The sequence below is a fragment of the Heptranchias perlo genome, chromosome 3 (genome assembly GCF_035084215.1).
Source record: "Heptranchias perlo isolate sHepPer1 chromosome 3, sHepPer1.hap1, whole genome shotgun sequence".
Lineage (NCBI taxonomy): Eukaryota > Metazoa > Chordata > Chondrichthyes > Hexanchiformes > Hexanchidae > Heptranchias > Heptranchias perlo.
The window spans coordinates 107,040,151-107,112,239 of NC_090327.1; the positions used below are offsets into that span (position 1 = coordinate 107,040,151).

Sequence of the window (72,089 nt, forward strand, 5' to 3'; positions counted from 1 at the left end):
ATTAGGGAACTTTAAGTCATCGCTACAACTTTCTCTTTTGTTTACTTGCAACCCTTTAAGAGCTGCCTAGAATAATGTGTTTGCATTCATTGCTATGGTCACTTTAATAGCTATTGACAAGGCTCCTTGTTGAAATGGCTGCAAGACTGTGGCCAGCAGTTGGCATAACTTTCCAATAGCACCCTAGGGAAGTGCAGTCTACTAATGCACTATCTCAAGACAATATCAAGGTAAGTCTGTAAACCTTGTGCAGTGGGTAATAACATGTTGAAAATAAGCATCTTCTGTGATACCTTACTCTGTCTTGCTCCATAACCTCTTTCATAACCTCCTCCTCCTCTCTGTCATACAGAGGAATTCCCATTGGGAAATCCATCTTTTCATTTGAAAATTTTAATTTCCCCAGAATACATTGTAAATGGCAAGAGAAACCTTTGGTGAAGGCCCTGAGCCCAAACAACCATAATACCATCATCTAAATAAGCTTTCAGAAACAAGTAATAAAGTTCTCCAACAATGGCCTCCTCTAAGCAATATCTGCCTCAGGAATACCACTGTGATGCTCCTACTGCCACTTTCATAGTGATATTGTTTCCCAATGTTAGGTTAGGGGTGCTAACTGGGGAAAATTAAGGGGACAGCTTGGCCAAGGCAACTTGCCCCCATTTACACATGGTGGGGCGGACTGAGGGTGGACAAGAATGGTAATTTTCTAGGAGTATAATTCTAGTGGCCATTTGTTGGAATGCTAAGACATAATGCCCTATTTTTCTCTTTTTAATGCCTTAAAACTGCCCAAAAACTCAACAGTTTGGAGAAAGGAAATCGTCCAGTGCCATCAAAGGCCTAGAATTGTGGGTTCCAACCATTTCATTGGCAAGAAAGTGATGTAACTGGAGGTAGCAGTAAAGATTACCACATTCAAAGTGAAACCGATTTTACAAAGCCTTGCATAACTGAAGCTCACCTTTATTAGACAGTTGAGTGAGATGCATGACATCCTTATTTTGCCAGCTCGGGAATTCCTGCCCCACTATCATGGGCAGGATGCGAGGATTCCTCCATAGAGTAAGTTAAATGATAGCCCCAGGAGAATGTGAAAGAGGCAGCAGTTGTCCCGCCAAATGCTCAATGTAACACACATCAGTGATTGATCTTGCCAATCACTATGGACACTGCCCTTAGGGGGAAAAAGAGTAAAGACTAGAGGGTAAATTTTGTAAGCCAAGGCTCACAGCACAGTGTCTTGGAAAATTTAATGTGGAGGTCAGACTAAAATTAGTCATACAAAATCAGGAGTGGCGCAAATCAGGCATGCCGAAACCCACACCTGGATATCAGATCCACACTCCTGTTGCAGAGTCTCACAAAAGAAGACTATTTGTAATGGGGAAAACAAAATACAATTTAAGTTTCCTTTAGTTTCTGAATAATGCATTCTGACTTTACAAAGGTTACAGTGGCACTCGTTCTGATAAGTTCAAATCCTTTTTAAAATAAATGACTTCTATTTACAAAACCATTTGCATTGATTGCAATGCATTATATGGGCAAGAACAATCATGCAAAGAGCAAACATTTTCCACCCTAATTTCAGTCCATGATTATTTCAGATTATATTCCCCTGCGTTCCTTCCCACATCATGACAACCTGTTTGTCTTATCATTGTTTACTAGCGTGTTCATGGTTATAAATACAGTTCTAATCAGTTAACAGCAAAATAATTGTTGACAAGTGCTCTTCTGTGCTGCTGTTGATGTTGCATTGTTGGAGTATTAAAGTTTTATGATCAGATTTTCAAAATGTGTGCACCAGCACAATATTATTTTCCTATGGACAATTTTAGTGTCGAATATTTTGAACATTTTTTTAAAAATTGCAATTAAACTTTGTAGCTGTGTTCACGTATCTTCAGTTATTTTACAAGCTGATTACATGGTTCTCACAGAACTGCACCTTGACATCATACATTGATGCATTGGACATGCTGGCAAGGCTGTCTGTGCTTTATTGTTCATTTTACATTTTGGATGAGCAGATTATCTTTGTGCATTGTGTACTGACAGGGCAAAAAGCTTAGTTTTATCTTAAGTGGGATTTAAAATCATCACATTAGATTATACGCGGGCACTGGCACAGCATTAGCAATTACATTTTTAACATGACATTTGTAATGGCATCAACTACTGGGCTTGGTGACACGTGGAAAGTTTAATACGTTTAAAACATTGCGTCAATACAAAAAAGGAAATGTTTGACAAAACATTTGATGACATGTGCAAGGTGATGTGAATGTGCTGCATTTTATAATGTTGGAATCAGATCAAATACGTATCAATTTTTAAAAAGTGATGTGGGTATGTTGGGGCAAGGGCATTCCAATCCAGTTTTAAAACTCATCTTGAGTGATATTCCTTACACATTTGAAACATTGAGTTATGCATTTGACTTGAAAATGTCTCAAAGGCATGACTGCAATATTTGCACAATGCTCTTAATCTGTCAGATACAGCACTGTACTATCTCAAATCATATAGCACTGGGACTAGGTTTGTGCATTACAACTAAAATTACACCGCTCCCTTAAAAATTGCAAATTATTTATACCAAAAAGCTCTTTTTTTACTTTAGAATACCCTATTGACATAGTGACATTAATATTAAAATGTTGATGATTGCCCATTAACTGTCCTCAATATATTTAACACATTTACAAAAACCTCTGCCAAAGTGAGCTATGTGCATCTCTAACACGTTGAAAATGTTCCACGGTCTAGACTTGCTGAGCTGGTTTCCATCTCCATTACAGCCCTTGTGTGGGAAATTTGATAGTGATCTAATTCTCGATCAAGTTGTGCAATTTCTGCATCTAAAGAAAACAGGGACAGACAGGAAGGAATTTCAGAGTTTTCCTATAATTAAGGAAGTGTGATATCACTTAGTTCGGCACACTATTTCCCAATGTTAGACCCTGTAGGACGCCGAGTGCAACTCACGCCCGCATTAAAGGGTGTCATGCTTGCCAGGAGATCCAGCTGTCTATGGAAGTTTATTTAAAGGGCCTAGTAAGAAGGCTCGATGAATAGGTTGAGGCCATTTCTACCGTTTTTCTTCATTTTTTTTTGTTTTTCTTCCTTAAGCTTTCAGGAACCTTTATGACAATTGTTCTGATGCCTTTTTTCCATACAAGGCTCCATTAGTGCTACCAATGGGTTTCCCAATCTGAATCTCCAGAAAACTGAAACTTGTTTTTTTTAATAAACTTCTTTATTAGATTCTCAAGAATTGATATTCACAATATATGAAACTATTAAAACTGAGATTTTTGCAGGAAGAAGAGAAGGATCAAGAAAAGGATGTCAAGCTGCATCAGAGATGCTGTATGCCCACCAGTACCTTCATATTTGCATCTACAGACAGAGGCACATACCTCGCTTTTGCAGAGGATTGGTGCTTCGGAAAGCCCCAATTACCAAAGGAAGCCATGATCCGATGGCACACAAATGAGATGTGAAGGCTCAACTAACTGTAATACTAGATGCTTCTTCACAAACACCTATTCACAGTATGTCATGCATCGAGTAGTACTGCATGAATGAAGGCATATCAGGCTGATTAACACCAGCATAGCCTGATTTGCCACACCTGCTAGGATACTTCCGACCTTACCCGCAGTCCCTGGCACACATATGCAACAATAACCATGGGGAATTGTCTTCACAGGGACCTGGTCAGCATAGAACCACATGTATCACTTGCTACAAGAAGACCCGTAGCTAAGTATCCACAGCCCTCTAGAGTAGAGAATTCCAAAGATTCACAACCCTCTGAGTGAAGAAATTCCTCCTCCTCAGTCTTAAATGTTCGACCCCTTATCCTGAGACTATGCCTCCTAGTTCTAGACTCTCCAGCCAAGGGAAACAGCCTCTCAGCATCTACCCTGTCAAGCCCTCTCAGAATCTTATATGTTTCAATGAGATCACCTCTCATTCTTCTAAACTCCAGAGAGTATAGGCCCATTCTACTTAATTTCTCCTCATAGGACAACCCTCTCATCCCAGGAATCAATCTAGTGAAACTTTGTTGCACTGCCTCTAAGGCAAGTATATCCTTCTTTAGGTAAGGAGATCAAAACTGTACACAGTACTCCAGGTGTGGTCTCACCAAAGCCCTGTACAATTGCAGTATGACTTCCTTATTCTTGTACTCCAACCCCTTGCACTAAAGGCCAACACCATTTGCCTACCTAATTGCTTGCTGTTCCATAGAATCATAGAATCACCGAAAATTTAGGGCACAGAAGGAGGCCATTCGGCCCATCGTGTCCAGCACGTTAACTTTCTGTATTTCATGTACACGGACACACAAATCCCTCTGAACACCAACATTTAATAGTTTCTCACCATTTAAAAAGTATTCCATTTTTCTATTCTTCCTTCATAGTGAATAACCTCACATTTCCCCACATTATACTCCTTCTTGCCCACGCATTTAACCTGTCTATATCCCTTTGCAGACTCTTTGTGTCCTCCTCACAGCTTACTTTCCCACCTAGCTTTGTATCATCAGCAAACTTGGATACATTACACTCAGTCCCTTCCTCTAAGTCATTAATATAGATTGTAAATAGCTGAGGCCCAAGCACCGATCCTTGCGGCACCCCACTAGTAACAGTCTGCCAACCTGAAAATGACCCATTTATTCCTACTCTCTGTTTTCTATCTATAATCCAATCCTCTATCCACACTAATATATTACCTCCAACCCCATGAGCCCTTCCATTTTCTTCCATCTCCTTCCAAGCATGCTGCCGTGCTGACCTGTGGGGATTGTGCCATCCTCTTTGCAACTGCCTCATCCAGTAAAACCTCCTCGTTAGCAACCATCAAACAGGGGGTTAGGTGCTGGGATGCTCCATCACTTGTCTGCAGACTCTTGCCTCCACATTGGGTTTCCTTTCACTTTATTTTTGTCTGTCACTTATTAGCCATCTCCCCCATCGGCCATGGCAAAGTCTGGCAAAAGGGTTGAAAAGCACTTCAGCATTTCCAAAGGCTGAAAGGACTTTTGTTGCCTTATTCTGACACTTCCCTTCAGCTGTCCGCATTCCTTTAGATTTCACCTACTGCACATTTTTCTCATCCCGTAATTAGGCTACTTCCCTGCACACCTCCAAATTTGCACTTGGAACTGTGAAAAATCGTGCAAATGAGCTGACCGAGAAAGTTGTGCTTACTGTTTGTATTCTGGTTAGATTTGCATCAGTCCTTAACCACACATGATTCAATGAGACCAGTAGTTGGAACTTGGACCCATTGCGTTAACGAGCAGAATATTTGACGGGACAGGCAAAGTATCTTTCAAATTTGAATTAGGCTGCATTCTGATATTTTTGGGGTATCCTAATTTTTATTTTATTGACACCATTCTGGTTTAGAATGGCCTGTCCTTAAATGACACTGCAAGTTTGGTTCCTTTCTGCAAACCACCAGTTTGAAATTTGTATCCAAAGTCTGCATATTTTGTGGGTTGGTTTTAGTGACTGGAAATCAGTTTCTAAGAGCAGGTAGGGCCCGCTTGTTATTTTATTTTATCTTTCCTTATTTTCCCTGGTGGTCTTGTGTGTATGTGCCCATCTCTCTGAATTCCCAGGTGACTTGTGAGTTTTCTGGTGGGTTGGTCTGCATTTGTTATTACATATCATTTAGTTAACAGGTGCTTAAGAGACTCATGACAAAGGTCTGAGCATGTGGAGTCAGGAGTCAGGTAGCAAAATGGATTGAAAGATGGCTACAAAACAGGAAACAGAGGGTAGGAGTTAAGGGACTTTTCTTGGACAGGCAGAAAGTGTCCCACAAGGATCTGTGCAAGGATTCACCATATACATAAATGATTTGGACTTAGAAATTGGAGGTATGGCATCAAAATAGGCAGATGATACCAAATTGGGGGCTATAGCTAATAACGTGGAAGTCTGCACCAAAATACAGGAAGACATAAACAGACTTGCAGAGTGGGTGGATAAATGGCAAATGAACTTCAATATAACGAAGTGTAAGGTGGTTCATTTTGGTAGGAGGAATAAGGAAGCCATTTATTCCTTGGAAGGTAAGAAACTAAGTGGGGTAGAGAAGCAAAGAGATCTGTGAATACAGATATATAAATTGCTAAAAGTAGCAACACAAGTTAATAAGGCTAAAGAGTGTAAAGAAAGTACTGGGCTTTGTTTCTTGAGGAATAGAATACAAAGCAGGGAGGTCATGTTAAATTTATATAGAACCTTGGTTAGATCATAGTTGGAGTTCTGTGTGTAATTCTGGTCTCCAAAATACAAAAAGGATATTGAAGCACTGGAGAAAGTGCAAGAAAGATTTATAAGGATGTTACCAGAATTGAGAGAATGCAACTATCAGGTAAGATTGAACAGACTGGTACTCTTTTCTTTGGAAAAGAACAAAGAGGACACCTGATGGAGGTCTTTAGGATGATGAAAGAGCTCGATAGGGTAGATGTGGAGAAACTGTTTCCACTTGTGGGTGAGTCCATAACAAGGGCTCATAAATATAAGACTAACAGATCAAATAAAGAATTTAGTAGGAATTTCTTTACATGGAGAGTGATGAGAATGCGGAACTCACTGCCACGTGGAGTGGTTGAAATAGACAGTATTGATGCATTGAAGGGGAGGCTTGATGCTTACATGAGCGAGAAGGGAATAGAGGGGTACGGGGGAAGGGTTGGATGAGGTCATTAAAGTGGGAGGTGGCTCCTGTCCAACATAGACCAGTTGGGTCGAATGGCCTGTTTCTGTGCTATAGATTTAATTCTATGAAAAACGGCAAATGCTGGTAATCTAAAATGAAAACAGATCAAGCAGAAAATACATAGCAGGCCATCAGTATCAACTTGGGAATCAACTAGTTAACCTTTCATGTATGAACTCTGTGGGGGTTAAATTCGATAACCCTCGAATCTGGGTGTGGGGGTCGTGGTGCGCGATTAACCTGCGCCCGGTGTTTCTGATGCAGGCAGCACATGAGATTCGTGCTGCCGGATCACTTCCATGATTTGTACGTGCAGCCAGTGCCACCCGCGCCGTTGAGTGACTGCACGCACCAGCAGGAGGCCTGATATGGTGTGGCTGGCACTAGTTAAAGGCAGCCTGCACCCCTTAAAGGGGAGGTACACTGTCAATGCAAGCAGTGCAGGATGACAAGTAGAATGGCTGGACTGGCAAGAAAGCACGCATCGAGATTCTCCGAGAACGCATTGGAGGCCTTGGTGGAGGGAGTGCAGGAACGGAGAGCCATCCTGTACCTGCAGGATAGCAGGACACCCTCCAGACACCAACTGCGGAGGCAGTGGGAGGAAGTGGCCCTGGAGGTGAACGCCAGGAGCATTGCACCACGCATGGCGAGGTCGCACACCAGTTCTGCTGCCGAGGAGTCAGAAGATGACTTTGATGGGCCAGGCTACAGAATAAGGTACACAACCAAATGCTTGGTGCACTGGAAAGCTGTCGTTGCCCTGCTCTGAGGCTGCAGTTGTGGCTGCAGCAGTTGACATATCTCCGTCTCGACCTCTCTCGTGAACCACAGCCGTCGGATGGACTGATCTTTGCTCATGTTGAGGTAAGACAATTGTTTCCTGAAGGCCCTCATGGGATATGGCCCCACCTCCACCACTTTCTCCTTGCAGCTTGACCTGGTCTGCGTGGTCACTTTGCATGCTCCCAGTCATGTTATATGTGCAGCGGAAGCCTTAGCAGGCTACCCACGGTTGCCAGGAATCTTGTTCACCATACTATTTTAAATGACATCAACAGTAATGCAGGACCTGCCTAACCACTCTTTATGTACTATAGCAACTCTCTCCAAGTATGGGAAGCTTCAACAAACACGTACAATTGTACCAGCAGTCAGAAGCAATAATCCAACAATTAACCTGCAACACCTGCGTGATTCCTTTAAATAGCGTTAGTTGGGGGTCCTCCAGGACATCTAGTACATGTTTAGCTGTTCATGGTTAAGACAGTGCATTGCCTGGAGCGTTGAGTTCCAAAATTGTATCTATCCCTTTAAATCTGCATTGCACACTGATCTAATGGATATTCTCCTTACTTTACACAATGCCACTGTTCGTTATCTGCATGTGTGCAAATGCCTTTACCAAGATGGTGTCCGGCATATGTTACACTGGAAGCGTGCGCCAGCATGCCGGGCACCATTTTGAGACCTTAGGAGACCAAGCAGCACCTGAAAAACAGGTGCTACGCAGCCCAATTTATAGCCCTTTGTTAGAACTAGTTACAATGATGGAATATCAGCCACGATAAAAAAATCACAAAGCACAGTGGTATAGCCATGTTGTACACACAATGCCTTCAGGAAACAACCAAATTACTATACAGTATTGATTCTCACTTAACACAAACTGTTCTTTCTATTCGCACAGTGCTACACTACAACACCATTTAAGGTCCTTTACACAGAGTTGAATGGAACTAGATTGGATATTGGATCTTGGATACCTTAAAAAGTATCAATACTGTAAAACTTAATAATATGTCCATCATTACGTATATGATTTATGTGAGAATCAAATAATGAACTAAATCATGAAGTGTTTCATGTTTAAATAATATTGGACAGTGAACAATAGATGGTATTGCTTTTGAATCCATCAGAATTGATATTCTTATTGGGTTTGCCTGATTTTTGGCCGTAAATTGGGTGAACCGGAATTTAATTGGAAAACTGGGTAGCAGAGTGTAATGTTGGGTCTCCTCCCATCTCCTCCCTGCATCAAATTTTATGATTGCACTTTGGTCCAGTCCATGATACAACTGGATACAACAAAGGCTATGGGCCCCGACAACATCCCGGCTGTAGTGCTGAAGACTTATGCTCCAGAACTAGCCGCGCCTCCAGCCAAACAGTTCCAGTACAGCTACAACACTGGCTTCTACCCGACAATGTGAAAATTGCCCAGGTATGTCCTGTCCACAAAAAGCAGGACAAATCCAATCCAGCCAGTTACTGCCCCATCAGTCTACTCTCAATCATCAGCAAAGTGATAGAAGGTGTCGTCAACACTGCTATCAAGCGGCACTAACTCACCAATAACCTGCTCACCGATGCTCAGTTTGGGTTCCGCCAGGACCACTTGGCTCCAGACCTCATTACAGCCTTCGTCCAAACATAAGAGCTGAATTCTAGCGGTGAGGTGAGAGTGACTGCCTTTGACATCAAGGCAGCATTTGACCGAGTGTGGCACCAAGGAGCCCTAGTAAAATTGAAGTCAATGGGAATCAGGGAGAAAACTTTCCAGTGGTTGGAGTCATACCTAGCACAAAGGAAGATGGTAGTTGTTGTTGGAGGCCAATCATCTCAGCCCTAGGAAATTGCTGCAGGAGTTCCTCAGGGCAGTGTCCTAGGCCCAACCATCTTCAGCTGACTTCATCAATGAGCTTCACTCCATCATAAGGTCAGAAATGGGGATGTTCACTGATGATTGCAGAGTGTTCAGTTCCATTTGCAACTCCTCAGACAATGAAGCAGTCCATGCCCGCATGCAGCAAGACCTGGACAACATCCAGGCTTGGGCTGATAAGTGGCAAGTAACATTTGCGCCAGACAAGTGCCAGGCAATGACCATCTCCAACAAGAGAGAGTCTAACCACCTCCCTTTGACATTCAACGGCATTACCATCACCAAATCTCCCACCATCAACGTCCTGGGCGTCACCATTGACCAGAAACGTAACTGGACCAGCCATATAAATACAGTGGCTACAAGAGCAGGTCAGAGGCTGGGTATTCTGCAGTGAGTGATTCACCTCCTGACTCCCCAAAGTCTTTCCACCATCTACAAGGCACAAGTCAGGGGTGTGATGGAATACTCTCCACTTGCCTGGATGAGTGTAGCTCCAACAACACTCAAGAAGCTCGACACCATCCAGGACAAAGCAGCCCGCTTGACTGGCACCCCATCCACCACCCTATACATTCACTCCCTTCACCACCGACGCACCATGGCTGCAGTGTGTACCATCCACAGGATGCACTGCAGCAACTCGCCAAGGCTTCTTCGACAGCACCTCCCAAACACGCGATCTCTACCACCTAGAAGGACAAGAGTAGCAGGCACATGGAATCAACACCACCTGCACGTTCCCCTCCAAGTCACACACCATCCCGACTTGGAAATATATTGCTACTGCTTCATTGTCGCTGGGTCAAAATCCTGGAACTCCCTACCTAACAGCACAGTGGGAGAACCTTCACCACAAGGACTGAAGCGGTTCAAGAAGGCGGCTCACCACCACCTTCTCAAGGGCAATTAGGGATGGGCAATAAATGCCAGCAACGCCCACATCCCATGAACGCATTAAAAAAAAATGAAACAACCGCCAGTGCTGTGCAACATTGTGGGCAGATACATATAGTTGAGTACGCATTACCACCTTTCATACAATTTTACATAGTTTCGGCCCAATCCCCGCTGTTTCATTTAACCATTCTTAAATTGGACACTCAGAGTTGCTAGCTGCTGAGCTACGGAAAGACCAGTAGTAAGATAGCCATGTTGTCAGGCTGTTGATGAAGCTTTTTCTGTTGTTTTTTTTCTCCTGTTGCCACTGAGGACCTTGACAATTGCTGTGGTGTAGCTTGTAGCTCCTGCTGCAATAGTACTACAATGGGTCTTCTACTGGGAATTCTCAAATATCTCTGCTTTTTGGAAAAGGCAGAGGATCAACAGAGGGCTGACGGGTGGGTCAGGCTGCACCAGAGGTGCTTTGCACCCACCGACAAGTACCCCAATCTAGAATACACAGGTGGGAGCGCACATACCCCATTTATCTGAGGAACCATGCCTGCGGAGGCTTCAGTTATGTGGGAAGTGGTCACAGAGTTATGCCACATGCTGCAAGCAGACCTGCAGCCAAACTCCACCATAGGCACAGCTAGTGGAAATCAAGGTGATAACGGCATGAAAATGTTATGTGTCAGGGCGGTTTCAGGCTACCACTGGCAATATAGTAAATGTCAGCTAATCAGCTGCGCATTGATGTGTGACACAAATCATAGAGACTTTGTTTGCTCGAGCCACACAGTTCATCTCCTTCCTCACGGATGGTCAACAGGAATATGAGAGATCTCGATCTGTAGGCTCAGCAACCAAGCCATGATGCAAGTTGTCCCACAGATATCAAGTTCTTTCTCCTCCTGTGCCACCACCAGTGGCATTTTCTGGGGTGGGGGAGGTCTGTAGCACTTGCTGCTGAAGAGAGACCCCTCCTCTGCTTCAATTTGTAACTCTCCACTGACTCATCAGAGAAGAGAGCCACCCTGTATCCAACACAACTCCTTTTAGACCTTTTTTCCCCCAGTTTTAAATTGTAGGATGCTTGCCCCTTTACAATTCAGCGGGTAATGAAATCCTCCAGCAGAATACAATTTCCTGCCCCCTCCCCAAAGGGCAAGCTCACCATGAGAGGCATTACCTAACCACTATTTTGTGATTTACCTTATCTTCACTCCAATTTTCAACCTTGGTGGTTTTATATGTTCGTATGTGTCTTGTTCAATGTGTCTTGGCTCTTCCCCTAGTTTTCTTAATTTAAAAAAAAGATAATTCCGTCAGTGCAAGTGAACTGCGCAGATACTGCATTATTTCAAGGATTAAAAAAAAGCTATTAAAAGGCCTAATATGGATGTGATTGTTTATATTGTATAGAGCATTGTTACTTTCTGAAATCTACATGAACAAATAATTTCGGAATAATTAACTATTCAGCTACAATAAATATCACTGGTAAAGGGAGAAAGTAATAACTTAGTGTGCCCTCCACCCAATAGGCAGCACACAAAGTTCCATTCATTTCTCTACTGTTGTAACAGTCATTTTGACAAGGATCAATTTTGCCAGTAGTACATGATAACTCCATGGAGGCAGTTGCCCAAACATCATTTACAACTTCAATAAAATCCTTGGATCATTAAATAGAGATTGACTTTTAGTTAAACAAGACTTGTGCAGTTACATTACATTTGTGTGTGTAGCTACAGTATACCTCAGTTGTTCTAATATCTAAGAATGCGTTCTTGCGTACTCAGTTTAAGCAAGGAGCCCATTTCATGAGTGAAGGAAATGTGCACAAAATATCAAGATATCACTCTAGATTGTGCTGTAGATTAGTAGCTGATGAGAGTGATGAAATATTTATGGGTGTTTAAACCACAAAGTCAAGGAGCAATGGGATACTGACAGTGATTAAATGACTAACATCTATTTCAAAAGATTTTGAATTTTCAATGTGCCTGAGATTAATACCATGATAGATCTCCATTGATTGCTTCACATCCAGTGTTGTCAGTCATTCTCAACAGGGCAGAATTTAAATTGACATTGTATAAATGGCCTGTGGATGTCTAAGTGTGGTCAACTGGGTCAAGTTTACAATTCTTCCTGTTTGTCAGTTATAAATAACATTCATGTCTGTATGTTCTTTGAAGTCAGAACCAGCTTTTATCCTGGAGATTTTACAAACATTTCTTTGAGAGGTTCCCTTTGTCACTTTTTATTTGTTTTTTTTAATGCAGATGAAATAATCCCAGGGTTAGTTATTTAAATTCCAAACTACAGGATCTACTGTACCTGGATTCAAATCAGTACAGATTTAAATTACACCAGCTGGACATGGTACCATTCTCCTCAAGCAAAGTCATCCTACTTTCTGGTACAGCATTATCATTACATATTTAACAAAGGAATCAGTGTTTCTCCTGAAATATCATAAAATAGGACTATAATCTAGAGCACCAGCATTACATTTGGTTGAATTCCTTAAAACAGACACAAAACAACATGGATGGGTAACCTTGGCTACCCGGGGTGACCAATTTAAAATTGATTATAGGTCTAACTTCTGCCCTCATGCTTCCTTGTGTGAATCCTGATAGTAAGTAGTGTTGCTTCAGTACTTTAGTGATAGTGATCTTCCCTCCTGCAGTCGGATTAAAGGCTAATAGATTCCAGTTAATGGCTGACAGTTTGTAGTTTTGACTTCTGCTAGGTTAGAAAGCTTTAACTGCACAGCATATTAATCCCATCACTTACCTATTAAAACAACAACAGAAGCAACAACTTGCATTTATATAGCACCTTTAATGTAGTAAAATGTCCCAAGGCACTTCACCAAAGCGATTATCAAACAAAATTTGACACCGAGCCACATAAGGCGGGTGACCAAAAGCTTGGTCAAAGAAGTAGGTTTTAAGGAGCAGCTTAAAAGAGGAGATAGAGGTAGAGAGGCGGAGAGGTTTATGGAGGGAATTCCAGAGCTTAGGGCCTAGGCAGCTGAAGGCACGGCCACCAATGGTGGAGTGATTAAAATCGGGGATGCGCAAGGGGCAAGAATTGGATGAGCGCAGTGATCTCAGAGGGTTGTAGGGCTGGAGGAGGTTACTGAGATCAGGAGGGGCAAGGCCATGGAGCGATTTGAAAACAAGGATGAGAATTTTAAAATTGAGGTGTTGCCTGACCAGGAGCCAATGTAGGTCAGCGAGCACTGGGGTGATGGGCGAAGGGGCTTGGTGCAAGTTAAGATATGGGCAGCAGAGTTTTGGATGAGCTCAAGTTTATCGAGAGTGCAAGGTGGGAGGCTGGCCAGGACAGCATTTGAATAGTCAAGTCTAGAAGTAACAAAGGCATGGATGAGGGTTTCAGCAGCAAATGAGCTGAGGCAGGGGTGGAGACGGGTGATGTTACAGAGGTGGAAGTAGGTGGTCTTGGTAATGGAGCGGATAAGGGATTGGAAACTCAGCTCAAGGTCAAATAGGACATCTAGGTTGTGAACAGTCTGGTTCAGGCTCAGACAGTGATCAGGGAGAAGGATGTAGTCAGCAGCTAGGGAATGGAGTTTGTGGCAGGGACTGAAAACAACGGCTTCGGTCTTCCCAAGATTTAATTGGAGGAAATTTCTGCTCATCCAATACTGGATGTTGGACACGCAGCGTGATAAATCAGAGGCAGTGGAGGGGTCGGGAGAGATGATGGTGAGGTAGGGCTGGGTATCATCAGTGTACATGTGGAACCTGATGTGTTATCGGATGATGCAGCTAAGGGCAACATGTAGATGAGAAATAGGAGGGGACCAAAGATAGATCCCTGGGGGACTCCAGAGGTAACAGTGTGGAGTGGAGGGTTGCGGGAATGGTGGGCACGGATTTGGGAGGCAACAACATGTTCAAAGACTTTGGAGAGGAAAGGGAGTTTGAAGATGGGGTGGTGGTTTGCAAGGACAGAGGGGTCAAGGGTGTTTTTTTTGAGGAGGGGGTGATGACGGCAGATTTGAAGGGGGTGAGGACAGTACCTAAGGAGATGGAACTGTTAACAATATCAGATAATATGGGGGCCAGGTAGGGAAGTTAGGTGCTCAGCAGTTTGATGGGAATAGGGTCGAGGGAGCAGAAGTTGGGTCTCATGGACAAGATGAGCTCGGAGTGGGCAACAGGGGATATAGGAGAGAAACTAGAGAATAATGCGAGAATGATGGGATGTTTAGCTTGAGAACACATTTGACAGAAGTGTAAAACCTTCCTGTCTGGATGGAGTTTCACAACATACTGCCCTTATGTATTTTACCTTCTGCGGTTACTCTAATATCATAGGGAATAAAATTAAAAACACACATAAAATACTGGAAATAAACAGCAGGTTTGTCATCATCTGAAAACAGGAATGACAGGTCACTTTGTCAGAAATGGAATGGAAAGGTAGATGACCAAAAGAAAAAGAGGTAAGGTGAATAACTGATAAAGGACATAGGTCAGTCTACTAAATACCAGCGCAAAGTAGAGCTGTTAGTGGGTTTCATAGTCTAGGAATAGACTTGAAAATATATTGGAATGATGTGAAAAAGTGCTGGGTGATATACAAAGGTCACCTCAATCAGGCTTTGAGAAAGACAAGAAAGAAATGTGCAAAACAGCTCCAAAATGGAAGAGAACAAAGATTGGGAGAAACTGGCATAAAAAATGGCACAGACATGTACGACTGGGAGTTGCTGAAGTCAATGCCTAGTAAGAAAATGAGATACTAAGCTGATTTACCTCTCCTATATGCTTGAGTTTTTTTGTTCCCAGGTGCAAAGGAGAGGGGAAAATGGCAGAAATATCATGATGCTGAGTCCCATGCCCCTTTATGTTGATCGGGAATTTCCAGGTTCCCCTGGGGGCCGTGTGCTTGCATCTGCAGCAGGTACGAGAAAGGGGCATCCATTCAAGCGAGTTAGGCAGGCCCTAAAGGGGCATTAAGCCTCATTTTCCTTTGGATGGGTTGGGCAGTTATCTAAATATAGGGCTCCCATAAGAAGATGGCAGTAGACTATGTGGATGCCTCCCCCTCTGAAAGAGTTAGGCTGCAAGGTACTGGAGGCCTAAAAAAATAAATGCCACCTTTATTCCACAGGTGGATCCTCAGAGCCGGAGACCTTCTGGCTGCTGTTTAGGACACCAAACAGGAAGCCCCTACAGCCTATGGCCATTAGCACTGATGCAGGTATTTCAGGCTGGATTTCTCTCCCAGGCTCTGAACCTGGATATACAGATGGGGGTTGGGGCATTGGGAAATTGGCAATACTGTTCCTGATGTTTGTGTTAAGCTTGGTTGGAAGAGTATAAAATGATAACAATGGATCTCAGTGGCCCCAGAATAGTGATCCCTATTTCCTTTTCAGTCCACACACACATACATGATGCCAGGGCTCAACACTACACTTCAATGTTGGAGGCATTGTTTTTTGCATCAAATATTAAACTGAGTCTGCCTGTTTAGGTGGATGTAAAAGATCCCATGCCACTTTTTGAAAGAAATGCATGGCATGCTCCCTGTATCCTGGCCAGCATTCATTCCCCAACCAACACCACCAAAAACAGATCAACTGGTAATTCATCTCATTACTCTTAGTGGGACCTTGCTGCATGCAAATTGGCTGTTACATTTGTCAATAAAACAACAGTGACTACACTTCATAGAAACATAGACATGGAAAATAGGATCAGTAGTAGGCCATTTGGCTCTTCGAGTCTGCTCTGACATTCAATATGATCATGGCTGATCCTCTATCTCAATACCACATTCCCGCTCTCTCCCCATACCCCTTGATGCCTTTTGTGTCTTGAAATCTATATAGCTCCTTCTTAAATATATTCAGTGACTTGGCCTCCACAGCCTTCTGTGGTAGAGAATTCCACAGGTTCACCACCCTCTGAGTGAAGAAATTTCTCCTCATCTCAGTCCTAAATGTCCTACCCTGTATCCTGAGACTGTGACCCCTCGTTCTGGACTCCCCCAGCCAGGGGAAGCATCCTCCCTGCATCCAGTCTGTCTAGCCCTGTCAGAATTTTATATGTTTCAATGAGATCCCCTCTCATTCTTCTAAACTTGAGTGAATACAGGCCGATTCGACCCAATCTCTCCTCATACGACACTCCTGCTATCCCAGGAATCAGTCTGGTGAACCTTTGCTGCACTCCCTCTATGGCAGGTATATCCTTTCTTAGGTAAGGAGACCAAAACTGCACACAATACTCCAGGTGTGGTCTCACCAAGGCCCTGTGTAACTGCAGTAAGACATCCTTGCTCCTGTACTCAAATCCTCTTGCAATGAAGGCCAACATACCATTTGCCTTCCTAACTGCTTGCTGCACCTGCATGTTTGCTTTCAGTGACTTTTGCACAAGGACACCCAGGTCCCTTTGTACATCAACATTTCCCAATCTATCGCCATTTAAATAATACTCTGCCTTTCTGTTTTTCCTTCCGAAGTGGATAACTTCACATTTATCCACATTATACTGCATCTGCCATGTATTTGCCCACTCACTCAACTTGTCTAAATCGCCTTGAAGCCTCTTTGGATCCTCCTCACAACTCACGATCCCACCTAGTTTTGTGTCGTAAAACTTTTGTGTCATAAAACTTTTGTTTACTTCAAAAGTAATTCATTGACTGTGAAGCGCTTTGGACCATCCTGAGTAAATGAAAGGCCTTATATAAATGCAAGATCTTTCTTTCGTTAATCCACATCTATAAATTCAAATTGTTGGTTTTCGGGTGCTATTCAGATTCTATTTTTGGCGTCAAAAACCAGGAGAAAATCGAAGGGAAAAAATTAGACCCCAAAAAGTCAAGTCAATTTGGAGAAAATCAGTATTCACTTGGAACATTGCTAAAACTCAAGAAAATGAGCAAGGGGTTACTAAAAAAAGCATGATTAAACTAAATGAAAATGAGGTTATTTATTGCAAGTTGAAATATTTCAAAACTGCAAACTGTAATGTATTTTTGGTTATGATGCCATATTGAGTTGATTTTTTTTCTTTTTGTCGGCTGGCTATCTGACATGCACCAAAACCCATAACCAAGTTTAACAGCCTCCAAATCAGGTTATTGAGAAATCTGCACCCACCAGTAGGGTCTTTGCTTGCCCAATATGAAGTACGCACACTCTCCCCGTAGGGACACATCCCACTTACCCAAATTGAGAGAGCTTTGGTGTAGGTTGGCAAAGCCAAGGTGTAGGAACCCCAAAGTGTATACAAGGGTAATGCTGGAATTTAAGCAGCTGAAGCTGAGCAGCTTACCAATACAGAGCACTAGTTAGCTTCCTGCTGTTTGCCCAGCTAGAGTCATCCTATCCGTTGGACATTGGTTTGCATCGTAATCTGGACCTGAGTGGGAAAGATCTAGCTCCTAGTGAGGTCCACTCCTTCGGGTTCTATTAGTGAACCAAACTCTAGATCGAGATGGTGGGACCTGGAGACAACTTCGGGGACATGCTAACCTTCTTCCAGGCTGAGCGCATCTGTGCAGCAATGGGTTGCCTCTGGGTCTATTGATCTTTTCCAAGCAAATAAGTAAACAAACTCCCAATTACAGGAGTAGATCAAACTGGGTTCATGGGAGCCTGAGAGTATCATTTGGATATGATCTTTCAAAGGAGCCCTTCCAGAAGAAACAGACTGCAAGACAGAGATAATCAACGGAAGATATTGAAGGCAACCTTTTGAAAATATTGGCTAAGGTGTTGATCTCATCCAGGTTCAAATTTGGTCCTTTTTCATATATAGGATATAAAGAGCATACTTAAAATATACACCTACAACTTATTTTGTTAAAGAATTCTCAAGTATAACACAGTTTACCAGTCACAACAGGTATGTATTCTTACTTTAAAACAATGACTAAAAATGGATGTATATTACGCGGACTTTATCACAAGGCTGAATAAGAATCTGACTAATTTCAGTTTAATTTCCAGACTAGCCTTACTTCAGATATATAGTATACATCCATGAATTTTCATATTCATCTATGTCACAAAGTAAACTTGCTCAAAACTTAATGCTAAATATGTGTATTATGCTTCTAAGCTACCAAAACTTTCCACTTGATATTGTCTCCCTGCTCTATGGGTTATTCAATTTCCTTTACATGTGACTCCTTTTCTGCCTGTTATCATTGAATAGATAATCTGAACAAAATTGCAGTTTTGCAATATAGAAAGAACAGAATCAAACACAAGGATATTCATTTCATAAACATAGTATTGACGCAAAACAATAATGAAGGTTATATCTTCATGCCTTACTTCTGTGAATAGAGTAAATTGACTTTTCCCAGCTAAAGGCAGCATTAGATTTCACACAAACACTCAAATCCATTAGAATGTCAGCATCAGAAAGACGTTAGCTGAAATTCACTGGTAGCTGTTAGATCTTTCATCCATGAAAAAAACTGAAATAAAAACCATCCATAAACTAACTGCTCGATAATAAATGCATCTCATTTGCTGCAGTTGGTATATGATGTAGCAAGTTTATTTTTCACAGTATGCTATTTAAGCAATAATGGGTCCACAAATTTCAGTTTTACAAACATATATGTACATAATGAAACTCAGACCAAATTTTAATGTCTTCATTCACGTGCTATATATTTGAATGTAACGACATTCCAGCTACAGTGAAATTATTACCTGCTTATAGTGAAATCATGCTGCTAATCTTTAATTGTTTAGCCCATAAGGAATGCACCTCATAGACTCATGAAAACCAATTTTTGCAGTCGTAAAACACTGTCTGTGCAGTGATTAGTTCTTTTAATTACTCCTTTTTCATTTAAATTCAACTCCAGGAAACAATCTGGCTGAGAACTGCAGTGTATTTTGCCAAGTCAGGTTTTTTTTTGCAAAGCGGGCGGTCAATTTCAGGTCAGGCTCACAGCCTGAAGAAGTAGGTCTTCTTTAGAGGAACGTATTTGGCTCACCCTTTGATCAAGGTTCACAGTGCAGCAATATCACATTGAACTAGCTGCTTACTGTTAATGATCTTGAACTAGCTGCTTTCTCTATGCCTTCAAACTGCCTATCACTGACACTCAATCAGCTTAATCCTAAAGTAGTGACACTCTGTTGTGGCAAAAGATTTTGTTGTAGAAAGTACCATTCAGCTTCCACTGCCAAATGTAATCCTGATGTGGAGATGCCGGTGATGGACTGGGGTGGACAAATGTAAGGAGTCGCACAACACCAGGTTATAGTCCAACAGTTTTATTTGAAATCACAAGCTTTCGGAGCTTTGCTCCTTCATCAGGTGAGTTCACTCACCTGACGAAGGAGCAAAGCTCCGAAAGCTTGTGATTTCAAATAAAACTGTTGGACTATAACCTGGTGTTGTGCGACTCCTTACAAATGTAATCCTGTTTTTGCTTTTGGGTTCAAATGAAATTCTACACACAGCTGAATACAAAGTACCTTATTGAAACACAGGAAAAGTTATCACTCACCACAGCCCAGGCCACATACCATGCTGCACATCAGTCTGATTGGCCATCCTACGGAACACAAGCAAGTATGGATGAAGAAAGCCATTCTCCTATCAAGCCTGTTCCTTCCATGGATAATCTACTGCATCATGGGCTGTAATCTACCTATTTAATCTCTTGAGGGAAATTGTCTGATTTCTGAAGGTAATTAAGTAAATTCCAGATATTCATTCATCTATCCCCACTATTCAATTGCCGATCCCCTAATTTGCTGCCTCTCCACTGATGATTCCTTCCTCTTCCTCCCACAACTTCAACAGCACATATTATCAGTCAGGGTTTTCATAGAGAAATAGACAGAATCGTGGAATGCAAAACACCAGTATAAATCTTGGACTCGCATGTAATAAAAACAGAATTTGACTTATTCATTTATCATAAACTAGTGGCCCTGCTTATCAGGCTTGTTTCAGTGGACTCCATTATACATAGTTAAGCCATCATCATGTCAATGGTGGGTGGGAGGCAATGATGGGGAGGCTGTCAGCAATAAATTAACCACTTATCTCTTCAGCTCTATTGTGCCCAAACAAAAGACTAATTTGGCTTCTTCTGCTCTCCCCAGGTTGCCCACATGATTCATTTTGCAGCGTCTTTGGAAAAGTAATTACATTTGAATGCTTTGACAACGCTGCCATTTTGAAATATTCAAGGTTTATCATATCAAAGAAAAGATCAATGAGACAAGAAATAGATCATACCAACATGTTCTGGTTAATAATTTCAGCCTTCGTCAAGCTGGTGATAGAATTACATTGGAATCGAGCCACTGAACGACTTTATGTTACAGTTATATTGCACCAAGTGATGCGTTCCTGTTTTGACTGCTAACAATAGCTGTGAGCAGACTGTGGTTATGCCACCTACTTGGATTATTGAATGGGAGTAAGGCAACGCTCCACGTGTATGTCCTCAGATTCATGGATGGAACTCTCTGCTTATCAGGCTCCAACCGCTATTGCCAATGATTGAGAAGAGGAGACACTGAAGGGATGGCTAGTTTTTTTCAGTCATTAAAAAGTGAGAGGTGGTACATTGAGAGTGAACTGCCCAAGTATATTCAATCTTTGAAGCCTATAGATTAGAATATTCCCCAAGCATTGGCTGCAATTAATTTCAAATTGCTTCATATTACTAACAGTCTGTAAGATTAACGAATGGTAAATATGTAACGAATATTAATGAAAAAATATTGACTGCATCCTTTTTACACTTTTACATAAGAGAACTGATTTGAAGATCTACCATTCAAGTCCAAGCCTTTGAATGATCTTACATTACCCAGTCCAAATTGTATTAACAGTTACACAGGCTCAACCCATCACAATTGAAATGTTGGAATACAGTTCAACACTTTGTGTAGCAACAACAAAATCTTGCATTTGTATACTGACTTTCACATCGAAAAATGTCCCAAGGCATCTCACTGAGACATAACACTCCTACGTGGCAGGAATCGCAGATGAAGTTAGACGCAGAGATGCAGCAACTAATGTTCCTTTATTTAAGCAAAACTTATTCTTCATATTAAATGTAAGGTTAAGCATTGAGATTTACATTAGATATAGGTCCGTAAGTATATTATATTGCCTGAGCTTTAGATGGGTTTTTGTTTACTGACAGCAGTATAGAGCTACATTCGATATCTCAGGTTGCAGTATGCTTTAGCTAGGTTGAGTACAGTTTGTATTCAGTATGTTACTGACAAATTTGGCATTCACCTACTCCTGAGGTAGGAATGTAACATTTATGAGAGCTGATTTTCCAGGGTGGATTCTGTTTGGGTGCAGTGCACCGGAAGTGTGGTCAACTCTGGGATGCACCAGAGCCCGTGGATTTTCTGGTGGCCCTTATTTACATAGACAAGAAAAAGATACCAATGTTTTGTGGAGGCATTCAATTGGAGCAGGTCACCCAGCTGACAGGAAAATCAGGCACTCCTCAAGGCCCGAGGCTGATTAAATGGGAATGAAGCAAAAGGCAGTAACCGTAAAGAACTGCTGTCGAAAAATTGTTAATTATTGGCCCTCAGGTTCTTGCAAGAAGATAAGTGATTGTTTCGGCTGCTCTTGATAGTTTAAAAGTGTAAAAAATTAAAGCTGGCTGAAGGTTTAGTATAAAATTCTTTCAATGTACTCATGACTGAAGTCTACCTGGAATGTTTGTGCTCTTGCTGTTTTTCATGTTCCATCTCTTGATGATGTTTTTCTGCTTCACTGGCAGATTCGGATGGCAGCAGCAGGAAGAGGAAGGTATATGTTTGTGCAGTTTGATAAGGCGAGCAGGGGAGTATTGCTTCAGTCTGCGGAGAGGTAGGGGGTGAAATTAGACGTTGGTGGAAATGGAAAACAGGCAACAGCGAATCGGCAACCCTGTTCTACACCCCACCTGACTTCAATGGAAAAGAGAACCAGGCAGAGTGTAAAACAGGCTGTCGATTCTCTGTTAGCTATTTTACACTACTGCCAAAGTCGAATTTCACCCCTGTGGAGCACAGTGCTATACCCCACACTGGGCAGAAAAGTCTCAAAAACAGCTGGGCGCGATGCACGCAACAAATAGCAGAGGAGTTGAACTGGACTGTACTGTACAAGGATAATGAATACATTGCCGAAGGAAGTTCACTGATCTTGCCAGAAAAGGTAAGAGGGCATTGGCTAACTATGCTTCCCATCAAGAAAAAGGTGATTGTTGTGTGCATCTCAATCTTTCCCTCACAATTACTATTGTTTTGCATGAGTCCTGAAAGCATCCTGTCTTTACTCTTTTAACTTTCACCACCACTCCTTGTCACAGCACAAGCATGTCCATTATTAAAAGATCCCAAACTGCAATGCCTTTTCATCAATATGAAACACTTTTGTCTCTTACTACCCCTTCTCACATGGAATTCTTAAATGTCACTACTCAGTGTGTAATAACCCTCATCTCCATTTCATTTCTTACAGGAGAAAGCAAGTTTCAAGAGAGGACAGCAGTTGGCAATGGGAGGAGGGGAAGCCTCCATCGTGGACCTCACCCCTTTGAGGAGCGAGCCATTTCCTTATGAGAAAACCATGTCCTGGAGGTTGCAGGAGATGGAGAAGCAGGAGGGCAAGTCCAGATCACCCCCCACCAGCTGTTGAGGTCAGTACCCAGCTTTTAAGAGAAAGATGATTTCTGAGCACAACAGACTTGAATAATTTCAAGTTCAAGATGAAAGCATAAAGCAAAACTGTTGCATGGTAACTGGTCATTCTATGCAAATTGGGATCGGTGTGCTAACCTCAGGTGATATGGAAATGTACTGTTCATGGCTATCAAAAACCATTAGCTATTATGGAGTTGGCACTTTCTGCAGAAATAAATTCAAAACAATGAATGTTTCCAAAGTGTCATTTGTGCTTTATTTGAAATTGGTGATACTACACATCTAATCAATATGGTGCATTTTTCTTAATAAAGCAAGACAAATTGATCCAACATGAAGGACAATTGCTATTGAATGCATAGTGCCACTACTCTTTTCTTATATTTATCTAAAGATCTCTGTGCTTTCATAAGGTAAACATTGTTTTACTATCAATTGAATCTGTCTGCAGAACAGAGACCAAGGTTATGTGCAATCATATAAAAAATGGCACAGTTTAGAATGTTGTGACTCCACCTCGAATTTAAAATTCTCATCCTTGTGTTCAAATCCCTCCATGACCTCGACCCTCTTTATCTTTGTAACCTCCTCCAGCCCTATAACCCTCCGAGATCTCCGCGTTCCTTAACTTCTGGCCCCTTGTACATCCCCGATTTCCTTCACCCCATCTTTGGCGGCCGTGCCTTCAGATTTCTAGGCCCTAAGCTCTAGAATTCCCTCTCTAAACCTTTCCGCCTCTACACCTCTCTCTCTCCTCCTTTAAGATGCTTCTTAAAACCTACCTCTTTGACCAAGCTTTTGGTCACCTGTCCTAATGTCTTCTTCTTTTGCTCGGTGACAATTTCTTTGTCTGATTACACTCCTGTGGACAGCCTTGGGACATTTTACTATGTTAAAGATGCTATAGAAATGCAAGTTGTTGTTGTTGCTGCTGACGCTCCACTACCATAATTTCACCGGAAGTGCGGCGAAATTTCCATTTACATGTGTAATCGGGGTTTTTGTTGGTGAAGCAGCAGCATCTAGAGGGATCTTCCCATAATGTGTAGTCCAGTTGTTATTCTGACTGACAGAGGTTATGTCTGAAGCACCCCATACTACATAAGAAACATGTCGGGCTACTCTCTTACTTTGAAGATGTTTAGAATTGTAAATCATTACATAAAATGGTAGTTTCAGATAAAATTATTTATATTTTAAGAGTTGTGCCTTATATAAGGTGTTGCACTCTATGAGGAAAAACAATGATCCAGGTCTGTGAATCAAATCAATATGAATTGATCAGTTCATTCACGCAGGAACAAAACCAAATTTTGCCTTTGTAAACTCTCACTGTTCTTTATTGGAAGCAGCAAGATTGTACTCAATCCCACTTAAGTCATAGAAGATTTCAGGATTGGAGTGATGAAATTACACAACTAATACGGGCTTCCCCCTCTCTACCCTCAAACTGGAACTAGAAAACAATTGTGTGGTTCTGTTGGGGTGTTCAGTAAATCTAGAAAAGGAGACAGTATTGATCCGGGCTCAGAGCAACCTTAGGGAGAAGATTTAGGGGTGTCAGAGCTTCAGGTGTTCATTAGGGCAAGCAGGTACTGTCACCTTAGGCTTAAAATTTCTACCAGGGGTAGCAATTAGTGTCTAGGCCCTAAGCTCTGGAATTCCCTCCTCAAACCTCTTTGCCTCTCCACCTCTCTCTCCTCATTTAGGATTCTGCTTAAAACCTACCTCTTTGTCCAAGGTCACTTGTCCTAATATCTTCCTCTTTGGCTGAGTGTCAACTTTTGTCTGCTTATGCTCCTGTGAGACGCCTTGAGACATCTTATAACATTAAAGGCACTATATATTTACAAGTTGTTGTTGTTAATTGTATCCATGTGATTTATATCAATTAGTGTTAATTGTATTCAGGTGGTGTGTATCAATTGGGAACTCTCTTGTATCCATTTATAAGAGAGCTGATCTAGTGTGTGGGGTGGGTGTAATGTGGAGCTCTGTGAATAAAGGCTTGGAAGCAACTGAAGACTAGGCTCTACTATTCTATCTTTCACCACCTGGCTATCCAATTTCTAACAGTTGTTGTTCATAGTGACTTGGAGTATTTGTCAAAACGATCAATTAGTGCCACCTGTGGTCTGTAGTCACACGTGGTATAAACCTTGAATATGCATCAGGGGATACACCCCTTGTGATCCAAATCCTGGCGTATTCACAAAGGAAGAAATCCATCCAGCATCTATTAGGATAAACCAGGAGTATCAATTTGATTGCCTGGATCTGCATCTAGATCAATAGTATGGGCTGATTATCAGGATACGTTTGGGTCACTGACACTTGTCCACTGATGAATCCAGAATGTTGTTACATTGAGATAATCCTTTCAGTGTCCATTGGTGAAGATTAGGAGTTGAAAGAGCCTACAGTAACAAACTGTTTCAGCATCTATAAGGATAAAGGGAGGACATCTGCCCCCTACTTAAAATGCTTGTATTTCATCGTTGTACTTTCTTGTTTATTTTTTGATTATGTCTGATCGCTTAAAGCACATATTGAAGAAAGATTTAAGGAGAAAAAAGGAAAGTTTATTTTTTTTGGCTGGTTTTCTCTCTCCTTTCCTGAAAGCACTGACTTCTGCTGGATTATGCTTCCAAGGTCTCAGGTTGTGTTCTGCTATCTTACAAAGAATTACATCAAATTTACAGCACAGAAACAGGCCATTCAGCCCAACTGGTCTATACTAGTGTTTATGCTGCACACGGGCCTCCTCCCACCTTACTTCATCTCATCTTATCAACATATCTTTCTAATCCTTTCTCCGTCATGTGTTTATCTAGCTTCCCCTTAAAGGCATCTATGCTGGTCGCCCCAACTACTCTATGTGGTAGCAAGTTACATGTTCTAAGCACTCTCTGGGTAAAGAAGTTTCTCCTGAATTCACTATTGGATTTATTAGTGACTATCTTATATTATGGACCCTTGCTGAAGAGACCTTCTTCATGTGTGTCTGCTGACAGACATTTGACCATGGCACAAAATCACCACTGATTTCTATCCTGTCGTAACCTGATGCCCACATCTGGGACCACTGGATAGTGATGCAAGAGCAGTGCTGGTTTTCTGCTCCCTAGTCCAGCATTGCCAAGGCTAATTGTACCATATCCATTGCCACCTTAACTAACAGCACGTCACAGGAATCAAACCTGGGACTTATCTGTACATCTTGGATGCACAGTGTTATTGCCATTTGAGCGATCAGGGGAGTTAAAAGGATTTTTTCTAACAAGCTTGTATCAATGGTGAATGTTAGATTCCCATTCAGATAATATTAGTTTAATTCCTAGTGATTTCTATTTAAACTAAATTCTTCACATTGGGAAATGTTTGGCATCTCGAAGCCACTGGATGGAATGTTTATGGAAAAGAGCTGTTGTTGGCCCTGAAGACATCCTTTCCAGCCCTTTGTAACCAGATGATAATGGGACACTGCTTACTGCTGGCCTACTGACATTACAGGCAAAACGAATAATTTTGTGTGTTGTAAGTTTTTTTTTCAAATATTTCTCCAATCCAACTTTCTCCCCTTCTCTCCTGAGGGCATTGGCTCCTTGTTGGGGCAATGGCCAGCAACCATTTGATACCTCACCCAAGTTGCCATTCTTCATATGTGAACCTAGATACTGTCAAAAGGCTATTAAACCATGAGGAGCATCAGAAGATGATTGTGTCCTCACCCTGCTCCAAATCAAATTGACTAACTGAGCACAAATCAGTGCTCAAACCTGGGACCTTCATTATCTATGTAGCTCAGTCCACTCCATGGTTCCACAGCAGTCCCAAAGACCATTGCCGATGCACGTTTTAGCCTTCCCCCTCACCAGGACCTACCAGGGGGCTGTTGCAGGTGTTGCAAGGGCCCGAAATTGATGCCCAGTTCGCTGGCAAGCTGCCTGGAGATGCACTGCAGGCGTCCACAGCTTGCCAGTTTAATTTAAATGAGGCCCGAGGCCCAATTTCGATCGGGTCTCAGACCTACCCGTTCTGGCGCAAGGACCGTTCCCTGTGCCCATTTTGCTCCGACAGGCCAGGGCTATCCAATTTCACCCCAATTGAAGCTTGTTTTTTGCAATGTGGATTAAATAATAAAAATGAATTTACATGAGAAGCTGGATATTGGAATAATACCCTGGGCTTTAAAAAGGTATTGTTCGGAGCACATGGTTTCTGTTCAATTAAAAACACATTTTAAAAGAGATTTTGTGCTTATTCGAAGGAAGCAAAGGAGTCAATGAACACTGCAGAATGTTCTATTGGTGTTGCTCTTGGTAATAACATTAAGCTCTCCTTGGTCTGGTATCTGTCGTTAGCTCTCAAAGCGCATTAGGACAGCTCTTCATTCCAGATGTGCCACTTTAGAGCCATCAACCTTAATTACCTGTCCCTCGACTGCATTTGAACTTGGATCTCCAGAAGAGTCAGGTTGTGACTCACAAGATTGTGTCATCATTTCCCCAGTGAAAACCTTTCTCTTTTATATCTCTTAATATGACAAAAGCATACTGGAAACCCATTCATTCGTGCAGCTTGCAGTTCACTCAAACTCTGCTAGATGGCGATTGAAAACCTAAAAGCTGAGGGAAAAAAATCTGTCCTTAAGTATTTCTTCAATATATAAAATAAATTAAATAAACAACCCCCTATATTTAAATTAACATATGAAAGCAAGATTGTGCATAAAATTACATTTGGTTTCTAATTAAGGAGCCAATTGAATTTATTTTGATATTAAAAATGAAACAATTAATACATCCAGGGGAGGGGAGTAATAGCATCAGAGAAAATGGTTATAACTTTAAAATCAAGTACAATGAAGGCAATTACTGAAACTATTCCATTATAATGACAACTCTGACAAGTATTACAACTGACACCTAATCCACCTTTAGCTGTAGATGTTTAAAAGGAAATTAAAAGTGCAGCACAAAATGATCGCCAATACTAAACACCATCGGAAGAAACAAATGTTTAGTCTAAATGAGAGAGCAATTTAAAGGGGGCCAAGAGATTCTTTCAAAAAAATGTATGTAATTGTGCAGAGTGAAGAATGAAGATGCTGAGGAATTAAAATTTTCCATTTTGGACCCAATAGTAGCATCAAATATTTGCAGATCAGGTATTGCACAGGGCAAGTACCATAGCACCTCTCCAAGCATAACCTTAAGAACAGTCTAAGCCTTAATATTTAGATGAGTATCCACTGTACCTCTGAAATTTTTATTTAAGCACTTCATGTGATCTGCCCAATTGGTTGCTGCCAAATTAACATGCCATTTGGGAAACATAGGCTCATGTCTACAAAAAAGTGAACTGACACTGACTAATTTCATGTTAGTTCTCAGTTAATGAAGCATCTCAAATTGAGTGGTATTCTTTAAATATGGCAATGTTTATTAGGTAAACCATATATTGTGTACCATCTATATTTCTCTGTTAGTCTAGTGGGCCAAGTGTTTGGACTAATGCAGACTTTGGGCTTTGCAATTGGTGGGTGTAAAATTTGCATCCTCCAAAGACTAATTTCAAACTTTGTTACAGTTTGGGCTTTGTTACAGTTTGGGCTTTCTTCTAACATCTTATTTTCATGGCTGTCCATGGTTTCAGAAAGGATCCCTTAAGGATCAAAACCTGTGGCATTATTTTCAGCCATGCACAGAGCCCAAGATTAATAAGTAACCTTGAATTACGGTAGATTGTTCACTGCGGAATATTTGCGATGCCCACCAAATTCTCCCATCATCACAGAAGGCAGACAAGTAGCACATCACTCGGCCCAGAAATTGGATTTTGTCAGCAGGCTGGTGCGAACTGGGTGCAGGGAACAATCTCTGCGCTGGCAGGAAGGGGTAGGCCTCAGGCACAGCCAATATTGGCTCTTGGGCTTCATTTACATGAGACCAGCGATTTCAGACACCTGCTGGATGTTCCCAGGAAGCACGCCGGCGAAGAGGATTTCAATTTCGGTCCGCTCCATCACCGGCAACGGCCCTCAGGTAGGTCTTGGGAGAAAGGAGGTGGAGCAATCGGGAGCGTGCGAATCTGAGTTGCTACACTGCCACCATTGGCAGGGAGGTGTAATTACAGCATGACAAGTTTACATTGGCACTTTCCATTATAAAAATGGACTTATTTATGGTGGATTTATGATGGAAAAAGTTGACTTAAACGTGTAACAAAAATGTGACAAAATAATGAGCAGATGTAAAATTTTTTAACGTATTCTATAGCTATGAAAAATTTTACTTACTGTAGGCAATTTCCAAGGAAGGTAATAATGAAGAATGTATAAGGTAGGATATAAGTTTAATAGATACTTTGGAATGTTGCATTCGTTATCTTTGGAGGCAGGGAAAAACTTACAGGACTTTTCCTCAGGAGATTGAATGGGTTGTGTAGAGTCCATAATAAATTTATTATTTATTGCAAGGGGGTTGGAGTACAAGAATAAGGAAGTCTTGCTACAATTGTACTGGGCTTTGGTGAGACCACACCTGGAGTACTGTGTACAGTTTTGGTCTCCTTCCCTAAGGAAGGATATACTTGCATTAGAGGCGGTGCAACGAAGGTTCATTAGATTGATTCCTGGGATGAGAGGGTTATCCTATGAGGAAAGATTGAGTAGAATGGGCCTATACTCTCTGGAGTTTAGAAGAATGAGAGGTGATCTCATTGAAACATATAAGACTGTAAGAGGGCTTGACAAGGTAGATGCTGAGAGGATGTTTCCCCTGGCTGGAGAGTCTAGAACTAGGGGACATAATCTCAGGAAAAGTGGTCGGACATTTAGGACTGAGATGAGGAAGAATTTCTTCACTCAGAGGGTCGGCAATATTTGGAATTCTCTACCCCAGAGGGCTATGGATGCTCAGTTGTTGAGTATTCAAGACTGAGATTGATGGATATTTGGACTCTAAGGGAATCAAGGGATATGGGGTGGGAAAGTGGAGTTGAGGTCGAAGATCAGCCATGATCTTATTGAATGGCGGATCAGGCTCGAGGGGCAGTGTGGCACACTCCTGCTCCAATTTCTTATGTTCTTATGTTCTTAATTTGATTGCACTTGGTCTATGAAAAGTATGGGCTTGATAGCTGATTGTCTTTTCTTCTTTCATTCTTTCTCATGTTCTTAGACTAGCTTGATTTCTGAAAGCCTAGAATAGAGGGTTATGGAGCTTCATGGGAAGGAATATGTTCATCTGTCCCTGGTTAGCCTGGCTGGAAATGGACATTATCATGGTCATATATTCATTCGACCTCTCTCACGACTAACATGTGGCATTAATGGTTCAGCTTCATTCTTCCTATTATTGTTAGCATATATTTTCCGCAATGGAGCTATGGAGAGGCCAGGGACAAGGTTAATGTGGGGTGGAGCTGTTTTGATAAAATACCGATTTGGCAGCAATTAATCCCCCTTGGTCCTGTCTTGCCATTACTGCTACCTTACAGCACCACTACTTACTTACATGGCCCAAGCCCCGTTAAATAATGTTTTGCCAAAGTTTATTTTCTTTCATCAGTTCCAAAACTGGTACTTTAACCTTCTGACTCCATGTGAGCTCATTTCCTCTGCTGCCCTCAGGCACAATTCCAGTTTATTTACACAAAAGCGAGACAGAAATATCTTTAAATCAGTAAGTGACTAGTAATTTGGAGGCAGTTGCATGTGCACATTGCCACCATTTAAAAATATTCTTCACAATGGCCCAATGAATTACTGTTGCAAATAGTGCAAAATGTTTACATTACAGTCGCTTTTAAATCCTATCAGCAAGTTACCCCTCAGGTGCCCAGTTTTATAATCAGCTTTCAGTTAAGAGTGAACATAGAGATAAATATATTTTTCCTCAGAGCCAAGGTTAACTGGTTTCAATTGAAGATTAAACAGTCCAGTTTCTTCTGTGCCATTCGTCTGTGTTTAAAATTTGTTTTAATCTGAATTAAATATTTTTTTCTTATTCTTTGTAATATTAGGATTCAAATAAAAATCTGCTGCCTGACTTTAAATGATGAGCTCTATTTTTCATGTGTGCTTTTTACAAAATAAAATCAACTATGGAAAACAAAATGGAATAAAGTTATAATTAGAGATTAAAATGAAAAGTGCAAGCTGATTTTCATTGAGGATCTGATTTTTTAAACCTAAACCTAATTTTTTTCTTATTTTATGGTGCTTATTAGGACCTGGTGATCATTTCTTAAATCCTTGATCGTAAACTGTAGAGAAGATGGACGATGCCCCACATACACACATTGTGAACAGCTTCTGTTCATTGCTGGTACCTGTATATATTACCAAACAAGTTGTGGATAGGTGCACGCATTCTAATCCATCTCATGTTTTTACATTTTAAACAAAAATTACTCTACTACATGTAAATACATGATGTAAGATAATATATGACAATGTGAATATGTTCAAATCAATCTCACGACGTGATGGATCTAGCAGTGGATCGTACCCTCACCCCATAACCCGCGGCCGGAACTATCTTAAAGGAATCATGATCCTCAAATATAAAAGACCTCAGCCATTTGCTTTGGTGCTGACTATCATAGGGTTAATGTCAAGCGAGCTGAGAGAGACAACCAATTAGTATACAAGATTGTGCAGAGGCGTTTATGATGCTGTAATATATTACTGCTTTGACCTTTCCACATATATATTGTGATGCCTTCCCTCATCAATCATTTATGTACAAACACATTTTTGAAAGTTCAGTAGCCCATACAAAGCTTTCCCAACCTCTTCTTCACCACTGCAAACAGACATTGTTTTGACACCTTGCGATGTTTTTATTACATTAATAATTTACTTCCCGTCAGATATAATAAAATCTAACCTTTTTCCCCCTCTTTTTATTCATCTACCACAGCGTCATTGCCGCTTCCAGTGCTCTTCAATGTTAACGTCTCCATGGGCAGCATTCAGCCAAGGGCCTGACATTAGAACCTATAGCTCACAGGGCAATTCCTCGATGCTTCATTGAACCTCTTTAAATAACTACTTCTTACTGCAGTTGAAGTCTCTTAATAGGAACAACCCCATAGCAAGGGAAAATCTCCCTTTAGCCAATTGTTCTTCTTCAGTGAACATAATTGAATGTACGAGGAATTAATTGGTGCCATTTTAACTGAACATTCTCATTAACAGAGTTACTATAAGTGGCATATGCCTTGTTGGAAATGACTAATGCAGTTAATGGTAGCTTTTCTTTATTTAGGATAGAGTTTCACACATTAGTGGAAGACCAATACCCTTAAATCAGTACTGATAGATTTTTTTTGTAATGGAACAATTTAATTTCCAGAGGGTTGTTCTGATTATCAACTTTCAATTGTAATTCATAGCAGTACACAATTTTCTATCTTCACAGATCACAACATAGAGATCCAGATACACACACATAATAATCAGGGAAACAGAGACTTTCCCCCTCCCTACAAAACATAGAAGCTTGGATTTTTCTCTTCTGGTATAGTTAATACCAGTAAAACTATTGTCAGGTTTTAGATGGACTGAAATGGAAATTCTCATGGCTTGAGAGTGAATGTCCTACAAGAAATGAGTTTGAGCAGTTTTAATCTGATTCCCAATGTATTGAGAACCACAGTGCAAAAACGGCCTGCAGTTTACCATGAGACACCACTAAGTGGCAATCTCATTCAACAAAGCCATAAGGAGAGGCCACGATTGGAATATTAGGACAAATGTAAAATATGGGACCGAAAGTGATGACACCATGGAACAGTAAAGTAGAATAGCTTACAGCTGCAGCTCTTAAAGATTGCAGCTGATATTTAAAGGGGCTGTATCATAATTGCTAGGCAGAATAAGAAGCACAACTGGATAAAGATAGGGAGTGTTTTTATTTTCAGATGTAGCTTTGGAAGTGCTGATGGAAGAAGTGCAGCTCTTTTGGGGGGGTGTTCCAGGGCACTCTCCTCATCAAAGAAATCTAAGGTGCCATTCGCTGATGCTGGTGAAGTGGAATCGGAATGAGGAAACAGGGAGAACAAGGCATGCGGAAGAGACGCTGAGCTGACTATGCAAGAATCTCCGAGGTCAGCTCATTTTTTTTTAATATTCAACGTTCCCTGTACAGATTGTGCCCTGCACAAGAAGCTCACTCTTGGTGGGGTGGGGGGAGGGGGGAGCTTCTGCCACAGCAGCAGTTCTCAAAAATTTGCTTTGATTTAAAGGTGAGCTGAATGATTTTTCCACATACTGATCTTTTTTTTGAAGAAAATTTTTTTTCAAACTTAGTTTCTTTTTATTTCGATAAAATCTGAACAACATCTACAGATTTCAGTTCCTTACTTCATGTAAGTAAAAATGACTTTTACTTAATGATTCCAATTAAGGCGCAAAGTGGTTTTGTTCCAAAGTATAATTGCTTTATTAAAAAGTAACAACAAGTTATTAAGAGGTTAACATACAAAAATACAACACTTGATAGACAAATACAACCTGATACAATTCGGTCACTTGCCAAAGCCTCGGTGTGCACCCCGATGACCTTGATTGTTAGAGAGTCAGACCTGCCTCGAGAATTCTGACCAGTCATCGGAAAGCAGCTTCCTTACATATGTTTTAAACACAAAGAGCTCTGTATGAGTTTCCCATAAATCATCCTCCCTGTGGTGTGGGGCTGCCATCTCCTTACCCTCCCTTCGCATCTCACGATGCTATGCGCATGCCTTGATACAGGTCTTGGTGCAGAACCCCCCATCCAGGGAGGAGGCCTCCCTTTCACACTGATAACCAAAGAAGGCACCAGTGTATAATTGCTTTGAGAAGGGTCTAGCACAAACCTTATCTCCACACAAGGCGATAACGTCCTGTTTGGCTTGTTTTACTACTGAGAAAACAAGTCTTGGGGACATTGCCAGGTGCCATTAATGTAAAGGGCCTTTCTTTTGATCAAAGCTGCAGAAAGCTTGTTGTGATAGAAAGCAAAGTGCTAGACTACATACATTTGACCTAAAACCAAGTTTATAATAATGAAGGAAACTGGATTAAAGCTTTTCTTACACTTCAGCTCTTTGGTAGCCACACCTGGAGGCAGGGATTGTTTGAGTTTTCTCAGTCTTCTCTTTGTCTGTGATGACTAGTGTGTACAGGTACCTGCTGCACTGTACCTTACATTTTACATTCTCCTTATTCTTCATAATTTTCACAGATTTTGCATCCTTTCTTGGTGTTATCGAGAAGCCTTTGATTTATGCAATCAAGCGAGGTATTGTTGCGATGATATTTGCGGTATGGATACGAACCGCACTCTAAGGTTCAGCTGCTAATGAGAAAGAGAATAAGCCCACCCAACATCAGGGAATTATTTTGGAACTTAGTGAGATGGCTGAGGGTAGTGGAAATGCATGGGGAAGAGGAAATACTGTCTTATTTTCTGGATCTACCAAGAAGGCGCAAGTGGTGCAGCAAAGGGTAGTTGCTCTCTTTGGGACAGACGGGCACCCTTCTCTGTGAGCAGCCCTCTACACTGCCTGGCAGGAAGTGACAGAGAGAGTAATCTCTGTTTCTCAGGTACACAGGGTATCTGAGCAAATGGGGAACATGTTTTCAAGTCCGAAGATGATTGCTAAGGCAAAAATTGCCAGCAGTTGCTTACACCAAGTACATGGGCAAATTTGTGTAAGGATTAAGACAGTAGAGGAGTGCAATCAAATACAAAAAGATTTAGATGTGCTAGGGGAGTGAGCCACACAATGACAAATGGCATTTAACTTAGATAAATGTAGTGTTCAGCATGTTGGTGGGGCCAACACAGAATGCATGTAACGTTGGCAGGAAACAATACTGAAAGATGTTGAGACATAAAAAGATCTATATGTTACGCACAGATCACTGAAGATTTGTGACCAATGTAGAGAAGCTGTAGCTAAAGCTAACAGGGTATTGGGATGTATTAATAGAGCCATTCAGTATAAATCAAAGGACACCATTTTGGCACTGGTCAGACCACATCTGGAGTATTATGCCTAGATTTTGTCCCCTCACATGGTGGGTGATTATAGTGGCCTTGGAAAAGATCTAGAGGAGAGCTATGAGAATGATTCCTATCTTAAAGAACATCAGCTGCTCAGATAGTCCATTTACTTTAGAGCAGCGTAGACTTAGATGCGACCTGATAGAGGTCCATTAAATAATTAAAAGGTTGATTAGCATGCCTATTGATAGAGTATTCCAGTTTAACAAATTTGGGAGGACCAGAGGACATAAGTTTAAACTAAGAAAGAGTAGGAATAGACTGAATGATAGACAGTTCTTCTTTTCCCAGAAAGTAGTGAGCCTCTGGAATAGATGTCGGCTAGTGTGGTGGATGCTGACCATGTCTTCAAGAGGGAGCTAGACAGGCTCTTGACTGGGGCAGTGATCGCATCATATAGTGAAAATTACTCCTATAATTTAAATTTCGAGTCTAAACAGTCACTTTGCTCAAAAATGAAATTGGAAACAATATGCCACGTAGTAACGCAGGATGAATTTATATATACATGTAATAGTGCCTCTGCTATCTCTTCCCTAACTTATTTTAATATGCGCGGATGCAATCCGTCCAGACCAGGGGTTTTATCCTCTCTAAGTTTGGTTAGTTTATCAATTATCTCCCCCATTTCAATCTTAAATGTCTTTATATCTTTTTTGATCTCTTCTTCTAATGTCATGCCCACCACATGAGTCTCCCTGGTAAATAAGTAATTATTTAATATTTCTGCCATTTTGCTGTCATTACCTGTGAGTTTATCATGTGTATCCCTCAGTGGCCCTATCCCTAACCTAATATTTCTTTGGTTACTGTTTCTTTTTATATTCCTTGATAATTTACTTTTGTAGTTTCTCATGGCCTTACTAATTGTTTTTTGACTTCTTTCTTAACCTTTTTGTATTCCCTTTTGTCATCCTCTCCTCTGTTGTCTATTTACTTAGTGTATGCTTTTGCTTTAGTTTCAATTTTGCCCTTATTTCTTTATTCATCCATGGTGTGTCATTACTGGCTAGTTTGGTCTTGCTTTTTAGTCGGATATATTTCTTAGTTTGTCAGTAATTTTTTCCAGTTTATTTTCCTTAGTTCCATTCTCATTCCTTTAAAATCAGCTTTTTTCCAATTTATTACTTTGGTCTTTGTCTTACTTATGTCCTTCTCAATCTTTATCTTAAACCTTATTATGTTATGATTGCTATTGCCTAGATGGTGCCCTACACTTACTTCTCTTATCTGTTCTGGTTCATTTCCCATTACTAGATCCAGCAGTGCTTCCTCTCTTGTTGGGCTTTTTACGTACTGGGTAAGAAAGGAGTCCTGCACACATTGTAAAAACTCCATTCCCTGTACCCCTTGCCAGTTTATTTAGGGGTAGTTAAAATCTCAAATGGTTATTATTCTATGTTCTTTACTCATTTCACATATTTGCTACATTTTTCTTCCTCCATCTCCTTTCCACTATTTGGTGGTCTGTAGTACACTCCTATTAGTGTGATCAATCTCTTATCTTTTATTTCAATCCATTTGGATTCTGTTTCTATCCTTCTGTTAGTTATGTCCTTTTTTTACTGCCATTATGTTATCTCTAATTAGTACAGATACTCCACACCCCCTTTTTCATTCCCTATCCTTTTTAAGTATTCTATAACCTGTAATATTTAGTTGCCAGTCCTGTACTTTATGTAGCCATGTTTCAGTTATTCCTACTACATCTGGTTCCTCGCTATTGATTATTGTCTGCAGTTCCCCCGTTTTATTTTGGACATTGTGTACATTGCTGTACAGGCAGTTTAATTTGTCTTTAATAGTTTTTCCTTTTACTTTATTTTAACAGTTCGTTTATACTTCCGTTTTATAACTGTAGTGCTTCCTTGACCATTTATGTTACCTTTATTCCTTACCCAGATCTGACCTTTACACTCATCTCCTGTTTCTTTTATCTTCAAGCTTTCTTTATTGCTCCCAGATCCCTCCCCCATCTTGCTAGTTTAAAGCCTCATGCACTGTCCTATTTATCCTTTCCGCTAGGGCTCTGGTCCCATTTTGGTTCAGGTGGAGCCCATCCCAGTGATATGGTCCTTCTTGCCCCACTACTGAAATGGAACCTCTCCTTCCCACATCACGCTTTCAGGCATGCATTCACCTTTCTGATCTGTCTATCCCTATGCTAATTAGCACATGGCTCCGGCAGTAGTCCTGAGATTACCACCGTGAGGTTCTGATATTCCCTTAGCAAGACATCCTCCTCCTTCTTCCTTATGTCATTGGACCATGACAGCTGGATCCTCCTCCTCCCCTTTTAAGTCCCTCCGAGATGTCCTTTACCCTTGCACCAGGTAGGCAACACATGTTCCTGGATCTAGGTTGCGACTGCAGAGGACGCTATCTATCCCCCTGATTATAGGATCCCCTATTACTACAACCTTTCTATTCTGATCCTCTCCCCTCCTTGGACTGCCTCATGCTCCACGGTGCCATGGTTAGCATTCTGGGCATTATCCCTGCTGCCTTCATCCTTATTCTCACAGGGGGTAGGAACAATGTCTGCAGGACCTCCTTCTCTACCTCTCCTTAGTTCCCACTACCTTGCTGACTAACAGTCACACACTCCCCTTCCTGAACCTGTGGCTTTCCTCTGTGGTGTGACTGTACTCTGGGGAAAACTTTCTAGATATTCCTCCCCCTCCCCTATGTATCGGAGTGTCTCTAACTTGTACTCCAGCTCAGACTCTGAGCCAGAGTGTCTCAAGCCAAAGACATTTCCTGCAGATATGGCAATCCGGGACAGTCTCACTGCCCACAAACTCCCACATATTAGCACTGACACACAGCCTGTACAGCCATTTCTAGTTTTTATTTATTTATTTATTTATTTATTATCAGTAGTTTATTTCTAGGACTAATAGAATCACTTGAGATCTAGATTATATTTAGTAAATGGATTTAGCTTGATTTTGAAATAGTTAATAATTACTTAGTCTTTTTTTTTAAAGTTAGGTTTTAAAAGTTGATAGATTAGTTTGTAGTCCCTTGGTTTAAATCACTTATCACCTCCTTCCACCTCTGCACCTAATTCACCATGTTGCCAGTTGAAAGTCCTCACTCTGTCACAATTCACTCCATTAAGAGGTTCACTCTCTGTCCTTACCAACCTCTGTCCTCAAGCTCAGGATGTACATAAAAATATAACCTAATTATAGAACAAAACCCATATTTTTGTCACAGTGCTTACTAACTACTTGTGGTCACCTATCATGCAGTTGTATATGCTTACTTGTGTATGGGTGGATTTACATCTATAGGTGTTCACATATCCATAATACCCAAGAGGATGAAGTGTCCATTCCAGCTGCAATGAAAACATATGTTTCAGTTTTGAATAATTCATAATAATACAATATTGAATAAATTATACAAATATTTTCTGCTAATATTAATCTTGCTTCCTGACATCATAAGCTAAGCCAGCTTTATTTTAGCAAAGAAGGTGGCAGCAAAAAAGAAATCATTAAAAGAAGCATACCATTGTATCATCGGCCATGAGCTGAAGATAAGACAAGAAATTTTCGACTCAGATTTCCAAAACCATTAATAACACATGACTTACAGAACAAGTTACAAGAATAGTCAAAGAACAGCAGCACTGACAGACTGAAACTCCGCATGTCAGGGTCTAATATGTCAAAGTGACAAGTAATACCATTTAGACATGGCATGTTCTTCTTATAGTTTGTAGCAGTGTGACAAAGGAATGAGCTCCCATTAAAGATTTCCAACCAACACAAGCCGTTATCTTAGCAACAACATGGTTAGATTTTGTGCCTCACATTTTTTAGATCCTTTTGCAGCAGTATGTACCCTGATACAAAAAATTAAATGAACAATCCTTAATAGTCCAAGAAATAATAAAATTACTATTGACTTATTTAGAAATTTAGCCCTTAATCAATGCAGTCGTCTTAAGTCCACAGCAGTCTTCCAAAAATAATAATATATGAGATGGGGAGATTTCCTTTTGTGCTAGGTATAGTGAAATTATAAACCCCTTTTTAAACAATACCATTATTCAGGCAAACCTGTTCTCAATAGAAAGCCGTTGAAGAGCATAACCCCACTTTTATGCAATGCCTTCCTCCCTCCTCCCCATTTTGGGGCCCAAATAATCTCCAAGACCAAACAAGCCGCCTGAATCCCTTGACCCACACTGCCTCCAGCGAAAGCACAGTCACATCAAAAAAACTTGGATGTATCAATGCAATCCTCCCGCAACCTCCATGCAATCAAATCGTACAAAGGCTTCATAATATGTATAATATATAAGAACATAAGAAATAGGAGCAGGTGTAGGCCATATGGCCCCTCGAGCCTGCTCCGCCATTCACTTAGATCATGGCTGATCTTCTACCTCAACCTCAACCTTCAACCTCAATATGTGTACGAATATACTACTTTGTAAAATGTGTAAATGTACACCTTCACAAAATGTATATGTGAATGTACACCTTTCATAAAACATATACAATGTATACTTTTGAGAATTCTATGAAAAAGAAAGCTCTTATTTTAAACTTGTTTTAATATTGATAGATGCTGAATGACTAAATTCCAGAGGGTAAATTTTAACCCAGAGCTGGGAAGAGGGTGAGGTGGGGGGAGGGGGAGAAATTCCTGATTTACCAGATGTTTTTATGATTTTGATGTAAGGACGTCTTTAAATTTTTTTTGTAGATTTCCCTCCCAACAGGCTAGCCAGATTGACTGGTTGGCTGTCAGTTGGATGGGAGAAGAGCCAGGGAGTGGATGCCAGCAGGTAAGTCTTAGATGGTGTGGGGGGGAGAGGGTCAGTCATGGGGTGAGGGCGGGGGGTCGGACATGGGGGGGAGTCATCGGGTGGTCAGGAGTTATCGGGGGAGTCTTCGGGGGGTTCGGGGGTCATTGGGGGAGTCATCGGGGTGGTCAGTCATCAGGGGGAGTCATCGGGGGGGTTGGGGGTCACGGGGGGAGTCATCGAGGGGTCGGGGGTCATCGGGGGTCGATCATCGGGGGAGTCACAGGGAGGGATCGGCTGTTGGGAGGTCGGTCATCAGGGGGAGTCATCGGGGTGTCGGGGTTCATCGTGGGGAGTCATCGTGGGGTTGGGGGTCATCAGTCAGGTCGGTCATTGGGGTCGGGGGTCATCGGGGTCAGAGGTCGGATATCGTGTGGAGCCAGAGATCTTGTGGGTGTCAGAGATCGTGGGGGAGGGGATGGAAGAGGCCGGGGTGGGGGAAGTTCTTGACGGGAAACCCGGAAGTTCAGGTTCCCCGGACATCCTTATGATTTTGACGTAAGGACGTCTTTCAATTTTTTTTGTTGGTTTCCTGCCCAACAGGCCAGCCAGATTGACAGGCTGACTGTCAGTCGGACGGGAGAAAAGCTCGGGAGCGGATGCCAGCAGGTAAGGTGTGGGGGGTTAGGAAGTGTCTAGTCATGATGCTCCATGCATCGTAAGTGTGGGGCAGGCTTGATGGACCAGCTGATCTTTCTCTGCTTGGCATTTTCATATTTTGGTATTTGACCATCAGAGCTACATCATGCAGGTGGATGCCAGATACCCTGAAAGCTGCCCCAATTAATTTATTTTATGCCAGTCATCAGTCCCACCATTATTTTGAGGCATCTCCACCTTAGATTGATGGATCCATGGTGGCCAGCTATACCCTCTTGAGCCATGGCTGATGGCGCCAGTGCAGAACTGTAACAGAAAGAAAATACAATGGGCCAGAAATCGCACAGAGCGGTGAGGCAATGCAGATCCTGCAAACTAAATTAACGAAAATACTTACTGCAGGCTCTGTGGTGTTGAATTGCTTGAATTTGAACTTTAAAAAAATGTGCGCCATCAACCCAGCCTTTAAGCAGCGTGAGTCACTGTGCGGCTGGAAAAGTCTGTGTGAGGAGAAGACACGCCCACAAAATCTGTCAGGAAGAGAAGTCCCGCCCACAGATTCAGGCTGCATTGCCCAAGCAGGCAAGCAGACTTCATTCATTTAAAGTTGGTATTCTATATGTCATTGTAAATAACATTTTTAATTTTTTTAAATAAAAAAACAAAGAAATAATTGAAGAGACAGAAGGGAAAAGTAATTTTTTTTTAATGACTAAAAACTATAAAAATAAGGAGTAATATGAGACTCCACATTTTTAAAAGTTAATTTTTAGTTGATTGGCAGTCATTAAGACTAACTCTGTTAAAACTTAGTTTAGACCTGTTTGGTGGCATAATTAGTTACTTTCCAGCTGGGCAGATAAGCAAGTTGCCGCTTTTTCAATGATTTCTCTGATTGCAGCGTGCGATGGCCCTTTAATTTGAAGTTGGCATATCGCTGGCGAACCACTAGGAGCAAGTTCCTGATTTCTGTGTTTCACTGCGCATGTGTGAACGCCAGAACTTGCTCCTTCAATTCGCCACTAACAACGGAGGGCGCTGTTGAGCTCCTCCATTATTTCAGGAGCGATTTCTGGCCCAATGAGTCACAAGGATCCAAATCAAGCATACAGTAGGCCAACTGAAGCAAAGATTCCACTGTCGGGAGAAATCTGAGGTTAAGGGTGGGGTGGAATATACTGTACAGCCCTGAAAAGGTCTCCAAAATTACAATCGTATGCTGAACTGTTGCACCAACCCCACATTACATCATGACCCTGTGCTGTACCTCATCTACCAACCATGTATAACCAGTCAGTGCTTCTTAACACAATGCTTCCTTTTTGTGGCAATGCATGGTTAGTGCTATCCTGGGAGCAGAAGGAAGTATTGCAGCTGGATCCCAAGAGCTTCCTGGTGCAGGGGTGGCTCATTACCTCCTACAGCTTTATGAGTCTCAGCAACTGTAGACATCATGTTTGGTGCTGTGGTGACTGCCGGACTTCTTCACTTTCCGGCTCTGAGTAAGAACTTTGAATGGGGCAGCTGAGTGGTATCGATGGTGTGGCACCCAGAGAGACAGTTCCCCCATCCGTGCCTAAATTTACCAATCCCTTGTTGCTGGGCACTTCCTTACCATGTCCTGCCATCTGTGTGAGCTAAACCACAGAGCAGAAGCAAGGTTGATGAACCCCTGTGCCAGGGTTCTGTCCAGATGATTCTCCAGCATGGTGAATCCAGACAGAACTGAATCATGGATATCATAGCCATTGGTCTTTATAGTATCAGTTATGGCACTCCTGAGAGAACCCACAGCTGTGTTTAATACCTCAGGTAAGGGGCACAGCCCTACAGATGCCCGCGGAGGTGCCACGCACGCCACGGTTGATTGTCAGTTCTGTCAAGCAGTCAAACATCACTGTATAGATATGGATACTGGATGTCCATACTAGCCATTATAATTTGCAGGGTTCTTTGCAAACTCTAAAAGGACTTGGTGAATTGCTCAAGTAGATGTGAAAGATCCAATGGCATGACTCGAAGAAGAGCAGGGCAGTGCTTTCCAACATTATTCAAACAAAACCACTAAAACAGATTATCTGGTCATTATCATATTGCTGTTAGTGGGACCTTGCTGTGCACTTAATGGCTGCTACATTTGGTCACATTACAACAGCGACTACACTTCAGAAGCACTTTATTGGCTGTGTAGGGGGTTGGAACATCCTGAGGACATGAAAGGCACCTTATAAATGTAATTTCTTTCTTTATTTCTTCCTGGTGCTCAGAAAGCTAATCCTGGAATTCAGCATCTGAGGATTTGTCTATAGCCTGTCCTTTGGCCAACCCTTTCAAGCTCCACTGCTGCTAATACTTGCTCCTCCTCGTTAGTGCTGTATGTTTCACCCAGGGCTTTCTGCTCCATGGTTAACTCTACATGTTCTCCTAGAGAGCTGCAGGTGGAGTGAGTGATGTTGTGCCCTGTGAGGTGGATGGACCAGCGACCTCAGGTCCAAAAGTTTGGTGCTTGTCAGCCATTGCTATGAAAAGTGTGGGAAGAAATGCATATTACAATCTGCAAGACAGTTCTTGTAACACATTTTAGTAGCACATGCCATGCTCTCATGTTGTGGTGCCTGGTAAGTTGCCCATTGAAAGATTGCTTTAGTATGTGACAAATTCATTGAGGTAATAAAAAGCTGCAAGAATGGGTACTAGCCTGCAGTTGCAGGTTAGCCACTTGCAAGTTCCTCTCTAATTGGCTCCATGGAGTGACTGCCCACGGTATTCAAAATAAGCTCCCCGGGAAGCTTAGGGACTTGAGATTGGGTATACCCATTCCAGTTGACAATTTCTCCCTTCTGATACGCTCCTTCTTTTCACTGAAGTTATAAAGAAATTGGTCAAGTGTTGACTGTTTAATGAGTCTTGTTGTTGCTAGGCAATTGATCTCTGTCCGCCTCCCAAAACAAGAATGCAGGAGCAAGCAGCTTATTGGTGGAGTCTTCAATGGCCATCAGTGTGAGGATTTCTGGTAATATTCATGTATTATTCATGAATATGATCTGCTTTGTGATAATGCTGGGGAGACAAAACGGACTTTTAAGGATGCGGGATCATCCTATGTGAGTAAAAGTTGAGGTGAAAGTGTGAGCTTGTGCCATTCCGTACTAGAAGATTGTAAAGGAGTAACATTGGCAGACATTTACCTTGACCACTTTCTTCAAGGTAATTGAACTATTTCCTTGTCTGGGAGGAAAATCTCTTAACAGCAGTCACTGCGTTGACCTGTTCTGCATGGAGCCCTCACAAATGCCTTTTGATAAGGATGCCCCTTGCAGCCAAAAATGGTAACTCTCCTTTGCAAAAACTCCTTCAGTATGCCTTTGGCCTTCATGTTTGGCACTTGGTTGTACCTGATCGCATTGAAATACAAATGCAAAATGGACAGGCTTCAAGTGACCAACTGAAGTAAGAGCGAAACCCAAAAATAAAGTGAAGAGAAAATGTAGGCAATGAGTCACAATGACCTAGGGAATTTCCTTACAACACCAAAGACAACAAAAGATTCAACCCAAATGAACTAAAACACTCCACCCAATGAGTAGATCAGTTAGGGAAAAAAATACACCTCCATCATTATAATAGTAAGCTGGAGACAAGCATTCTACATGTTATAATGCAATGTGCACTATAATGAATGCCCCATAAGTTATATATGAGCTGTATCATTGAGCTGTAAAACTGAGAACAGGGATTGAGTACCCTTAGAACACAGAAGAGATTTATTTAGTTAAATGATGATACGTGTAAAAACAGTAAGACTTCTCTGTTTTGCTGCTGTTTCATGTGGGAACCCATGACCTTGCTTATGAGTCTCCAAACCAAATTAATGAGAAACAGATAGATCATTCAGATCCCATCACAGGTGCAATGGCATTAATAGCTTTCTTTTGTTTGGTAAAATTCTATGATTCTATCCACATAAATAGAGCTTCTGTTGCCTGATACGGAGGGCACACTCTCCCCTCATTGTAACAGACCACACTTACCTAAAGCTTGGGTACAGATCAGCAAGGGCCAAGGTGTAGGGACCCCCAAATATGTGTAGAGTCCTGTTGCAATTTAACCAACTAAAACCAGGTAGCACACCAATCCATACCAGTGGTGAATTTTCCCTACTTGTCCAGCTAGGACCACCCTATCCTTTAAGACATTGGCTTGCAGGGTTATCTGGAGTTGAGTTGGAAGAATTTCAGTCTTCAGTGACAAGTCTATCTCTCCAGGTTCTAGCAATGAGCCAAGTTACCTAATCAATTGTCTATAGTTCTTTGAGCATGGCAGACTTACCTGGCTCAAGTGTCAGATTGCCGAGTCTGCCACAGAGGAGCTACTTGGATTGAATCCCCCATCATTAGATATCTCACCTTGAAGACAATTGCTTACTACTTCCACTGTTCTAAGAACAAAAGGCAATAATTGGCCATCAGACAACTGATAAGCGTGATTTTGAGCTGTTGCTAGGCAGACAACATGTATCAGTGACCCTTCCTTGGTGACATTGGGAGCAGCACAACTAACCATAAAATATGTTCATTCATTGCAACCACCCTCCTGGACACAGCATGGACACACTCCATCAAATGGTGGTTCCACCAGTTGGAGGCGAGAACCTTCAGCAGCAACTTCTTACCTCACTGGAGTCCAATCATGGTAGGCACTGAACCCTGAATGCTTAAGATCATGTTTGTATACTTGACCTCCAGGTAACACAGAAGGCATCAAGGGGTATGGGGAGAGATCGGGGATATGGTATTGAGATAGAGGATCAGCCATGATCATATTGAATGGCGAAGCAGGCTCGAAGGGCCGAATGGCCTACTCCTGCTCCTATTTTCTATGTTTCTAACACCTTCCAGTAGCTTTTATCACAAGCCCCAGAGTTTCCTCATCAGCTAAATATTAGACATCTGCCATCAGCTTGGTGGAAGGAGCAATGGAGAATTGCTGTAGCATGCCAACAACTCAGACATTCTAACTCTTTCTGGTGTTAGGGATATACATGTTAATCCTTTATGAAAATGTAGGATTGGACAAGTTACCTACAGTCTTCAGCATCTGACAGTACTGCTGTAGACTTTCCTGGCACCCCAGTGCTAAACAGATCACCAGTGTTACTCAATTACAAATGTAAGAACAGGAAGCAGCAGGCAGCTCTTGTTTAATGCTACCTATGGGAACAATGCAGCAGGTGGTGTTTTTATAGAATTCTGCATTAATGAGGAAGCCATAATCCATTGGCATTATACAAGAGATCTCGGTATATCAGGCAGCCTTGCAAGGTATAAGAACTAAGGTCCATGTTTTCTCAAATCGATTTTTGATCAGATTTATTCCTTTTATTTTAAAAAGAAGAAATATTTGTGCAGAAAAAAATTATTATCAATATGATTTTCATATTGGGTGGCATTTTATGCACAGGATCCTGACTGCAGTAGCATTAAAACTACACAGAGAAGCTTAGATAGTGCTACTGAAATAGCTGATATAATTGAATACTTTACTATGCAGATGGCATTTACTGTCTAATGTTTTTTTTATTATTTCCATTAGCTACAATAAATGACCGGTTTTGATTCCAATTAAAATGCTTTATGCTGCCCACCTACCTGCAGTTTTCACGGTCACTTTATTAAACGCAGTCATTATATCATGCCTAGTGCAAAGTGGAGCAGTGCTTGGTAATGCTATTGATATTGAAAAAGTCTTTATTTCCTTTTGCGATTAAATCTATATCAAGCAGTCATATACCTGTCTTTATGAAAAATAACAGCCATGGATATTGTCAAAAAATAGATGCGGAAAGTAAGGTTTATTGATAGTTTATACAGAGTCTGACTGGAGCTTGAAGTGTGAATCTGATTTTAAGGCATTTGATTCTCATGGTTTATAACTTTGAAATATAAACTGTTCTTTCATTTCTCTGGATTTGCAACAGTCTCATACATCCAAGTGCTAAATGGGGGCAGCACTGTTATATATTTCAGGTTATTTAAAGAGCTAATTTAGCTTTCTTTCAATCAATCATTAATACTGTATGAATATTTCAAGTCTTTAGGTCTAGAAATTAGATAATGCTGCGTCCATTTTACAGGCATAAAACGGGCACAAAAGTGCCCAATATGACAGGAGGCTTGTGTGCGCTCATTCTGAGTCGGAAGTGCACTGTCCACCATATTGGTATAGGAAACAAAAGAGGCGACCAGGCCCGGGCCTGAAACATATGTAACTAAGGGACCTAATGTCTGTTTGATGCCTCCTTTACCAATTTGGTTTGCCCTTGAACACAGCCGGAGTCAGGTCAGCTGCATTCAGGAAAACCAGGTCTACATGCAGCTCAACCAGCCGTCCTTAAAGGGACCACTGCAGGTTGTCACAAAAAAGGTAAGTTTAAACAAAATACTTACCTGGATGTGGAGCGGGGAGGTGCCGGATTGTTCCTCCTGGCTCCATGTTAAAACCGTAAGCCACTGCCAGCCACTGCTCCCCCAGCCATCCCCGCCCCGATCATTGCCTCCCTCCCTCTCCTAGTTGCTTCCTCCTTCACTCTCCCGATTGCTGCCCGCCCCGCCCCCCCCATCGCCCACTCAACCCCCTCCCTCCCAATCACGTACTCCCTGTCACAAGACCCACCCGAGGGCCGCTGCCGGCAATGCAATGGCCTGAAATTGAAATAATTTTCACTGGTGAGCTGCCTGGTGACACTCAGAAGGCATCTGCAGCTCACTGGTGTGATGTAAATGAGGCCCAATGTTGGGTGGACCTTGGGCCCATCCATTCCAGGAACGGGGATCGTTCCCTGCACCCAGTTTGCAGGCCGGCTGGAACCAATTTCTAGGCTTTAATTTCCAATGCTTTGAACTTTATCCCTCAATTCATCCCTCAACCAACATCACTAAAAAAAACAGATTATCTGGCAAGTAACGCATTGCTGTTTTGGGACCTTGCTGTGTACAAATTGGCTGCCACGTTTCCTACATTATAAGAGTGACTACACCTCAAAAGTACTTCATTTTCTGTAAAGCGCTTTGGAGCGTCCTGAGGTCTTGAAAGACGCTACATAAATGCAAGACTTTCTTTTTTCTCTTAGTTTTGCTAGGCATTGCTACACTATTAAAGTGCTTTCTGTGAAACTTCTTAGCTCTTTCTGTTTCCCTCTTTTTGTCAGTTCCTGTTAGGATTGGAAATAGCTTAAGTAGATATTCTGAAAATAACCTGATTGGGGGAGTACAAAGCACATGAGTTACAAGAGCTTTTGAGCCACATAGGAGTCATCAATATTGCACTTTTACCAAATTATAATGAGATGGGAAGGCAGAAGAGCTCAGTGGAAGAAACAGCAATAGCAACAGTTAAATGCAGAAGGCACAATAAAATGGCATTTTAGTAACCTTACACAGCATTCAAGAGATCAATAATTAAAGAGGCAGTGTCACCATCCCTTTTACAGAACAAATGGATGCAAAGAACTGTGATTCAGTGTAACATTTCTAATACATAATAGATCTCCCAAGGTATTGTCGGAGGATACTGTTACGCCTTTGGATATTTTCTACCCTGCTCACTCTAGATTTTAGATCACTCCCATAGGCGAGTTTCAGCTCCCTATGCCTTTGAAAGTGTCCTCATTAGCCTTGATATCCAGGTAAGCTTTCAGTAATGTTATCCTGGGGAATGTGGCTGATATTAATAATTTTAGCTGTTGGGATTATCCTCTGCCTTCATAGGATCTCTATCCTAGCTGCAATAAGTGATAGAGCATCACAACTTCAAATCTTATTTTAAGTTTAAATTAAGAGGATTTTTTTTTAACGAAGGATGAGCAAGCAAATAACTAACAGTGATACAATACGTATAATAGTTATTGTAGAAATCATGGAATTACATAGAATTTACAGCACAGAAACAGGCCATTCGGCCCAACAGATCTATGCCAGTGTTTATGCTTTACACGAGCATCCTCCCACCTTACTTCATCTCACCCTATCAACATATCCTTCCTCGTGTACTTTCTCCCTCGTGTACTTTTTTTTCAAAAAATACACTTTATTCTTAAAATTTGCAACAATACACACGATACAGTTGTCATATCATATTTCAAACGTACACAATACAGATTATACAATTTGCAAGATACATAAAGTACAATTCAAATACGATTCCAACAATAGAGTTACACATTGTACGTAATTACAGTTCATGACACTCTAGGGTGCCTCATTGCATTACAATCAATACATCTTATTGATTACAGATTCAATACAGGTACATTACATTTCATTACATTAATTTGAATTTTACATTTTGCCCGAGGGTTTTATTTCCCTGATTGCAGCCCCTCGGTATACAATGGTGGGAAGGCTCTAAACGGTTGCCTTTCCCCACAGAGCCTTTACGGCGGCCACACCCAGCTTCAGTGCATCCCTGAGCATGTAGTCCTGGACCTTACAATGTGCCAGTCTGCAATACTCGGTCAAGGACAGCTCCTTGCACTGGAAGACCAGCAGGTTTCGGGCAGACCAAAGGGCGTCTTTCAGCGAGTTAATTTAAATTCTTCCAGCAGCAGTTGATGTCTGTCTCGGTGTGCGGAGTTGGGGCACAGGTCCACCATGATCTCACTGAATGGTGGAACAGGCTCGAGCGGCTAAATGCCACTGCCACTTGCCGTCTCTTGATCGCGCCACCTTCTCCTGCAAGAAAGCGAGGTGTGTGCCTGTCATGGTTGAATAGCTGCCAGTGTGTGTGGCCTGTGAATTGTGGGTGGGCAGCTTGAAACAGTGGTAATGTGTAAGGGCGGGAGGAAGCATCTGATTCGAAGAGTTGAGCACTGATGGAAAGAGTTTATTGGTATGTGGGGAATGGGGGATGTAGTGAGTGGTGCAGTTGGTAGGAGACACCACTTGCCAGTTGACCTCACTCACCTTGCCCTCATGTCAAAGCATTGAACTTCTTCCTGCATGGCATCCATGTTCATGATGCTGTGTGCCTGGCATTGACTTCGTCCCCCGTTGCCTCCCACTGTCTTTTGAGTATATGTCTGGAGAGCTTCCTGCACCCCCCGCGGATATAGGATGTCCCTCCTTCTGTCCACCTCTTGCACCCAAGACCTCTAGTGCATCAGCAGAGAACCTTGGTGCATGCACTCTCACAGGCCTGGTACTAACTCGGATCGGCAGATTGGTGAGGTCTGGTGTGCAGCTTGGAGGATGTGGGATTTAGTAGTGCACAACCTATATTCAATGTTTTAACATAACTCATCAGTGTGTAAACAAAGGGATGGGATCTGCATCTGTGTTTTACATGTGCGATGTCTGATCTCTGTTCAGGCTCCATGCAGATAGTAGAATATTTTCAGCAAATAACAGGTACAAGCTACCTTTAAAAGATTTCTAAGAAACATCTTCCCTTTAAGAGATTGAGCTCCCTCTGGTGATAGAAAGTGAGAATTGTATTCATTCCACTTGCAAGGCCTGGAAAGAAATGCCAATTGCAGGTAAGTGCTCCCTTGGGACCAAACTTGCGTCTTGCCTGCCCAGGGTCCGTCAGGCATGAGGTGTTAGCGCATAACATCGCCCAGAACGGACCCTTAACTAATTTGTCCCCCACTCTCTCCTTCTTCAACTTTCCCAGTTTCATGCAACTCCTAACACTAATGGTAGCGATTGCAGTCTGCAACTCCTGTATACAGAGGCTACAATCCCTGCCATTCTCCTTGGCAGTAGTGTTGAGAGGAAAGAGGTCCAGTCCATTAGCAACCAGACTTGAGTAGGAGCAAGACTGAGGGACAGGGATCTCTGGTCTCTGCTGATTAATGTCACAAAATGCTGGGACGTTGACTGGGGCCCGAGTATACTGTTAGGATTGAATAATAGAGATTTGAAGAGCGATAGATAGTCTATAGTTTTGTTTGATTACCTCTGGGGATCAGGGAGTGTTTACGTTTCTCTCCTCGTAGGTCAGTACGAAGAATTTTTCCAGCACTTTTTTTCCTCAAATTTAATAATTTAAGCCTAGAAATGAATGTTGGCGATATTAATAAGCAACTATTAACACATTTGTACGACATTATTTTCTGTTATTTTATTGGAGACATTAATCTATTTAAAACAAATGCGTTCGCACCACTGTTACAATGGTGGACAGAGGAATATCATACAAATTTGCTTAGCATTCATTCACTAATTGTAAACAATTTTACAACACCAAGTTATAGTCCAGCAATTTTATTTTAAATTCACAAGCTTTCGGAGGCTACCTCCTTCCTCAGGTGAACGATGTGGAAATGATTTCCACATCGTTCACCTGAGGAAGGAGGTAGCCTCCGAAAGCTTGTGAATTTAAAATAAAATTGCTGGACTATAACTTGGTGTTGTAAAATTGTTTACAATTGTCAACCCCAGTCCATCACCGGCATCTCCACTTCATTCACTAATATCACCAACAGTAATTTCTGTGCTTTAGATTGTGTTCTCTCCCCTCTATCTTCTTTTAATCAATGCAGGGCTCAACATAAATATTTTTTAAGCAAACGCACTTCGGAGAAGTACTCAGCAACTGTTGCGTGACCCTTTACAACTGTTACAAAGTATGTATTTGTACTAAATCTTGCCATATTCTCTTAGGTACAGCAGTCACTCCATAAGCGGTACGAACGTCTTATGTTTAGGGATGTGCTTCTACTGCCCAATATTTGACGAAGTGATGCAACCCAGGGTTGTAAGAATGGCATCCCCTTGTGATCTGAACTGGAGATAATGGGCCTGAAAATCCATGGGAATGACACCCATCCCCTGGGCTGGAGAAAACCCTCCCCCAGGAAATGGCGGAGATCTGGTGGTGCCAGGCCTCCATCAATTCCAGGATATTCTGATGTTCCTTTTAAGGGCTGGAACCTGTACCTGCCTCTTACAAAGCAAATGTCAATGGGGGTGTGGAGCCTCCCTATATAGGGAGTGCCCAACTGGACTGGCTCAGTTGGCACTCAGCGAATCTCTGGAGGCTGGTACACCAGGCGAATTGAGGCAAAACAACTTGTAGATGAAGGTTAGCTACAGGCCTGTCAAGCAACCCGGACCCCTTAAGAAAAGTGGCATTTTTGTTTAAAAAACATTTTTGGATTGGCTGCCTTACACAGGGATATCTTTTGTACGTGCTTTCATGTGTCTCACCAATCTTTTTGAAAGTGGACTAAGAAAACAGTTGGCAAGACAAGGCCTGGAATGAATTGTTAAGTTGCTTTATTTCACATACAGCAAGTAAACGTACAGAGCAACAGTTATGATCAGACTCATGTAATACACTCAGTCCAACTTGTTTTCGTGTAATGGTATAAATTAATGAACATGCTACACTTCCCCACATCAGTGAGCTGTCTTGCTTGATCTAAACAAAATAACTTCTAACTACTCTTTTGCATCCTAACCTTCTGAGTCTGGACAAAAGCTTGCCCTAGCATCTTTCTGTTTCAAAACCAGACCATCAGTGTGTGATTCTGTCCCTATGTTATCTCCCTGTGTTCACAAAAGAGAGGGGAGGGCTTTTGCCAGACAACCTTTCTGAGCACCTGGGATCAGGACTTTCCAAAATAACTTCAAGGCCTAGCATTTTACCTTAGCATTTTAACTACTTTTCATCTTAGTGCCTGTTTTAAAAAAAATGTGTGAACACATTTTGCTTTAAAAACTCAACCTTTAAATGTAACTCTTTTCCAATTCCTTTCTGTGGAAAATTGCTCAACAATTCCAAACAAAGCTAACAACCTTACTTAAATGAATAATGAGTCAACGTCATGCTGACATGAACATTTTTCTCAATTGATTACGAGGCTGATTCTGCAGTCCCGTTGGAGGGGCAGCTGATCCTTGTATGCACATTGTTCTGACCCGACTGCATGGCATCAGGCTATTTAAATGATTAGAATGAGCTACATTGGCCCAGATGCAGGGAGTATGCTGATGGAAAGAAAGGGCAGTTAAAGGTGAGTACAAGCTGCAAAGCATGAACATTGTGCTTCAATGTGAAATCTGCAAATATTATCTATTCCTTTGTCTAATACTTTCATGTAACAATTTCCAATCCACGTGGTTAAGCTGTTTTGGGCCTAGGATGGATAAATCCTCAGCTGTCATTAGAGCAGACATTTAAACCCTCTATTTAGTTTTAAAAGCTGCCTTTTTGTGCGCTGATGTGGAGATGCCGGTGATGGACTGGGGTGGACAAATGTAAGGAATCTTACAACACCAGGTTATAGTCCAACAGTTTTATTTGAAAATCACAAGCTTTCGGAGGCTTTCTCCTTCGTCAGGTGAGTGTAAGAGTACATTGAGAATGCAGGTTCAGAGGCCAGGAAGCCCTGTAGGATTCCCCATCAAAAATCCAAGGAGCTTGCTGACCTCCATGTGAGAATTCGTAAAACCAATCATTATATCTTTTCATATGAAATTTTAGGTAGGCCCATGGTAAATCTAGGCTGTTTTCTGTGTTAATTGCTTTCTGTGTGTTTGTGTGTGTCTGTAAGGGTAATGGTAGAGCAAATACACAATCCTGCCTGGAGTCGCCACACGCTAAATTGCAACATAAAGCTACTCCTGATCAATCTTTTATTTCTTAACCTGTCCCATTACCACCTCCCTTGCCTTTCACCATCATCCCTTTTGTCATTTAATCACTCGTGCCCTCTACCCTATCACAGAGCTCCCCTTTTGTTCTTTCCTCCCCTCCCTCCTCCCCTTTTCCTGGCTCTGTACTTGCTTAAAAACTTTAACTCTTTTAACATCTTCCAGTTCTGACGAAAGGTCTTTGACCGGAAACGTTATCTCTGTTTCTTTCTCCACAGATGCTGCCTGACTTGTTGAGCTTCTCCAGCATTTTCTGTTTTTATAACATAAATTCTCTCCTGACTGTGAAGCTTTGGATGCTCCAACAGCTTTGGAACTTTAACTAATCAAGTTATGCATCCTTTAAAGGACAATGATGATTTATTTTTGTAGATTCCTGTCATATAGGAGTCACAGAATGTGAGCTTACAGATTTTTTTTTATATTCATTCTTGGGATGTGGTTGTCGCTGGCAAGGCCAGCATTTATTGCCCATCCCTAATTGCCCTTGAGAAGGTGGTGGTGAGCCGCCTTCTTGAACCACTGCAGTCCATGTAGTAAATGTACTCCCACAATGCTGTTAGGTAGGGAGTTCTAGGATTTTGACACAGCCACCATGTTGGAACATGGTGGATGGTGTCTGACTTGGAGGGGAAATTGGAGGTGATGGTGTTCCCATGCACCTGCTGCCCTTGTCCTTCTAGGTGGTGGAGACCACTGGTTTTGGAGGTGTTATCAAAGAAGCCTTGATGAGTTCCTGCAGTACCTCCTGTAGATAGTACACATTGCAGCCACATTGTGCCGATGGTGGAGGGAGTGAACGTTTAAGGTAGTGGATGGGCTGCCGATCAAGTAGATTGTTTTGTCTTGGATGGTGTTGAGTGTTGTTGGAGCTGCACCCATCCAGGCAGGTGGACAGTATTCCATCATACTCCTGACTTGTGCCTTGCAGATTGTGGAGGGACTTTGGGGAATCTGGAGGTACAGAATACCCAGCCTCTGACCCGCTCTAGTAGTCACAGTATTTATGTGGCTGGTCCAGTTGAGTTGCTGGTCAATAGTGATCCCCAGGATGTTGATAGTGGGGGATTCGGTGATGGTAATGCCATTGAATGCCAAAGGGAGGTGGTTAGACATTCCCTTGTTGGAGATGGTCATTGCCTGGTACTTGTGTGGTGCGAATGTTACTTCCCACTTATCATCCTAAGCCTGGATGTTGTCCAGGTCTTGCTGTGTGTGGGCACGGACTGCTTCATTATCTGAGGAATTTCGAATGGAGCTGAACGCTGTGCGAACAGCCCCCACTTCTAACCTTATGAGAGAAGGAAGATTTAGTTGTTATATTTAATGGTTGTGCCGTTGAAAATAAACATTGTTTTTCAAACGTTAGCCAGGTGCACACTGTATCAACTTTAGCAATTCCTGGATAAAGCAGATGCTGAGTGTCAGTGGCCATTGTGTCTGTGATCTGGCTTGATTGGCAGTTCTGTATTCAGGGGCTTCTCAGGTTGGGATAAATACACCAAGTCTGTTGGCCATATCGCAGTCAGGAGAGTGCAATGAGTATCCTGAACATCTTTCGAGTGTCTAGCTCGAGAAAAGGGTCATTGCTAATCCTGCACAAGGAGTATGAGTTTCGGAGTGTCTCCACCTCGTAGAGAGATACAGGATCAGAATGATGTTGGTGTAACTGATAGTGCTCAGAGTAAGGGGAACCCAGGTGAGATAGAGAACGAGGATCCGCAGAAACTGATCCTATCCAACAAGTACAATGTACTTGCTATCTGTGAGGATAAAGATAAAGACTATTGGAAGGACAGCCAGAATGCTGACCATGACACCCTGGAGCAGGAGGCTGTCCAAAGGGAGGAGGAGGAGAAAAAGCGTGATGTGGTAGTTGTAGGGATTCAATAATTGGGTGGACATATATCAGGACATTATAAGCAGGAACAAGAGTCCCACATGGTATGTTGCCTACCTGGTACCAGGGTGAGGGACATCGCGAACCGGCTTGAAAGGATATTGGAGAGGGAGGGGGAAGATCTAGTCGTTGTGGTCTATGTTCGGACCAACAACATAGGAAAGAGTAGACAAGAAGTCCTGTTCAGAGAGCACCAGGAGCTAGGAGCTAAATTTAAAAAACAGGGCCTCAAGGGTTATAATCTCTGGATTATTACCCGAGCCACGTGCACATTGGCATAGAGATAAGCAGATTAGGGAGGTGAACACATGGCTGAAGGAGTGGTGTGGGAAAGAGAGGTTCCATTTCGTGGGGCACTGGCACTACTAGTAGGACAGGGAGGAACTGTACTGTTGGGATGGGCTCCACCTGAACCGGGCTGGAACCAGTCCTAGGGGAAAGGATAAAAAGGGCAGTCACAAGGACTTTAAACTAGTAAATAGGGGGGGGGGGGCTCAGGTGGAAAAGGTAGTATAAATAATAATTCTAAAATAAATGATAAGGAAGAGAGTAAAGTAATAGTCAGAAATTATGCTTCAGGCTCTACAGGTAAAGGGAAAACTAAAAGATGTCAAGTAATTAAATCAGGAGAGAGAAATAATAAATGTGTTAGAGAAACAGCATTAGAGCAGAAGGACAGGTTAGGGTGTGTGGACCAAATAAATGATCTTTATACAAACATACGGAGTATGAGGAACAAATTGAATGAATTGCAGGCGCAAATTCAACTAAGAGGGTACGACTTGGTTGCCATTACTGAGACATGGCTACAAGACGGTCAGGACTGGGAACTGAATATACCAGGTTATAAGGTCTACAGGAAGGATAGGGAAACCGGTAGAGGGGGAGGAGTAGCCTTAGTGATGAAGGATAAAATTACTTCAATGATAAGAGGGGATATAACAAAAGATAAGCAGGCAGTGGAGACTTTATGGGTAGAATTAAGAAATAGAAAAGGATTTAAGACTGTAGTGGGAGTTGTGTATAGGCCCCCTGGTAGCAGCTGTGAAGTGGCAGAATATATAAATGCAGAGATTAGACAAGCATGTAGCAAAGGCAGCGTGGTTTTAATGGGGGATTTTAACTTCCATATAGATTGGGATAAGCAGACGAGCTCATATCAGAAAGATAGCGAATTTCTTGAGTGTGTTCAGGACAGCTTTCGGCAACAATATGTCCTAGAATCAACAAGGGGGCAGGCCATATTAGATTTAATAATGAATAATGAGTCAGATTTAGTTAACAGCCGAACAATGTGTGAACATTTATCTAATAGCGATCATAATATGATCGAGTTTAACGTTGTGTTTGAAAGGGAGAAACCGTAACAGCTACTACGATTCTAAATTAGGTGAGGCCACTTTCAATGGGATGAAACAGAGACTATCCACAGTAAACTGGGCAAATCTGTTAATGGGTAAAATGACAGAAGATCAGTGGGAGGTGTTCAAAAAGAATTTAACGTGATAAAGAACCAGTTTACACGCCTAAGGGGCAAAAGCTGTACTTGCTCTAGTCTACAAACAGCCATGGTCAAACATGGGCAAGGAAACCTCCTGCTGATTACCACCTACTGCCCTCCCTCAGCTGATGAATCAGTCCTCCTCCATGTTGAACACCACTTGGAGGGAGCCCTGAGGGTAACAAGGGCACAGAATGTACTCTGGGTGGGGGACTTCAATGTCCATCACCAAGAGTGGCTCGGTAGCACCACTATTGACCGAGCTGGCCAAATCCGGAAGGACATAACTGCAAGACTGGGCCTATGGCAGGTGGTGAGCGAACCAACACGAGGGAAAAACCTACTTGACCTCGTCCTCACCAATCTTCCTGTTGCAAATGCATCTGTCCATGACATATTTTGAATAGGAGTGACCACCGCACAGTCCTCATGGAGACAAAGTCCCATCTTCGCACTGAGGACACCATCCAACGTGTTGTGTGGCACTACCACCGTGTTAAATGGGATAGATTCAGAACAGATCTAGCAGCTCAAAACTGGGCATCCATGAGGCGCTGTGGGCCATCAGCAGCTGCAGAATTGTATTCCAACACAATCTGTAAGCTCATGGCCCAGCATATTCCTCATTCTACCATTACCAACAAGCCAGGGGATCAACCCTGGTTCAATGAGGAGTGTAGAAGAGCATGCCAGGAGCAGCACCAGGCATACCTAAAAATGAGGTGCCAACCTGGTGAAGCTACAACTCAGGGCTACATGCATACTAAACAGCGGAAGCAACATGCTATAGACAGAGCTAAGCGATTCCACAACCAACGGATCAGATCAAAGCTCTGTAGTCCTGCCACATCCAGTCGTGAATGGTGGTGGACAATTAAACAACTAACGGGAGGAGGAGGTTCTGTAAGCATCAGGAAAAAATCAGAGAGCAGGTTATTATCTTAATGGCGAGAAACTGGAAAGTACTGCAGTACAGAGGGATCTGGGGGTCCTAGTGCAAGAAAATCAAAAAGTTAGTATGCAGGTGCAGCAGGTGATCAAGAAAGCCAACGGAATGTTGGCTTTTATTGCTAGGGGGATAGAATATAAAAACAGGGAGGTATTGCTGCAGTTATATTAGGTATTGGTGAGACCGCACCTGGAATACTGCATACAGTTTTGGTCTCCATACTTAACGAAAGCAGTACAAAGAAGGTTCACTCGGTTAATCCCGGGGATGAGGGGGCGGACATATGAGGAGAGGTTGAGTAGATTGGGACTCTACTCATTGGAGTTCAGAAGAATGAGAGGCGATCTTATTGAAACATATAAGATTGTGAAGGGGCTTGATCGGGTGGATGCGGTAAGGATGTTCCCAAGGATGGGTGAAACTAGAACTAGGGGGCATAATCTTAGATTAAGGGGCTGCTCTTTCAAAACTGAGATGAGGAGAAGCTTCTTCACTCAGAGGGTAGTAGGTCTGTGGAATTTGCTGCCCCAGGAAGCTGTGGAAGCTACATCATTGAATAAATTTAAAACAGAAATAGACAGTTTCCTAGAAGTAAAGGGAATTAGGGGTTACGGGGAGCAGGCAGGAAATTGGATATGAATTTAGATTTGAGGTTAGGATCAGATCAGCCATGATCTTATTGAATGGCGGAGCAGGCTCGAGGGGCCGATTGGCTTACTCCTGCTCCTATTTCTTATGTTCTTATGTTCACCCCCATCCTCAATGATGGTGGAGTCCAGCATTTGAGTGCAAAAGACAAGGCTGAAGCGTTTGCAACCATCTTCAGCCAGAAGTGCCGAGTGGATGATCCATCTCGGCCTCCTCCCAATATCCCCACCATCACAGAAGCCAGTCTTCAGCCAACGATTCACTCCACGTGATATCAAGAAACGGCTGAGTGCACTGGATACAACAAAGGCTATGGGCCCCGACAACATCCCGGCTGTAGTGCTGAATACTTGTGCTCAGGAATAGCTGCGCCTCGAGCCAAACTGTTCCAGTACAGCTGCAACACTGGCATCTACCCAACAATGTGGAAAATTGCCCAGGTATGTCCTGTCTACAAAAAGCAGGACAAATCCAATCCGGCCAATTATTGCCCCATCAGACTACTCTCAATCATCAGCAAAGTGATGGAAGGTGTCGTTGACAGTGCTATTAAGCGGCACTTACCAATAACTTGCTCACCGATGCTCAGTTTGGGTTCTGCCAGGACCACTCGGCTCCAGACCTCATTACAGCCTTGGTCCAAACATGGACAAAAGAGCTGAATTCCAGAGGTGAGGTGAGAGTGACTGCCCTTGACATCAAGGCAGCATTTGACCGAGTGTGGCACCAAGGAACCCTAGTCAAATTGAAGTCAATGGGAATCAGGGGGAAAACTCTCCAGTGGCTGGAGTCATACCTAGCACAAAGGAAGATGGTGGTGGTTGTTGGAGGCCAATCATCTCAGGCTCAGGACATTGCTGCAGGAGTTCCTCAGGGCAGTGTCCTAGGCCCAACCATCTTCAGCTGCTTCATCAACGGCCTTCCCTCCATCATAAGGTCATAAATGGGGATGTTCGCTGATGATTGCACAGTGTTCAGTTCCATTCGCAACCCCTCAAATAATGAAGCAGTCCGAGCCCGCATGCAGCAAGACCTGGACAACATCCAGGTTTGGGCTCATAAGTGGCAAGTAACATTCGCACCAGACAAGTGCCAGGCAATGACCATCTCCAACAAGAGAGAGTCTAACCGCCTTCCCTTGACATTCAACGGCATTACCATCGCCGAATCCCCCACCATCAAAATCCTAGGGGTCACTATTGACCAGAAACTTAACTGGACCAGCCATATAAATACTGTGGCTACAACAGTAGGTCAGAGGCTGGGTATTCTGTGGCGAGTGACTCACCTCCTGACTCCCCAAAGCCTTTCCACCATCTACAAGGCACAAGTCAGGAGTGTGATGGAATACTCTCCACTTGCCTGGATGAGTGCAGCTCCAACAACACTCAAGAAGCTTGACACTATCCAGGACAAAGCAGCCCGCTTGATGTGGCACCCCATCCACCACCCTGAACATTCACTCCCTTCACCACCGGCGCACAGTGGCTGCAATGTGTACCATCCACAGGATGCACTGCAGCAACTCACCAAGGCTTCTTCGACAGCCCCTCCCAAACCCGCGACCTCTACCACCTAGAAGGACAAGGGCAGCAGGCACATGGGAACAACACCACCTGCACATTCCCCTCCAAGCCACACACCATCCCGACTTGGAAATATATCGCCGTTCCTTCATCGTCGCTGGGTCAAGATCCTGGAACTCCCTTCCTAACAGCACTGTGGCAGAACCGTCACCACACGGACTGCAGCGGTTCAAGAAGGCAGCTCACCACCACCTTCTCAAGGGCAATTAGGGATGGGCATCCCATGAGCGAATAAAAAAAATGAGGTATGGGACAATATAAAACTAAAAGAAAAAGTATACAAAAATGCAAAAAATAGCACAGATCCAGGCGACTGGGAGAGATACAAAGAACAGCAAAGGGTGACAAAACAGATAGTAAGGGATATCAAAATCAACACAAATTTTTTTTACAACTATATTAAAAAAAGAGGCTGGCTAAGAGCAACGTGGGTCCCTTAAAAACTGATAATGATATTGTAAATGAAAATAAGGAAATAGCTGACATGTTAAATAATTACTTTGCAATACTATTTACAGTAGAGGAAGTGGATAGCATGCCGGACACCCCAGGAAACTAATTTTGAATCAGGGATGGGGACTCAGCATAATTAACATAAGCAAAATAACAGTAATGAAGAAAATAATGGCACTGAAGAGTGACAAATCCCGAGGCCCAGATGGTTTCCATCCCAGGTTTTTAAAGGATGTCGGTGAGAACATTGCAGAAGCCCTAACTATAATCTTTCATAGTGCTCTCGATTCTGGAACCGTTCCTTTAGATTGGAAAATTGCACATCACTCCACTATTTAAGAAAGGTGAGCGAGGGAAACCAGGGAATTATAGTCCAGTTAGCCTAATATCTGTTGTCGGGAAATTACTAGAGTCTATAATTAAGGATACAGTGACTGAACACCTTGAAAGTTTCAACTGCTCAGAGAGAGCCAGCATGGATTTATAAAGGGTCGATCATGCCAGACAAATCTGATTGAATTTTTTGAAGGGGTGACTAAAGTGGTGGACAGGGGAATGTTTGTAGATGTTGTTTATATGGACTTCCAGAAGGCATTTGATAAAGTCCCTCGTAAGAGACTATTAGCTAATGTTAAAGCATAGAATTGAAGGCTAATTATTGACCTGGTTCGGAAATTGGCTGAGCAGCAGGAAACAGAGAGACGGAATAATTGTCAGGTACTGAAATTGGCAGGATGTGACTAGTGGTGTCCCACAGGGATCTGTATTGGGTCCTTAACTATTCACTGTATTTATTAACGACTTAGATGATGGATAGAGAACCACATGTGTAAGATTGTCGATGACACAAAGATAGGCAGCATTGTAAGCTGTGTAGATGGAAGCATCAAATTACAGAGCGATATTAATAGATTAAGTGAATGGGCAAAACTGTGGCAAGTGGATTTCAATGTACACAAGTGTGAGGTCACCAACTTTGGAACTAAAAAGGATAGATCAGAGTACTTTCTAAATGGTGACAAGCTCGAAACAGTGGAGGTCCAAAGAGACTTAGGGGTCCATGTACATAGGTCATTAAAATGTCATGGACAGGTACCGAAAATAATCAAAAAGGCTATCGGGATGCTGGCCTTTATATCTAGAGGACTACAATACAAGGAAGTTATGCTACAGCTATACAAAGCCTTGGTTAGACCACAACTAGAATATTGTGTTCAGTCTGGGCACCACACCATATATTGGCCATGGAGGGAGTGCAGCGTAGATTTACCAGAATGATACCTGGACTCCAAGGGTTAAATTAGGAGGAGAGATTACACAAACTAGGGTTGTATTCCCTGGAATTTAGAAGAGTAAGGGGTGATTTGTTCGAAGTTTTCATGAGATTTAGGGGAACTGATAGGATAGATAGAGAGAAGCTTTTTCCACTGGTTGGGGAGTCTAGGACTAGAAAAGTTACAGCATGGAAGGAGGCCATTTAGCCCATCAAGTCCGTGCCGGCTCTATGCCAGAGCAATCCAGCTAGTCCCACTCCCCCGCCATTTCCCTGTAGCCTTGCAAATTTTTTCCTTTCAAGTACTTATCCAGTTTCCTTTCAAAGGCCATGATAGAATTTGCCTCCACCATCCCCTCGGGCAGTGCATTCCAGATCCTAACCACTCGCTGTGTAAAGAAGTTTTTCCTCATGTCACCTTTGGTTCTTTTGCCAATCACCTTAATTCTAAGTCCTCTGGTCCTTGACCCTTCCGCCATCCAGAACAGTTTCTCTCTATCTACTTTGTCTGGACCCTTCATGATTTTGAATACCTTTGTCAAATCTTCTCTCCACCTTCTCTGTTCCAAGGAGAACAACCTCAGCTTCTCCAATCTATCCATGTAACTGAAGTCCCTTATCCCTGGAATCAGTCTGGTAAATCGCTTCTGCACCCTCTCTAAGGCCTTCACATCTTTCCTAAAGTGCAGTGCCCAGAACTGGACACAATACTCCAGTTGTGGCTGAACCAATGTTTTATAAAGGTTCATCATGACTTCCTTGCTTTTGTACCCTATGCCTCTATTTATAAAGCCCAGGATTCCGTATGCTTTTTTAGCCACTTTCTCAACCTGCCCTGCCACCTTCAACGATTTATGCACATACACCCCCAAATCCCTCTGTTCCTCCACCCCTTTTAGAATTGTGCCCTCTAGTTTATATTGCTTCTCCTCATTTTCCTTCCAAAATGTATCACCTCGTATTTTTCCGTGTTAAATTTCATCTGCCACATGTTTGCCCGTGCCACCAGAGTGTCTATATCCTCTTGAAGTCTATTACTATCCTCCTCACTGTTTACTACCCTTCCAAGTTTTGTTTCATCTGCAAATTTTGAAATTGTGCCCTGTACACCCAAGTCCAAGTCATTAATGTATATCAAGAAAAGCAGTGGTCCCAGCACTGACCCCTGGGGAACACCACTGCACACCTCCCTCCAGTCCAAAAAACAACCTTTCACCACTACCCCCTGTTTCCTGTCCCTTAGCCAATTCTGTATCCATGTTGCTATTGCCCCCTTTATTCCATGGGCCCAATCTTGATGATAAGCCAACAGTGCGGCACTTTATCAAACGCCTTTTGAAAGTCCACATACACCACATCAACTGCATTGCCCTCATCTACTCTCTCTGTTACTTCATTAAAAAGCTCTATCAAGTTAGTTAAACACGATTTGCATTTAACAAATCTATGCTGGCTTTCCCTAATCAATCCACCCTCGTCCAAGTGACTGTTAATTCTGTCCTGGATTTTTTTTTAATATTCATTCATGGGATGTGGACGTCGCTGGCGAGGCCGGCATTTATTGCCCATCCCTAATTGCCCTTGAGAAGGTGTTGTTGAGCCGCCTTCTTAAACTGCTGTAGTCCGTGTGGTGAAGGTTCTCCCACAGTGCTGTTAGGAAGGGAATTCAAGGATTTTGACCCAGCGACGATGAAGGAACGGCGGTATTTTTCCAAGTCGGGATGGTGTGTGACTTGGAGGGGAACACGCAGGGGGTGTTGTTCCCACGTACCTGCTGCTCTTGTCCTTCTAGGTGGTAGAGGTCGCGGTTTTGGGAGGTGCTGTCGAAGAAGCCTTGGCGAGTTGCTGCTGTGCATCCTGTGGTTGGTACACACTGCAGCCACAGTGCGCCGGTGGTGAAGGGAGTGAATGTTCAGGGTGGTGGGTGGGGTGCCACATCAAGCGGGCTGCTTTGTCCTGGATGGTGTCAAGCTTCTTGAGTGTTGTTGGAGCTGCACTCATCCAGGCAAGTGGAAATTATTCCATCACACTCCTTACTTGTGCCTTGTAGATGGTGGAAAGGCTTTGGGGAGTCAGGAGGTGAGTCACTCGCCACAGAATACCCAGCCTCTGACCTGCTCTTGTAGCCACAGTATTTAAACGGCTGGTCCAGTTAAGTTTCTGGTTAATGGTGACCCCCAGGATGTTGATGGTGGCGGATTCGGCGATAGTAATGCCATTGAATGTCAAGGGGAGGTGGTTAGACTCTCTCTTGTTGGAGATGGTCATTGCCTGGCACTTGTCTGGCGCGAATGTTATTTGCCACTTATGAGCCCAAGCCTGGATGTTGTCCAGGTCTTGCTGCATGCGGGTTCTGACTGCTTCATTTTTTGAGGGGTTGCGAATGGAACTGAACACTGTGCAATCATCAGCGAACATCCCCATTTCTGACCTTATGATGGAGGGAAGGTCGTTGATGAAGCAGCTGAAGATGGTTGGGCCTGGGACACTGCCCTGAGGAACTCCTGCAGCAATGTCCTGGGGCTGTGATGATTGGCCTCCAACAACCACTACCATCTTCCTTTGTGCTAGGTATGACTCCAGCCACTGGAGAGTTTTCCCCCTGATTCCCATTCACTTCAATTTTACGAGGGCTCCTTGGTGCCACACTCGGTCAAATGCTGCCTTGATGTCAAGGGCAGTCATTCTCACCTCACCTCTGGAATTCAGCTCTTTTGTCCATGTTTGGACCAAGGCTGTCATGACGTCTGGAGCCGAGTGATCCTGGCAGAACCCAAACTGAGCATCGGTGAGCAGGTTATTGGTGAGTAAGTGCCGCTTGATAGCACTGTCGACGATACCTTCCATCACTTTGCTGATGATTGAGAGTAGTCTGATGGGGCGGTAATTGGCCGGATTGGATTTGTCCTGCTTTTTGTGGACAGGACATACCTGGGCAATTTTCCACATTGTCGGGTAGATGCCAGTGTTGTAGCTGTACTGGAACAGCTTGGCTAGAGGCGCAGCTAGTTCTGGAGTACAAGTCTTCAGCACTACAGCCGGGATGTTGTCGGGGCCCATAGCCTTTGCACTCAGCCGTTTCTTGATATCGCGTGGAGTGAATCGAATTGGCTAAAGACTGGCTGCTGTGATGGTGGGGATATCGGGAGGAGGCCGAGATGGATCATCCACTCGGCACTTCTGGCTGAAGATGGTTGCAAACGCTTCAGCCTTGTCTTTTACACTCACATGCTGGACTCCGCAATCATTGAGGATGGGGATGTTTACAGAGCCTCCTCCTCCCGTTAGTTGTTTAATTGACCACCACCATTCACGACTGTATGTGGCAGGACTGCAGAGCTTTGATCTGATCCGTTGGTTGTGGAATCGCTTAGCTCTGAGTATAGCATGTTGCTTCCACTGTTTAGCATGCATGTAGTCCTGAGTTGTAGCTTCACCTGGTTGGCACCTCATTTTTAGGTACACCTGGTGCTGTTCCTGGCATGCTCTTCTACATTCCTCATTGAACCAGGGTTGATCCCCTGGCTTGTTGGTAATGGTCGAGTGAGGAATATGCCAGGCCATGAGGTTACAGATTGTGCTGGAATACAATTCTGCTGCTGCTGATGGCCCACAGTGCCTCATGGATGCCCAGTTTTGAGCTGCTAGATCTGTTCTGAATCTATCCCATTTAGCACGGTGATAGTGCCACACAACACGTTGGATGGTGTCCTCAGTGCGAAGACGGGAATTCGTCTCCACGAGGACTGTGCGGTGGTCACTCCTTCCAATACTGTCATGGACAGATGCATTTGCGACAGGTCGATTGGTGAGGACGAGGTCAAGTAGGTTTTTCCCTAGTGTTGGATCGCTCACCACCTGCCACAGGCCCAGTCTGGCAGCTATGTCCTTCAGGACCCGGCCAGCTCGGTCAGTAGTGGTGCTACTGAGCCACTCTTGGTGATGGACATTGATGTCCCCCACCCAGAGTACATTCTTTGCCCTTGCTACCTTCAGTGCTTCCTCCATCGTTTCTAAAGGTTTCCCCACCACTGAGGTTAAACTGACTGGCCTATAGTTGCTGGGTTTATCCTTACACTCTTTTTTGAACGAGGGCTTAACATTTGCAATTCTCCAGTCCTCTGGCACCACCCCTGTATCTACGGATGTTTGGAAAATTATGGCCAGTAGCTTTACAATTTCCATCCTTACTTCCCTCAGCACCCTAGAGTGCATCCCATCCGGACCGGGTGACTTATCTAATTTTAGTACAGCTAGCCTTTCAAGTACCTCTTCTTTATAAATTTTTAGCCCATCCAGTATCTCAACTATATCTTCCTTTACTGAGACTCTGGCAACATCTTCTTCCTTGGTAAACACAGATGCAAAGCACTCATTTAGTACCTCAGGCATCCCTTCTGTCTCCATGAATAGATTTCCTTATAATTCCTAATCGGCCCCAGCCCTCGTCTTACTACCTGTTTACGTGTAGAAGACTTGTAGATTCCCTTTTATTTTGGCCACCAGTCTATTCTCATACTCTCTCTTTGCCCCTCTTATTTCCTTTTTCACTTTCCCTCTGGACTTTCTATATTCTGCCTGGTTCTCACTTGTGTTACCCACCTGATTTCTGTCATATGCCCCTTTTTTCCGTTTCATCTTACTCACTATCTCATTTGTCATCCAGGGAGCTCTGGCTTTAGTTGCCCTACCTTTCTGCCTCGTGGGAATGTGCCTAGACTGTACCCGAACCATCTCCTCCTTAAAGACCGCCCACTGTTCAATTACAGTTTTGCCTGCCAATCTTTGATTCCAATTTACCTTGAACCCTCCAGGACATCCTCTCACCATTGTACAGCAATATTCTCCTTCTTCAATACTGCCACCCCCCTCCTATCTTTCCTTCCCTATCTTTCCTGAACATCTTGTATCCAGGAATATCTAGTGACCAATCCTGCCCTTTTTTGAGCCAGGTCTCTGTTATCACTACGACATCGTATTCCCATGTGGCTATTTGTACCTGCAGCTCACCAACCTTGTTTACCATGCTTTGTGCATTTACACACATGCACAGCAAACCTAGACTTTCTTCTACTCTCTCTTAGTCTGATCCCACCTAATACTGTACTATTACTTGCTCTAGTGCTATCTTTCTCTCCCGATCCTTTGTGCCCCTTGTTTCTCCTTTCCATTGCTACATCCTGGTGCCCATCCCCCCACCAAATTAATTTATCCCCCCCACCCTCCCCACAGCACTAATGAACCTCCGCGCGAGGACATTGGTCCCAGCTCCAAAGAGGTGCAACCTGTCCGGCCTGTACAGGTCCCACCTTCCCCAGAGCTGGTCCCAATGCCCCTGGAATCTAAAGCCTTCTCTCTGCACCATCTCTCCAGACACGCATTCATCTGCTGTATCCTCTTATTTCTATGCTCATTAGCGTGTGGCACCGGGAGCAATCCGGAGATTACTACCTTTGAGGTCCTGCTTCTTAATCTCTTTCCTATGTCCTTAAAATCTGCCTGCAAGACCTCATCCCCCTTTCTACCTAGGTCATTGGTACCAATATGGACCACGACCTCTGGCTGTTCACCCTCACCCCCCAGAATGTTCTTTAGCCGCTCAGTGACACCCTTGACCCCGGCACTTGGGAGGCAACATATCATCCTGGAATCACGTCTGCGGCCGCAGAAACGCCTGTCTACTCATCCAACTATAGAATTCCCTATCAATATTGCTCTCTTGACCTTTCTCCTCTCCCCCTGTACAGCTGAGTCATCCATGGTGCTGTGGACTTGGCTCTGGCTGCACTCCGCAGAGGAACCCTCTCCCTCACCAGTATTCAGAACTGAATACTGGTTAAAGAGTGAGATGCACTCAGGGACTCCTGCTCTACCTGCCTGGTCCTGCTTGTCTGTCTGGCGGTCACCCAGTCCCTGTCTGCCTGCACTGTCTTAAGCTGCGGGGTGACCACCTCCTGAAACGTGCCAGGGCACATAGCCTAAAAATTAGAACCAGAAATTTCAGGAGTGAAGTTAGGAAACACTATTACACACAAAGGATGGTAGAAGTTTGGAACTCTCATCAGCAAACAACAGTTGATGCTAGCTCAATTGTTAATTTTAAATCTGAGATTGATAGATTTTTGTTAACCAAAGGTATCAAGGGATATGGGGCTAAGGTGGGAATTAGGTCACAGATCAGCCATGATCTCATTGAATGGTGGAATAGGCTTGAGGGGCTAAATGGCTCACTCCTGTTGCTATGTTCCAATGTTCCTATCACAGGAGGCACAGGCATTGTTTCCTTTAAGCATGAATCAGAATGTTGGGATAATCTTAAATTGTACCACAGAACACTTCAATTTTGGCAGTCCAGTGTCAAGATCAAGCACTTTTAAATTAGGGGAGAGGATATTTGGGTGCAGAGAGAACAAAATAGTACGACCATTGTGTTAAGAGGCAGAATAGGGAAATTATGGAGGTTACGAAGGCTATTTGCTTTCTGAAGGGTGATGGTTCCGTTGCTGGAACAATCACTTTGAAAGCAGACGAAGGTGGACATAAGACTACTGTAAAGGGAGAAATTTCCGGATTGACTCCTGGAAAACATGGGTTTCACGTACACACTTTTGGAGACATTTCTAATGGCTGTGGCAGTGCAGGACCTCATTTCAACCCCTGTAATAAAACGCATGGTGCACCACAAGATAAAAAGAGACATGTAGGCGACCCGGGCAACATAGAAGCTGATGAAAATGGTACAGCCCGTTTTGAAATAGAGGACCGACTTCTTCGCCTGTCAGGAAAGCATTCAATTCTTGGACGTACTATGGTGGTTCATGAGAAGGAAGATGACCTGGGCAAAGGTAATGATAAGGAGAGTCTTGAATCAGGAAACCACGGAGCAGGCGTAGCTTGGGGTGTAATTGGAATAGACGAAGACACCAAGTAAATACATAGCAAAAATTCTAGTTAGAGACACTGTACTGATTTCATAGTCCTAAATCTGCAGTACTTGTAATTGAACAGCAATTGATTCAAAATTACATAAAGTTAATTTTGCAATGGTTATAGCAACATGCATGCAATTGTCCACTGTATGTCAGGAACTTCATCATCGGGGCCTGTTTTAAAAGTCAGTAAGATTAAAAAAATTGGGGTCAACTTCAACATCCTTTCCATTTTTTCCAGCAGATTTTATTTTTTTTCTTTAAACACTGAATATTGACATCAAAGAATGACTTGGATGAGTTACTGAGCCTAGCAGTACAAGAGAACTGAATTGACATTACAAAGCTAAAACTAAAGCAACCTAGATTAATAATGGTATCAGTTAACCTGGCACAGGCATGATGGGCCAAACGGCCTCCTTCTGTGCTGTATCACTCTATGATCCCATTATACAAGTTCCCCAAGTATTCCACACTCCTGTAAACACTATGGCCCTGATATTTTCGGGGAAGTGGTCGAGGGAACGGGGGTACGTGTTTGCGGGGGTGGGGGGGGGGTGGGGGAGAACCGGGAAATGCCGGGAACGCGGTGGTCCTGCCGAATTTAATGGCAGGACCTCATTATCATTTTTTTACTCTGTTTTCCACCCGGCAGCCGGCCAGATTGAGAGGCTTGCCGGTTGCCGGGTGGGAAAGTCAGCGGTAGAAGGCCGCAGCCTGGTACTGTTGGGGACGGTCCCCAGCAACCGAGAAACATCACGGTTTGGTGGGGAGTTTGGCGTCGGACCGGCAATTGGGAGGGAGGGCCGGACAGATTCGGGATCGCGGGTTTGGGGGCGGGGGTCAGCACGATTGCTGCAGACGATTTGCTTGAGGGACCGGGGAGGAGCACTCCTGCTCCTCCTGGCCCACAAGCAGTGCTATTAAAAGTACTTCCCCGCAGGATCCGGATGCTGTCGCCTCCCTTTAGCTGCCTGGGTTTGTCGAATCCTGGGAAACCCGGCCGGCCAGTGTTAAATTAAAATGGCTACCAAAATCTGAGGAACGGAGCCTCATTAACATATTATAATCACGGACCCACCTCTCTCGAACTGGTTACTTGGAAGCCCCCAAACCCATCACGGTTAACACAGAAGTAGGTATATTTGTGGCGGCTTGGGGTCGGGGTTTTGTTAATTTGTCAATTTAACTCCCCCGGCCCCCTCTCGCCCATCGTGGGGGGTTAAAATTCCCCCTTACCTGTGTGCTCTGGTCACGTGGTACTCTGCTAATGCTGACAACACATCTAATTTCCTTAAAATCTCTCTATAACTCACAATTTAATGCCCATCTTTGAACCACTGCAATTGTTTTGATAACTTGAAACACACTGCTCATTTGGAAGCTTCCAGGTGCTGATTCTGCTGTTTAAACTCTTCCAGAACGATGTTCATCCTAAGACCAGAGCAGGCTAACAGTCTACCTGCATGTTAGATACCGAAGAGCAAGTGACTTGTTTACATCAGGAACTTTTGGTTTGCAAACCATAAACGTCTGATGGCAATGGCCCTTTAATAATAGAGGAAAGTAAGAGAAACAATTTTTGTGACTTGTTTCATTTGTTCCATTTCTATGCACACAGTCTTCATGAGGGAATTTTAAAACTGCATCAACGGCAAAAAATATTTTTGGATGAAGCACACATGTTGCATGATTAAATATTTCAAATTCTGGAACTCTGGCCTTTTTGAAGTGGAATTAAACTGAATGTTGTGAAAGAGCCCTTTTATTATATTACTCACACCTCTCTTCATTTTGTCACCCTTGAGATTTTCTCTAGTGATCCTTCCTCCTATGGGCAGACCAGTCTAATTGCCTATTTATGGCTGTTGGGCTGACATGGCATAATTCCTGTGTTAAGAATTATTGAGGATTATTGCTTCCTATATAAACCCTTGTCACCTGTAATCCAATTTTCAACCAATGGGTGAATCATGCTGTGCTGATTTAAGGGTCTAAATGAATAATTACAGAAAACTGGCAGAGAAAACACATACAGAAAACATCCAAGATCGATGATGAAAGGAAAATAAGTAAAGTGATGTCAGGCACAGTAATTTATGAATAAAGCAGGCATCATGAAAAATAAGTATTTTTCCCCACTCCCAGCTGACTTGTGTAAGGTTCTTATACACTGCCTAGAAATCAAAGTTTTTAATTATAATTTTAAAAGTATAAATCCTGGAAATGAGCATTAAAGATTTCAGTGAGCAGACATTTAACACGTTCATATGGCATTCCTTGTTGTTCTCTTTTAGTTGAGGTATAAATCCATTTAAAATGAATGGATTAACACCACAATTAGAATAGCAGGCAGGGAAATGTCATTCAAGTATGTTAAGCATTTGTCCATTAACATCACCAACTGTAATTGCCAGCCCTCAATTTCAAAATTAGGCACAATTACTCCATCTAGTGGCTGCTGTGTGTGGAATGGTTTCCTTTTCCTGCTTTGTGACATGGGGCATGATTTTATCTCAGAGCCGGGTACCCCGTGCATCCGTAGATATTCGCGTGGGGAACTCGGGGAAGCCAATTGAGTGCATCGCAATCTGCAATTGCAACTCAGTTGAAGGTGAGTATTTGTGCTTCCGGGTTTCCCATGCGCCAGGCAGCCTGATTGACAGGCTGGATGCCTGTCGGACGGGAAAGGAGCCGTGAATTGGAGGGGGTGGCGGGAGGGATAGAGAGATCGTGGGCCGTGGAAGAAATCGGAGTTGGGGGGGGGGGGGGGGACGTGGAGGACATCAGGGGGCCAGCCAGCATTGGGGATAAGGAACGGTGGTGTGGGTCCAGCCTGCATCGGGGATCGTGGAGGGGAGGGGACCCAGCCAGCATCGGGATCGGGGGGGGAGGGTCCAGCATCGGGATCAGGGGGGGAGGGTCCAGCATCGGGATCAGGGGGGGAGGGTTCAGCATCGGGATTGTGGGGGAGGAAGGGGACCAGCATCGGTGGGGTGGGGTGGGGGGGTAGTAGGTTGTCATCCAATGACGGGGGTCCTGTCGGCCAGGTGAGCTTGTTCGGCCTAGATGAAGCACTCCTGCTGCTCTGGGCCCACAAGCAGTGCAATAAAGGCACTCACCTCATGGATCAGGCCCTTCCTTTCACCTGACGTGACTCAGAAGTGATGGGAAACCTAAACAAGTAAGGTTACATTCATTTAAGTTTTCCAATACACAAAGAATTGAGTACCTCAACTATTTCAATGAGGTACTTTGCCCTTTTAATTATCGGCCTGCCAGCTTTAAGTGGGGGCGGGACTTCTTGATATCTGCTGTGCACACGCAGACATCCTGCCTGGCTCAATCCTGGAAGTGAGCACGATGCGGTCCCGCTCCAAAAAGCTGTTACTTTAACATTCCACACGCCCCCAAACCACCTGTTCTTGGGGGTTAAAATTATCCCCATTGTATTTGAGGGCTGATTCTGTGCTACCAGGGAAAATAGCCCTGGGATTGCTACACACCCAAGCGCACTCACATGACTGGAATGGGGAGCTAAATTCGATGCATGCAGCCTTTAAACGGCTATTATTGAAAATGAAAGGGAAGCACCTACTTAACAGTAATTTGCTGCATACAGAGGATAAAAATATCGAAGCCCCTTTTAAAGGCTCAATAATGGTCACATCATTTTTCAGCCT

The 72,089-nt window shown here is 42.9% G+C and overlaps 1 protein-coding gene and 1 pseudogene across 1 annotated transcript; one reads left to right on the forward strand and one right to left on the reverse strand.

Moving 5' to 3' along the window:
- Positions 1 to 31,269: 31,269 nt before the first annotated feature.
- Positions 31,270 to 37,062, reverse strand: LOC137308600 (large ribosomal subunit protein eL38 pseudogene; annotated as a pseudogene).
- Positions 37,063 to 67,931: 30,869 nt separating this feature from the next.
- LOC137306996 (superoxide dismutase [Cu-Zn]-like) lies at positions 67,932 to 68,408 on the forward strand. Its single transcript, XM_067976354.1, has one exon. The coding sequence runs from the start codon at positions 67,932 to 67,934 to the stop codon at positions 68,406 to 68,408; it is 477 nt and encodes a 158-aa protein (XP_067832455.1).
- Positions 68,409 to 72,089: the final 3,681 nt, after the last annotated feature.

Excerpts from the sequence above, each read along its gene's own strand:
- LOC137306996 (XM_067976354.1), top strand. The coding sequence starts at position 67,932 with ATGGAGGTTACGAAGGCTATTTGCTTTCTGAAGGGTGATGGTTCCGTT.